The sequence below is a fragment of the Cryptomeria japonica genome, chromosome 11, assembly GCF_030272615.1.
Source record: "Cryptomeria japonica chromosome 11, Sugi_1.0, whole genome shotgun sequence".
In the NCBI taxonomy this organism is placed as follows: Eukaryota; Viridiplantae; Streptophyta; class Pinopsida; order Cupressales; family Cupressaceae; genus Cryptomeria; species Cryptomeria japonica.
This window is the reverse complement of record NC_081415.1, coordinates 115,248,087-115,320,175: the sequence shown is the minus strand read 5'-3', so window position 1 is coordinate 115,320,175 and position 72,089 is coordinate 115,248,087. Positions and strand designations below refer to the sequence as shown.

The window sequence follows — 72,089 nt, the reverse complement described above, 5'->3', positions numbered from 1 at the left end:
CTCTTTGACACTCCAAACATTTAGCCACATACTTGACAATGTCATTCTTCATTCCTTGCCAAAAGTATAACTTCTTTAGATTTGCATAAAGTTTGTTAATTCCTGGGTGTCCTGAATAAGGGGCATTGTGAGCCTCCGACAAGACTACTTCCCTTAAGTTCCCTGAATTAGGAATATAGATTCTATTATTGTATTTGAGCAACCCATCTTCGTCTAATGTATACCCTTCAATCTTAGGATCAGTTGGATCATATTCCAAAGTCAATTTGACTTGCTCATACCATGGGTCATGTCCTTGTTCAACCATTACTTGCCTTTTGAAAGAAGTTTTGAATGTTGCTATAGTCATCAAGTGTCTCCTCCTACTTAAGGCATCTGCCACCCTATTTTCCTTCCCCTTAATATATTCAATTTCAAAATTGTATTCACTTAGAAACTCTAACCACCTTCTTTGTCTAGTGGGGTTGGGTAAAGATGTACTTTAGTCCTTGGTTATCTGACTTTAGCTCAAAGGGCTTCCCTAGTAAGAAGTGTCTCCATTTTTGTAGGGCATGCACAATCGCTACCAACTCTAAGTTGTGGGGTGCATAATTGACTTCATGAGTCTTTAGCTTTCTGGATTCGTAAGCTACTACCCCTTCATCTTGGACAAGTACTCCTCCTAACCCTTCAATAGAAGCATCAGTTACGACTGTGAAGTGTCCATTCGGATCTGGTACCTTTAGAATGGGTCCTGAAGTTAATTTCCCTTTCAAAATTTGGAATGCCATATCACTTTGTTTTGTCCACACAAACCTTTTACCCTTCCTTTGTAATGAGGTGATGGGGTTTGCTATCTTAGAAAATCCTTCCACAAACCTCCTATAGTAACCTGCTATCCCCATAAAGCTTCTTACCTCTGAAACATTTTTAGGGATTGGCCATTCTACTATTGCCTTTATTTTATCTGGATCAACTGCTATTCCTTCCTTTGATATTATATGCCCAAGGTAGTGAATCTTTTCCTCGAAGAAGACGCATTTTGACAATTTCCCATATAACTTATGTTCTCTCAACCTTTGCAAAACAATTTGTAGGTGCACTAAATGTTCCTCCTCATTCCTAGAGTAAATCAATATTTGCAATAAGGTTAAATAAATTTTAATCTAAATGTTAATTTAAAAAAAAAAATCCCTATCTTTATAGATAACGAAAATAATATTACTATGACTTAAAAATTCAATAATTCCTCAATAATAAGGTATTCTAAATTTCAAATATCATCTAGCTTATTATGTCTCCCATTAATATCCATTATGATTTTTATTGAATTTTCCCACTTGCATAAGGATATAAACATGTATACGCAATACCGATGTATGAAACTAGATGAACAATACAATGCCCCACATTAAATATAATTAATGAAATGTACATCACATTATTTACTAATATGAAAATTATAGCAACAAATGTTGTAAAGCCTGAGTAAATAAATAAATAAATATTTTAGAATTAATAATTAACCATTGAAGATAGCATGAGTAATAAAAAATATATTATCATGGTTAGCCTAGCCAATTTTTTTATAAAAGAAATGGTAAGCCTAGTAAGAGGATTAAATTTGTTAACTTCTCTTGATGAACTTTTACTACAATAACTTGAATGGTGAGTATGGTGGGTGTAGTTGCATGTGCATGTTGGACATGCCTCAATAAGGTTGAGGTAAGGTTGTCATAGTAAATGTAAGAATTCAAGTGCAGTAATAACTATTGTGTAAAAAAAATTAGCCTGTTTTTTTCCTATGTGATATATGTGATATAGAGTATCCTCATAAATAGTAAGACATATTATGTCATTATCATTAAACTATGCACTCTTCTATTCATAGTCACTTGGCTCAAGAATGCATAAAGTCTAATAATTTAATTAATTATTTAATTGAATATTAAACATTTAATTATAAATTAAATTTTCTATTGAATTAATTTTTAAATTTTAAGTCAAACTATTAAATTTTTTATTATAGTTTATTAAAAAGTCTAATTAAATTTTAAATCAATTTAGATTATTAATTTAAGATATATATATATATATATATATATATATATATATATATATATATATTTTCAAACTCAACATAAATTTTCTATTTGATTCATTGTTGTTTTTTTCTTTGTTTTCCCCTTTATTTATAATCTTTCCTTTTAATATTTTTTTTCATTATTTTATTATTAATTTTTGTTTTGAATTTTTAAAGCTAATTAATTAATTAAAGTAATTTTTCAACTACTATTTAAGCAAATTGTTTTAATTAATTTTCAAATTTAATTTTCTATTAGAAATAAATTTTAAATATTAAATCAAACTATTAAATTTTCTCCTAAAATATGCACCACCTTGATACATTAAGGCAATGTAATCCAAATATGTAAAAAATATACCTCCCCCTAAAATTTGCATCATCTTCATATATCAAAGCAATGCAATCCAAATATGTAAAAAAAATTATCTAGTATTACTATAATATAATGAATAGGGTATAATAATTACATCTCATTGATGTTTTTCATGTGGCATTTCTTTATCATATTGATCTCTCTACAATGGTCTAATATTTTCTTGTAAGAATTTACTCTTATCATTCTTGATTCTTAGAGCTATCATCTTTGTAACAATCTAATCTATTGAACTTAACAATATCACCAAAGTTTTCTATGTATTTATTATTTATTTCAAGTTATTAAGTGTTCATTCTCTTGTATACTCAAGTAACCATGATGAATTTCCCTCTTGTTTTGATGGATGAATACTTATCTTGTTTTGATGGATAAATGACGAATTCTAATCTTGTTTTGATGGATGGATACCTATCCTACCTTGATGAATAGATGAATATCTTATTTTCATGGATAGATGATGAATGGATGTTTATCGATAGTTGATTCAAAAGGATACTCTGGCCAAATCTTTTGAAATCATTCATTGATGATTATGTTTCTTACTCTCTACCAAAGCATGATATTATATGTGTAGCTTCTTCTATTTGTGTGAAATTATATGCATTGATGCTACGATGTTTATCGTTGTCTTCTAGTGTCTTCGTGATTAGAGACGATGTCATACTTTATGATGATTTGATGGTATCATGTTATGTACTAACCCTATTTCATGATTGTATTGGATATGATGATGGATCTATATTTGATCATTATTCATGATGGATCATATTGCTTATGGGATTTTGATGACATTATGATTACGCTAACCCTACTCTATGATTATGATAACTGTGTTGATGCTACGATGTTTGTGATTGTCTTCTAGTGTCTTTGTGATTAGACACGATGTCATACTTTATGATGATTTGATGGTATCATGTTATGTACTAACCTTATTTCATGATTGTATTGGATATGATGATGGATCTATATTTGATCATTATTCATGATGGATCATATTGCTTGTGGGATTTTGATGACATTATGATTACGCTAACCCTACTTTATGATTATGATGACTGTGTTAACGCTACAATGTTTGTGATTGTCTTCTAGTGTCTTCGTGATTAGAGACGATGTCATACTTTATGATGATTTGATGGTATCATCTTATGTACTAACGCTATTTCATGATTGTATTGGATATGATGATGGATCTATATTTGATCATTATTCATGATGGATCATATTGCTTATGGGATTTTGATGACATTATGATTACGCTAACCCTACTCTATGATTATGATGACTGTGTTGATGCTACGATATTTGTGATTGTCTTCGTGATTAGAGACGATGCCACACTTTATGATGATTTGATGGTATCATGTTATGTATTAACCCTAATTCATGATTGTATTGGATATGATGATGGATCTATATTTGATCATTATTCATGATGGATTATATTGTTTATGGAATTTTGATGACATTATGATTACGCAAACCCTACTCTATGATTATGATGACTGCGTTGATGCTACGATGTTTGTGATTGCCTTATAGTGTTTTTGTGATTAGAGACAATGTCATACTTTATGATGATTTGATGGTATCATGTTATGTACTAACCCTATTTCATGATTGTATTGGATATGATGATGGATCTATTTTTTGATCATTATTCATGATGGATCATATTGCTTATGGGATTTTGATGATATTATGATTACGCTAACCCTACTCTATGATTATGATGACCGCATTGATGCTACAATGTTTGTGATTGTCTTCTAACGTCTTCATGATTAGAGACTATGTCATACTTTATGATGATTTGATGGTATCATGTTATATACTAACCCTATTTCATGATTGTATTGGATATGATGATGGATCTATATTTGATCATTATTCATGATGGATCATATTGCTTATGGGATTTTGATGACATTATGATTACGCTAACCCTACTCTATCCTTATGATGACTGTGTTGATGCTATGATGTTTGTGATTGTCTTCCAGTGTCTTCGTCATTAGAGACGATGTCATACTTTATAATGATTTGATGGTATCATGCTACATAATAACCCTATTTCATGATTGTATTGGATATGATGATGGATCTATATTTGATCATTATTCATGATGGATCATATTGCTTATGGGATTTTGATGACATTATGATTACGCTAACCCTACTCTATGATTATGATGACTGCGTTGATGCTACGATGTTTGTGATTGTCTTCTAGTGTCTTCTTGGTTAGAGATGATGTCATACATTATGATGATTTGATGGTATCATGTTATGTACTAACCCTATTTCATGATTGTATTGGATATGATGATGGATCTATAGTTGATCATTATTCATGATGGATCATATTGCTTATGGGATTTTGATGATATTATGATTACGTTAACCCTACTCTATGTTTATGATGACTGCGTTGATGCTACGATGTTTGTGATTATCTTCTAGTGTTTTCATGATTAGAGACTATGTCATACTTTATGATGATTTGATGGTATCATGTTATGTAATAACCCTATTTCATGATTATATTGGATATGATGATGGATCTATATTTGATCATTATTCATGATGGATCATATTGCTTATGGGATTTTGATGACATTATGATTACGCTAACCCTACTTTATGATTATGATGACTGTGTTGATGCTACAATGTTTGTGATTATCTTCTAGTGTCTTCGTGATTAGAGACGATGTCATACTTTATGATGATTTGATAGTATCATGTTATGTACTAACCCCATTTCATGATTGTATTGGATATGATGATGGATCTATATTTGATCATTATTCATGATGGATCATATTGCTTATGGGATTTTGATGACATTATGATTACACTAACCCTACTCTATGATTATGATGACTACATTGATGCTTTGATGTTTTTGATTGTCATCTAGTGTCTTCATGATTAGAGACAATGTCATACTTTATGATAATTTGATGGTATCATGTTATGTACTAACCCTATTTCATGATTGTATTGGATATGATGATGGATCTATATTTGATCATTATTCATGATGGACCATATTGCTTATGGGATTTTGATGACATTATGATCACGCTAACCCTACTCTATGCTTATGATGACTGCGTTGATGCTACGATGTTTGTGATTGTCTTCTAGTGTCTTCGTGATTAGAGACGATGTCATACTTTATGATGATTTGATGTATCATGTTATGTAATAACCCTATTTCATGATTGTATTGGATATGATGATGGATCTATATTTGATCATTATTCATGATGGATCATATTGCTTATGGGATTTTGATGACATTATGATTACGCTAACCCTACTCTATGATTATGATGACTGCGTTGATGCTACGATGTTTGTGATTGTCTTCTAGTGTCTTCTTGGTTAGAGATGATGTCATACATTATGATGATTTGATGGTATCATGTTATGTACTAACCCTATTTCATGATTGTATTGGATATGATGATGGATCTATAGTTGATCATTATTCATGATGGATCATATTGCTTATGGGATTTTGATGATATTATGATTACGCTAACCCTACTCTATGTTTATGATGACTGCGTTGATGCTACGATGTTTGTGATTATCTTCTAGTGTTTTCATGATTAGAGACTATGTCATACTTTATGATGATTTGATGGTATCATGTTATGTAATAACCCTATTTCATGATTATATTGGATATGATGATGGATCTATATTTGATCATTATTCATGATGGATCATATTGCTTATGGGATTTTGATGACATTATGATTACGCTAACCCTACTTTATGATTATGATGACTGTGTTGATGCTACAATGTTTGTGATTATCTTCTAGTGTCTTCGTGATTAGAGACGATGTCATACTTTATGATGATTTGATAGTATCATGTTATGTACTAACCCCATTTCATGATTGTATTGGATATGATGATGGATCTATATTTGATCATTATTCATGATGGATCATATTGCTTATGGGATTTTGATGACATTATGATTACACTAACCCTACTCTATGATTATGATGACTACATTGATGCTTTGATGTTTTTGATTGTCATCTAGTGTCTTCATGATTAGAGACAATGTCATACTTTATGATAATTTGATGGTATCATGTTATGTACTAACCCTATTTCATGATTGTATTGGATATGATGATGGATCTATATTTGATCATTATTCATGATGGACCATATTGCTTATGGGATTTTGATGACATTATGATCACGCTAACCCTACTCTATGCTTATGATGACTGCGTTGATGCTACGATGTTTGTGATTGTCTTCTAGTGTCTTCGTGATTAGAGACGATGTCATACTTTATGATGATTTGATGTATCATGTTATGTAATAACCCTATTTCATGATTGTATTGGATATGATGATGGATCTATATTTGATCATTATTCATGATGGATCATATTGCTTGTGGGATTTTGATGACATTATGATTATGCTAACCCTACTCTATGATTATGATGACTGCGTTGATGCTACGATGTTTGTGATTGTCTTCTAATGTCTTCGCGATTATAGATGATGTCATACTTTATGATGATTTGATGGTATCATGTTATGTACTTACCCTATTTCATGATTGTATTGGATATGATGATGGATCTATATTTGATCATTATTCATGATTTATCATATTGCTTATGGGATTTTGATGACATTATGATTACGCTAACCCTACTCTATGATTATGATGACTGTGTTGATGCTATGATGTTTGTGATTGTCTTCTAGTGTCTTCGTGATTAGAGACAATGTCATACTTTATGATGATTTGATGGTATCATGTTATGTAATAACCCTATTTCATGATTGTATTAGATATGATGATGGAACTATATTTGATCATTATTCATGATGGATCATATTGCTTGTGGGATTTTGACGACATTATGATTACGCTAACCCTACTCTATGATTATGATGATTGTGTTGATGCTACGATGTTTGTGATTGTCTTCTAGTGTCTTCGTCATTAGAGACGATGTCATACTTTATGATGATTTGATGGTATCATGTTATGTACTAACCCCATTTCATGATTGTATTGGATATGATGATGGATCTATATTTGATCATTATTAATGATGGATCATATTGCTTGTGGGATTTTGATGACATTATGATTACGCTAACGTTACTCTATAATTATGATGACTGCGTTGATGCTACGATGTTTGTGATTGTCTTCTAGTGTCTTCGTGATTAGAGACGATGTCATACTTTATGATGATTTGAAGGTATCATGTTATGTACTAACCCTATTTTATGATTGTATTGGATATGATGATGGATCTATATTTGATCATTATTCATGATGGATCATATTGCTTATGGGATTTTGATGACATTATGATTACGCTAACCTTACTCTATGCTTATGATGACTGCGTTGATGCTATGATGTTTGTGATTGTCTTCTAGTGTCTTCGTCATTAGAGACGATGTCATACTTTATGATGATTTGATGGTATCATGTTACATAATAACCCTATTTCATGATTGTATTGGATATGATGATGGATCTATATTTGATCATTATTCATGATGGATCATATTGCTTGTGGGATTTTGATGACATTATGATTACACTAACCCTACTCTATGATTACGATGACTGCGTTGATGCTACGATGTTTGTGATTGTCTTCTAGTGTCTTCTTGGTTAGAGATGATGTCATACTTTATGATGATTTGATAGTATCATGTTATGTACTAACCCTATTTCATGATTGTATTAGATATGATGATGTATCTATATCTGATCATTATTCATGATGGATCATATTGCTTGTGGGATTTTGATGACATTATGATTACACTAACCCTACTCTATGATTATGATGACTGTGTTGATGCTACGATGTTTGTGATTGTCTTCTAGTGTCTTTGTGATTAGAGATGATGTCATACCACTCATTGTGAGCACGATATGACATTGTGATTCTCTATCATTTGCCCTATCATTTGTGATATATATGTATTGTATATATGTTGTATTGTGTTTAGTGGTGGATGCAGGATTGCAGGTACCAAACATCGACTCCACCTGGTGTCACAAGTTTGAGTGTGTCTTTATCTCAATGGCAAATTGTTGGAGATGGCACGTGTTTCCCTCTCATACCCTAGGTTTAAGTGGATACCCTTGTCAATTAGTATCTTGGCTTGAGTTGTTGGTCCGTGTCATGTGGTGTGTTGTTCAACCTTATGTCAAGTTGCCTTGTGAGTTTGTGATTATTTATTAATTAATAATTAATCAGTTTATATAGTTTATAAATATTAAATTAAATCAATAGATGACATTAATATTTAATATTAATGTGTGGTTATTGTTATTATTGGAAAATTATTACTCATTAATGTTTATTTTATGGATTTATATTTTATTGGTTTTTTGGAATTGTGAAAATTAATTAATCAATTACTACATATAGCCATTGGCACAAATCATTAAATAATGGTTAGTACGAATACAATATAGTTGCACATATTTATTTTCTGGGAGTTTATAATTAATTAATAATTAATTGGTGGAATTATATTAGTTGAGTATTTATGCTTATCGGTACATCCATTTATTTATTTATTATTTATTTGACTATTTTATATGTATGTGGATGATATTTATAGTATTGAGTTTAACTTATATTGGCTAGAGCATTTATATGTATCTGTACATTTAATTATTTATTTATTATTTATCTATTTATTTATTTTTGGCTCATCTATTTATTGGTTATTTACTATTTATTTATATTGGTTTTGATTTATTATTTGAGCTTTTGATTTATTGGATTATTTATTTATTTATTGTTTAATTACTGGATGGGTATTTATGTATATTTGTACATTTATCTTTTTTAATGATTATTTATTTATTTATTGTTGGATTATTTATTATTTATCTAATTATTTATTGTTTTGATTATTTATTTATTTATTTGCATTGTTTTATTTATTTGCTATTATGCATGTACCCACCCCTTGTTATGATTGGCCCTCTTGGGAGTTGTGATTGTGAGGATAATATTATTTAATTATTTGTTTATTTATTAATGTTAATTGTGGTTTTATATTTAATTGGAGCATTTATTTCTATTGCCTTTGATTTATTTTATTAAGCTTTAATTTATTATTATTGTTTATTATATTATTATTATTACATTTTGTTGTTACTAATTGAGTAATTAAATATTATGTTTATACCTACTCGATTATTTTATTGGTTGAGATTTGAGGGTAAGTAAAGAATATTATTTTATATTCTTACCTCATTTTTTGGTGGGGGGTTTGGTATAGAATATATTTTACTGGAATATTTTCATTGGTAGATATTCTTCTGTAGTTTTGAATGAGATTCTATTTATTGGTTTTATGAGCATTTTTGTGTGTGTGCTTTTGGATATCTTTCTACGACTTTTGGATTTTAGAATTGCTTGGTTGGGTTGAATTTTGGAAAGCTTGTTGGTTTGGATTTTTGCTCTTCTCCCAATGCATTACCATTACTCTACTTCCAAGTTGGAGATCTTTCTCCATTCTTGCATTTTAATTTTTGTAAAGAGTTGTTTTCTTTGCGACTGCTAAAAGATTGTTTGGGGAGATTTGAGAATGATTGATTATTCTATTATTAATAATTGGGAGTAATATTTTGGGAAAAAGATTTATATATGATTTTATGAATCTGTGTGTTGTATTGCTGGAAAAAGGGCATTTTGTATGTTAATATGTTGATTATAATTTTCTCGTGAATGCATTATGGTAACGATTGGTTTTGTGAGGTTTATTTGTTGTTGTATACCCTATCTTGTGTCCATTTGGTTTGATTAGATCTAGAGTGGCTATGTTTGTAATGATTTATGTGCAAGTTATTGTAAGTATAAGTTGGAATTGTTGGATGTGTTGTATTGTTGGCCTCAACAAGGCTTTGTTTTGGTTTCTTATTGACTTTTAGTGACTTCTTGGTCGTATTTATGCCATTGTAAGGCACATGCCTGAATCTAAGAAAATTTGAATATCTTTGTACTCTATTTTCTGTGAGTGGGTCCCTTGTTACAATAGCACTAATATGGGCTTCAATAGTGCCAAAGTAGTGTCAACGGATTTCTGGGTTGGTTTTTGAGTCCCTCAGTTGATTTCTCTGCTTGGTATTTATTCCAGAGGCTTGTTTTGTTATGTTTGATGGTTTGGGGGCACTGTACCATTTATTTATGATATTTGTGAATCCATTTGGGCTCTGACAAGTGGTTTTGTTCTTGTCCATTGAGGTTTTGGTATGTTGCTCCAGCAAGTTGAGTGATTCCTTGTTGAGGATGGTTAATTGTAGCTCCAACAAGAGGTTATGTTGTGCCTCGCTGTGGAGGATCATTCTATGTTATTGGATTCATGTTTTGCCCCTATTTATGTGTATTTGACATTCTTGAGGCTCTCTTTATTATTGCATTTTGGCATTATGAGCTTATGGCTTGGTCCTTGTTAAGTGGCTCTTGGTTGTATGTTGATGGCTATCTTTTTGATTCAGCTGTATTAGTTTTGTAATGACTTTTTGATGCATGAGCATCCTCGGTTCATAGCAATTTTTCATCAACCAAAAATATTTTCTTTATGTTTTGCTTTTTGTTTGCAATTTCAGCTTTTCTTTCTGTGTGTCCCGATTTTGGCTCACTGGATCCTATGGAGTTGGATTCTACTTGAAAACTTGATCATCTTTCTTGTACTTCGAGACCGCATCGCATTTTAATCATTTTCTAGCAAGATATCTCTATCAGTTTCCTTGACAGTTTCTTGTTACTAGTTGATAGTTCTTGTTACCGGTTGCCTGGGCCTATTTTGGTGATCTACTAGAACCCCTTCCGAAGCTTGTGGAGCCTTGGGCATTGATTCCAATGTTCCTTGGCATGTGGTTGACCTTTTCTCATGATCTATGTTTCATCCTTTGGATTTTCTGGAGGAATCTCTTGGCGGAGGCCGACCTTGTTATTTTACACATTAGATCTTGTTCTTCGAGTTTTGATCCCTTTTGGGTTGACTGGATCCTTTGGATCGATATATATTTGTAGTTGCGCATTAGAATGTAATCAATCAGATAATCAAGTAGCTATAATATGCATAGAGGATAGATCTCAAGATTCAAGGTCCTCATTGTGACCTATTTTGTATGTTCTACCAGGCCTATGAGCCGGTATGTTGTAACTCGGTTGTTACCGATTGGTTGTAATCAATTTTCATGAAATAAAACTAATGTGTTGCATGTTTTCCTTCTATCCTTACGACTTCCAGGAGTAAGTCAGAACCTAGGGGGGAGGATGTAGTACCCTTGCCCTAATCAAACATTTTAAACCCAGTTTGACCTTGGTTGACTTTTTAGTGGCTTACTTGGAAGGTTGGTATACCATGTTGTGATGTTATATTCAGGTATTATGCTTGATGTGTGTATCAGTGAATGTTGATTACACATTGATTCTTATGTATGATTAGTTGTTCATTTAATTTATATTATTAACCCTACGCTAACACTTTCATTGAATATATATGTGAAACCCCTTCCTTGATCAGTCATTGTAGATTCATGCTTTAACTTCAGTTGACTTTTTAGTGTATGTTGTTACACATTACTTCCTTATGATGGTTAAATGTTATTATATTGGAGTATTGACATGGACTGACACATTTATGTTATGCATGTTATGCGTTTGCAAAATTAATTATTAAATCTTAAGTATCTAATTAGTTTGTGTTTGGCAAAATTGGTTGGATGAATGTGTGTAATTTGTTCAAATTTGCCCAAATATGGGGTTGTGTTGGTGAAATTTTCCCAGCGGACTGGTATTTTTCCAGAAGAAAAATGGCATCCTCTTTGTTTTTTTTCTCAGAGATTTTCTAAGTGTATTTGTGTTTGGAGTTTATAGTTTTCAAAAAAAATTAATCATTATGTATTCTAGAAAAAAAAATGTTCTCAAAAATTATCTCAAAACATTCCGAGTCTGTGTATTTTGGAGGGGAATTTGTTTGTTTTAAATAAATAAACAAAAAAATATATAGTAAATTTTTTTTTTTTTGGGGGGGGCTTTTGCAGGGACCATAGCCCTCGACCCATGGTTGGTGAGAGTCATGGCTTCCCCAAACCATGGGGAGAGGCCATGGCTAGGAGGCCATGTCGTGGTCTCCGCCAGCCAACCCTCCTTTGGGAAGGGAGGCCCATGTGGGTAGCTCTCTATTCTAAAACAAAAGAAAAACAAAGGGTAAACGAAGTTTTTAAATTTTATTTTATTTAAAAGTTTTTAATTATTAATTATTAATTTATATATATATATATATATATATATATATTTAGTTTGTATTTTTTTTATATGCATGGGAATATACCTGATTTGGGAAAAAGATAAATAAGATATTTCATTTTGAAGAAAATAGAAATGATTATTTTATGTTGGAAAATTAATTATTAATATTAGTTTTTAAATTATATTTTCATATATTTGAAGATATATGTGATTTGGATAAATTATCATAGATAAGTTATGTTGAAAAAGAAATGGAAATTGATTATTTTATTTTAAAAAATAAATATCAATTTTAGTTAAGTAATATTTATTTCTGTACGCCTTGATGGCAGGATCTAATGATGGGGTCATATGTATTATTTGTATTATTTGTTTTTGTACGCCTTTATGACAAGATGTAATTGATGTGAACTGTCATGCCCAAACTTTTGGGCAAAACACAACCAATTTTTTTTTTTTTTTAAAACACTAATTTACATGCAAGCATTGCTCAATTAATTGTGACAACTTAACAAATTGTTCCAAACGAAGTCTTATTTAACATTATAAGGAAAATGGGTTTCTAATGAGAACTATGAGTTAAAGTTTAAATAGAAACCTAAAGTTTCAATAAAACTCCTGGACGATAAAATCAAATATTACTTACATAACAATTACGATAACTCTAATAATCAAGAGATCAAATTAACTTTATAAGGGTAATATTAAATTCACTTATAAGTCATTTTCATTTCAGTTACATTTATTAGTACTTAATTAGATCCCTTTCTACTATATAGACATTAATAAAATTTCTTGGTCCGATACCAGTTATTTAATAAATAACAAGTTCCCATCATCCTGTTAATACCTCCTTTCTTAATAATTAAATTTAAATGTGGAATACTAAATGAATTAATTTATTATCTCATCAATTTTAGTCTATAGATTGATTTAATCAAAATTCTCTAAAATAATTGACGAAGATATAATTAATCTCCAATAATCATTATTTGCTTCTAGAAACTAAATAAATTAGTCCTAGCATTTAGATTTATAAATGTCTAACAATAATTAAAGTGTATTTTAAACTAATTCAACTAAAAGGGTCGAATTAAATTCATAACAAATATTTTTCCCTATAAAATTTAGTCTGGAATAGCCTAAATTTTGGGTAGACTAAATAATTTAAAAATTAAACATTTTTTTTTATAATAACTCCATATGTTTATTAAAACATATATAAGTTATAATCACTAATTAAAAATATTTAAACCTGCATTTTATCCTAACCAATCATATTTATAATCTCTCTATATATTCTTATATATAAATATATATTTATAAATATAACTAAATATGCCTTTATATTATTATAAAATAACCTTACAAAACCCTAAACTAGAAATGTATATATTACAAAATACTCTACAATTTATAATCTTTTTTTTTTCCCTCTTATTCCACCCTAACCCTACCTGGGCTAAGGTTTTACTTATCTCGTTGTATATAGGGTGAAGGTCTCCATGGTGGAGTAGTGGTGGCCGAGCACAAAGGGAGGGGTGGATGCGTTGGTGCAGGGTTTCCCCGGCCGCCATTGTGTGAGCACATAGCGGTGGCAGCGCCAGGTGCCGCCCACTATGTGTCCACACAGTGGCGGCTGCGAGGCCGTCCACTGTGTGTCCACACAGTGGAAGCTGTGGGCGCCATTGTGTGTCCACATAGTGGATAGCCCTTTGGCTCCCCCCCTGAAACCCCTGTTCTTGCCCATTTTCATTTTATTAAATATTTATTTTTTTTGTTTTTAAATATTGCTTTTATAATATATATATATTGCCTCTACAAAATCTTTTTTTTTTTCTTTTAAAATGAATAACTGTAGTATTTGTCTATATATATATGTATACATATATATATCCATATATATATGTATACATATACATATATATATGTGTATGTATATATATACATATATATATACATATACACATATATATATATATATACATATATATGTATATATATATGTATACATATATATATGTATACATATATGTATATATATACATATATGTATATATATACATATATGTATATATATACATACACACATATATATATATATATGTGTGTGTGTGTGTGTGTGTGTATGTATATACATACATATATATACATACATACATATATATATATATACACACACACACACACACACACACACATATCTGTGTGTGTGTGTGTGTGTGTGTGTGTGCATACACACACACATATATAGACACACACACACACACACACACACACACACACATGTATATAATAGATGCATTTGAATACTAACTCTGCCATACCAAAATATAGGTATTATATTTTTTTAAAACAACATGATTATAATAATCTGATTAATTATAATGTATATTTTTTTTTACCATTTAATTCTAGATTTTAATTCCTGCAAACAAGTAAACTGTCAGAATTAATTTAATTTATACAACAACTATTTTTTTTTGACTTGAAAATAATGAAATAAAACTTAGAGATGTTCATACTAATCTTTAGATTTGTTTTATTCAATTAATCATTTGGAAGAATTAAATAAATTTGTACAACAACTATATAATAAGGTATTATTTAAAATAGATTGACCATTTAACTTTAGATTTTATTTTCTGTAATTAAGTAATTTGCAGAATTCAATAATTTAAACAACATCTATATAAATGATAGAATTCAAAAATTTTAACAGCAATTAATTGTTTTATTAGTTAATTTTAACCTTAGAGATATGTATAGGAAATAATCTGATCCTTTTATTTTCGGAAATTACATGCAAAAATAAACTTTCATTTTCGAAACTAACATGCATACTACTAATCTATTTTTCAGTAACTATAGGGTACTAAACCCAAGATAGACATTTCATTCTATTTGGCAACCAATCAATCCTTAACCAGAATAACACATTTCTTTAGAGTACATTTTAAATACAATATAACCATCAACACAAATGGGTATGACACCCAGCCGGTCTCTCATTTCTATTAAATGAGGACTTTAATATAAATAAAAAAAACATTTTCTTTTCAAAGTATTTACAATTTATATAGTTTCCCTTTTACATAGCTACAACTTAAAATATAAAATACCCTATTTCCAAATCTTTTTCTGCAACATATAAAACCTGCAACTTCTACTTGTCCCTTTCCTTTCTTTCAACAACCTGCAAATAAAACAAAAGCTGTGACGATGGAGAGCTCACCTCCCAGCCTAGGCTAACTGGTAGCCACCCCCGAGCTTGGAGAACCAAGCCCTAGACAGGTAACACACATGCAAACACAAATAAACAAGGGAAAACAACCACAACCACATTCCCAACCAAGGCTACACTGCACCACACATTGTGATGTCTTTTCAAGGGTGGTAGTGGACCAACTACCCTGAGGAGACTGCAAGTATGGTAAAACATATAGCCACCTCATGACAAACCAAAACATATAGCCACCTCATGGCAAACCAAATACATCAAGTATAACAACCCCACATTCCTTATACCCCCCAAGACATTCATGCCTTATTTCCCTCCTTATGACCCCCAATGCATAAACAAGCCATGCAGCAAGGGTCACATAAAATCCCTTGTGATCACTCTCATAACGAGACCTCTCACTCGAGGGCTATCACTTCTACCACCCACAAGACCTTCCTCTCTCCCAAGAGTAGGAGGCCTTGATTACTCCCAAAACACATAAATTGCATAAGCACAAACACCAAACAAATTTCCAAGGAATACATGCAAGAAAGAAAACTAGCCTTTTACACAAGCATTTCTTTCAATACAACATGCAATAAGAAAACATTACAAGAAAGGTGAAACCAACCTTCAACTGCCCAAGGGTATGCTAGTTTTGTTGAGGATGAGCAGCCCAATTCCACAAGTCTTTCCTTTCTACACTTAGCCAAATTCTTAATTCAAAATCTAACCTTTTCCTTTCAAAACTCTCTTGTCTCCAAAAATGGAGAGTGGGTGATTACCCACAAAATCTCCCTTTCTTGCTTAAGAAGACACTAGTGAGAGTTCTCACAAGTTTCTAAAATTGAAAAGGAAGGTAAGGTAAAATGGGAAAGGGAACTCTCGTTCAAAAAGGAAGGTTAACAACTTAGCTCAAGCCTTCTAATTTCAATTTTCGCACAACTTAGAAAAGCCACTTTTTAGGGTGTCTAAAAGGTCACATGAGAGTTGAAACATGCCTAAAATTACTCCTAACCCTTAGGTATACCTTATGGGCTTTAGGAAACCCTAATAAACTATCCCGAGGACTCCATTTAACCCTTTTTAAACCCCCCTGAAGTTAATTTTCGGGTCAAACCTAAGTTGACTACCCCAAAGATTCTCTACCTAAGGCAATTATGGAATCACATTAAATTTAATTGAAAAAGCTATAGTTAAACAATTCCCTCCAAGAGACAAATTTAAAAACTCAAACATAAATCAACACGTGTCAAGTGACACAAAGAAATTACTTTTACAAAATTGCACATGAAATCTTGTCTCTTGTTGGCTTTAAATAAATCAAATAAATAACATTTAACACACATGCATCATTTACTATTACGAATAAAATACGACACAAACGGGGTGTTGTCTCTCCAAATAGACAAACCCTGGTTTTACGAACCTACATAGGGGTCTAGGTTTGGTTCTCCATAATATTTCCATGGTCACATGGATATCTTTTCCTGCGCCACTCAAATACACATTAGTAATTTCCAATAACCTCATATAATATTAAACACATGAATTGGAATACACATCAAACACTTTGCATACAATTTACATTTGAACAATTCAATATATCTCATATCCAAATAAATCCACATAAGCAATTATCATAATTCTCATAATTTTGATCCACACATAAAACATACATCCTAATTCTATCATCATAGTGAAGTCCCGCAAATCCAATAATGACATACATCATCTCCAATTTATCCTATTCTAGAATCATATAGAGTTCTATATCATAAAGCATATAAATGAAGCATCAACATACAACAATGTTATCCAAATCATGGAATCATATAAGTTCTAAATCTAGATATAGCTGACATATGTTAAGATCAAGATTATCAATCAGTGGATCCTTAGGATTTCAAATTCATAATGCATCCCAATGTACACCACAAGGTGAAATGGTTCTACAACTTGGTTCAATTACTTTTCTCACCAACCTATCTGTCTAACACAGTCCATTCTATTGAATTATATAGCATTTATTAATAGGGTCAAACATGGTCTACTAAGTAAATCAAAGCTTGGTTTGGGGAAGGCCTTACATGAACCTTATGTATTCTTCACCCTATTATTTTTTAGATGGGTCTTGCAGTTGAAGCAGACTTGGAGATGTAGCCCATTAGGGGTGAACTCCGATATCAATTTGGTGTTGTGTGGTGTATGTGTTCATCTGGTTCCTTTTTATTTTGGATGTATGAATGACATTATGGTTAAAATGTATAATATAGATTAGATGATATTAATCTTAAATGCATGTACGGAGTTATCTAATTAGATGCAGTAATATGGATCATGAAGAATGTAGGTTTAGTGAAATGCAAAGTATTTATTATCTTATAATGCAAACAAATTATGTATGGAAATTAAATGTATGGCATATGTTTTAATTTAAGGTTGGATGTAATGTATGGTTAAATTGCAATGGATGAACTTAATCATGTTATCTATATTTTAGCCTATCGAATAAATTTAATCATTGATTAAGTATAATTATGTTATTAAGTTAATCAACTTAATTGGATAAATTAGCCTGAGTTAAGTTAGTGGTGAACCAAGTAACCATGTTGAGAAACCCCTTAGGTGTTAGTTAAGTCTTCCACTGTGTAATCAAAACTTAATGTTAACTCAATTAATCATTAAACTAATTAAAGTTAAAAAAAAAATTGTTTACACTCTTATCTAGTGTTTTAGTTTTATTCCTTCGGGGTTGTCCTGGTGGGGCATTACATTTGGTATCAGAGCCAAGGTTGCAAACACTAGGAGCTCTGGTGTAGCTTGTGTCCTTAGTTGGTGTGAGGTGTATAGCCTTTATGTTGTATGGTTGTCCTCTTGTTGTATCTGTGTGATTGAGGCATAGGATCTTGAAGATCTTGAGGACTCGTGCTCTGTTCTTTTTGCTTATTCTTTCAAGCAAATCCTAATTGTGTGTAACATGTGTGTTTTCACTTTCTTGATGTTGGTGCTTATTGAGTGCTTATATGTGCTCTGATTGCTTATTAGATATCTTGGTCTATGATTACTCTCATAAAGAGAGAGTCATATGTACCTCCCTTATTGATTGTTGTATTCCCTAGCCTAACCCATTGGGTTGGTCAATGCTTGTCTTGAATCTGAGAGTATGAAATGTGCTTGTCTTATGATATGGCTTAGTGTCATGATCTTGAAGGATGTGTATGGTAGATATTGAGTGCATATGATGTAGTAAATTGAATGTATATCATCCTTCCTCCTCTTTCTCTATAGAAATTAAAATATTTGTTATATGTGTGAATATCACTTGTGTAAGTTTTCTAATTGCAAGAGAATGGTTGTGACTTCATGAACCCTTGTGTGAGCCTAATGATTCTATTGTGCATTTAGATAATAAGAGGGCTATGGGTTAAAAATATCATGATGGATATTGGGAGGAAATCATATGTTTTTCATAAAGGAATTCACCATGTTTATTGTAGAAGTAACACAATGAATTTCTATCTTAGGTAATGTATGAATAGTTGATATGTGAAACTGACGTGTTTGTAATAAGATGTGTAAAAGGGATCATGTTATAGTGGCTAGGAGTGTAATGATATGTTTTCATGAAAGATTTCATTATGTGTTTCATAATACCGACTCAAATAATGACCTATTTGAACAATACAATAATGTACTTGCTTTTGGATATATATAATTGACTTAGTATGAATAGAAGGTGCAAATGAAAACCATGTTTGATGTGCATGCATAAATATGTATTATTTAGTTGATAGCTCCTCTTTCACCTTCTTCACATATTTTGATTTCAATGAAAGGTTGTAGATAATGATGTAATACGTATTAATTAGGAGTAGTAAGTGTTTCACAAAAGGTCTTGCATAAAAGAAAAGATTGTTTGTCTTGATTTCATTTTTAGAAAATTAGGACATTCAGTTGCATCCATGGTATTTGGAAATGTCATGTTAGGCCAATTGGCATTCTTCTAAAATGGTAGTGAAATGAAAACCATACAATAAAGATAATAGGCATATAGTGAGAAATTTAAGCATGTTTGTGTGATCTTGTTGATTTTGTGCATATGTATGAAATGGGTTGACTATCAAACTCTCTTCCCCTTCTCCCTACCTAGTTATAAGATTTTTAGAAATGCTAATAAAGATTGCATTGATTTAAATAGAATGTATATAAAGTATATGAAATTGTATTTTTTTGTATTTTTGCTTCATATTGAAAGATGGAAGTCTTAAGCTTCGGGAAGAAAATTTGCATGGTTAGTAATGTGAATATGAATGCTGAGTGGAATTAGTGAAAGATGTAGGAATGATGTTACTTCGTTATTTAATTTGAATTGTAAAGAATTAGAGTACTTGTATCTAGAAATAAATTCTATACAGTTATTCATGTGGGAAGCATAATAAAGGCCTTCCTTGAGTAGATGATAGTGTTACTGAAAAGTACTCCCCGTAAATGTGAATAAACCAGTACTAGTGCTTTCGTTGTGTATTGTGAGAAAACAGTGCTTGATATGTGTGACCATGGGATAGAGAAGTAATCAACCATGGAGGATATGTTTACTTGAGTATGGGGAAACCATATTGTTTATGTGATGTTGCATATTTGTTACCCTATTGAGTGCCAACCCACAGGTTGTTGACAATTCAGTATGTGAAGGGGTAGTATCAGAAGTCACCATTCCTCAAATAGTATGGATCGGCATGCGAGTAATGGCAGCACGAAGTGACTTTAGTTTCTCTAATTCGAGGAAAAATATAGTTACATAATGAAACTATATTAAAGGTGTACTCAATACTTTCCCTTTTTGATGAACCAACTTATATGGTTTATGTGTGCTAGCTTATTCCCCACTATTATTGAGTATATTGATGGCAGTTCTTGAGCATAGTGATGGTGTATCTTGGAGGATCTTTTACCTTTTTTTCATGAAAGGTATGTTATTTCCACATGAGTTTCCAGTTGGCAGGTGTTGGTACACATGTGGGTGGACCCTAGCCATGTATACCTCTGGCTTACAATGAGTATCCTAAGAGGTACATAGCTTTGCGGTGTGTTACCTATGCGTGTCATTCTCCGTGAGGTACACTGCCATGTGAGATATGTCCATTGCGTGCCTTCTTCGCTTGGAGTATTGCCATGTTGTGTTGAGACACGATGCAAGATGTAGTAAACATCACCATGCAGCTCACCGGTTTTGTTTAGGGTAGGACCATGCCACATGACGATGTGATGAGGGGTGATGTCAAGGCACACATAGTCATGCCATGTGGGTAGTGTGAGTATGTCGCACCACATGATGAGCTATTGCGATAGCTAGACGATTGTTCTCTCCTTCCTCGTTGGTGGCTAGATTCTAGTCACATAGTGATGTCATGTGCAATTATAATATTCTTATTGTTTTTCATATGTGGACCAACAATTTATTCTATTTTGACTTTGAAGGTTTAGCCACGATCTTGTGATCTTTTGCTTACTTGATTTGGTGTTGCAATTCCATGGATATTTCTTGTCTTACTATTGAAATTTGATGATTTATCATTTTTATTCATCTGTATCTTGATGGCTAAGTTGTTTTATCCTTATTGTTTTCATACGTTGGTCTTGTGTTGAAATGTGAATTTCTCTCCAAGGACGTATGAGGTAGTCCTGGTTGAGTGTACACGAGGAAGTAGATGTAGGGAAACTTGAGGATGGGGGTATGTGAGGCTGTGATGCAGCTAGGATCCACTCCCTACCTATGTGTGGTGACTAGCTCTTGGATGCTAACCACCTTACTCAACAAGGGATGGTCAGAAGGGTCTTGTGTGGAAGGTATCACCTCTATGTGTGTGCCCTAGCACCATCAAGCCCTTGAGTGAGATGTTGGATATATATGATCATGTATTTTGTTTTGAGATCAGACATAGACATGATGATCGTGCATGTTATCTATGACTGAGCATTAGACATTCTCACATGTGGCCTTGTGAGTTGTACTTTCCAGTAATGCGGATGGATATTTATGTCTTAAACATGGAGTAAAATGTGTAATTTGTCACTATGTTATGGGGCATAGACATTGGAAAGGTTTTAATATGCCTGACAAGTGTAAACAATTGTGTTATATATATTTTTCTTATTTCATGAATATTAACATGGTTATAGAATTTGAAATTTGAAGCTATTTCTATACGATAATATATTAGGAAGAGGATGGAACGGCAAAATAAATTGATCATGATGGCATGTTTTTCTTGTCTTAGTTAGCAGATGAGTGCTATAATTTGTTGTTTACATCAATTAATGCATAAATTTGGTGTGACTAAAGGAAGAAAAATCTTGTTTCACTGCTATGATTATAGATAGCTCCTAGAATGATAAGAAATGTATGAATTTGGATGTATCTTGCTTATGGATAATTGCTTTCGTAAAGGATTTAGCAATAATGTTTCATTTATCTATGAAAAGATACTTATGTGCAATTTGATATTTGTTAAATAAGTTTCAAGGCTAATGCGTGTTGCATGTTTTCCTTCTAGCCTTACGACTTCCAGGAGTAAGTCGGAACCTATGGGGGGGGGGATGTAGTACCCCTGCCCTAATCAGACTTTTTAAACCTAGTTTGACCTTGGTTGACTTTTTAGAGGCTTACTTGGATGGTTGATATACCATGTTGTGATGTTATATTCAAGAATTATGCTTGATGTGTGTATTAGTGAATGTTGATTATGGATTGATTCTTATGTATGATTAGTTGTTTATTTTATTTGTATATATATATATATATATATATATATATATATATATATATATATATATATATATATATATATATATATATATATATATGTGGAACCCCTTCCTTGATCAGTCATTGTAGATTCATGCTTTGACTTCAGTTGACTTTTTAGTGTATGTTGTTACGTATTACTTCCTTATAATGGTTAAATGTTATTATATTGGAATATTGATGTGGACTGACACATTTATGTTATGCATGTTATGTGTTTGTGAAATTAATTATTAAATCTTAAGTATTTAATTAGATTAAATGTGTTTTTATGCATTGGTAAATAAAAGGGGATTAAATAAAATAGGACCTCTGTGGTGATTAATCAATAAATCAAATTGTTTAATTCATGTTTCTAGCAAATTTAATTTATGGTATTTTTAAATTGTGAATTAATTAATTTGTATGCATTTTGAAAGAAAGGTTAATTAGAAATTGGAAAATAAAAATATTTTACCCTCATTAACATTTTGAAATAGAAATGTTAGCTTTTAATTTATTGGAGCAAATTAAATGAGGAAGAAAAGAAAATCATTTAGGAAGGTTAAATTTTAATTAGAAATAATTTTTAATTTGGTTAAAAATAATTTTACCTTCAAAATAGATTTTAGGTCAAAATTTCCTTTTATGTAATGCCCCGCCAGAAACCCTAAAGGAAAAACATCACAATCTATGCAACTAAGGGCGAAACAATTTTTTTTTTTTTTAAAAGAACAAGTGCTTGTATTAAACCATTGCACATCTAATAACACAATGAAAGTCTAACTCCTGAATTTCCTAAGGGTTACCAACGAAGATTACTTCATAATGATATTAACACCACGGAAAAAAACCACTGTTCAACTTAATAGGAAAACTAAATGTTTAAGAAAAAATATCCACAATGAAAGAATTCAAAGTACTCCAAAGCAATCATTTAATATATACAAAAGAATTGAGTAACTAAAATAGCATGCATTCTAATGTTTCTCTGTTTACAATATTCGATAATACATCATTTCAAAAATTACATCATGAATTAAAATGTTACAAAATGAAGGTTACATAAAAGTTGCAATACAAGACCTCAAGTTTTCAATTGAACTATGGCAATGAACAAGAGCTGGTCCATGAACCATGAACCAAGAACATCCACGAAGCCCTTCCTTGCCTGAAGATACATTCCAGTACATCTGATGGGAAGTGACACTACCTCCCAACCATGTGATTCCAAAAAGGAACCACTCCACCGTGCTGGAGATAGTAGGTAACCCTCAAGCAAGCAAAATAAGACAAGTACGAAAGGACTACAAGACTCCACACACATTCACAACTCACAAAATACTAGTGACTCTAAGGAGAAAGTGTCATCACATAGCTTAAGATGGATACCATGGTACAACCTCCATAGGTCCCGGCCCCCATCCTAGGTTTCTCTTGGTAACCTCTCTCGAGCGTCTGGTTCCAACTAAGTCTCATGCGAACCCTACCAATCCTTTCATGAAGATAAGGTGGTAAGTTTGCCATTCTAGGCCTTCTCGCTACATTATGAGCCCTGTACTAGCACTCACCTATGTGCGAGGCACATTATTTTTATTTAACATTTATCCTACCCTCCCCTAATCAATTATTAGGTTATCACTTTCTTAACTAACTTCCGACAGGTTATCCTGTCAGCCACTTCAGCCATGACCCCTGCTCGAAAGCCACTTTCTCTCATAGGACACTACAGGATAGTTCTCTCTATCTGAACTCTATGGCGACACAGACAACCATACCTAATCCTGACATACCATAGATGAAAGATACATAATTCCTAACCTAAGGTTGACCATTTGGACCAAACTCACAATGGTTCACTTCCTTAAGGTTATACATCTATACTTGTTCCAGAACACAGTAACACAAGACATATAGACAACATGACTCAATGTACTTAACTGCAACCACCATATAAACAAGGCAACCTTACATAAAAATGTCTAACACACAACTAACTTGCAGTACGAATATACATTTCCAAGACACGAGGAACAGTTTAGGTGACATATCTCAAAATTTAACATTTAATATCATGTTTAAGAGTTCAATTACTCTTGTTAACTACTACAGGTAAGCAGCCTCAATAATTTCCACTTATACCATAAACTAAGATCAAAATAGATATATTTATTTCTTCAAAGAAGTCTTACAAGAAGACATAATACATTTCTCAATAGAATAATGTCTTTATTAATTTTTAGACACTAGAGGGAATACAATATGTTACATCACTCTTCCGAGAAAAATGGAGAAGTACACTCGTCAGACTCTACAGGATCTAAAGGAGTATAACCTTCAGATTTGTTTTCACTCAGGGGAAAGTACCCCACGAACTCATTATCACTTAAGGGGGTATACCCCTCCGACGAGTCAAAACTTATAACTATCGACTTTACTAGCGAGCACTCTAGCTTAGGTTCTTTTCCTTTTTCAACAGTAACTTCTATAGTTGGACTCTGAGTAGGAAATTTTTCTATCTCTTTGCTCTCTTCAGAAGCTGGGTTTACTTCAGTAGGGTTGTCATCGACAATAGGCTTGACAGGTGTTAGAGAATCTTTCTTGACTTTCAAGTAATGAGCATATCCAGCTACGGATTTGAGAGCTGTCTGTTTGACACGCACCATCTCTATAACGTATCAATAGTAAGCCATTACTTTCCAGACTCTCCTAGAGCAACGTCTAATAAATCTTAACAACTAGGCTTGAACGCAAACATAGTTCCTTTTATAAAATAATCAAGTGTGCAATATGTACAAAATTTCCACAACTATAGCTATAATACAATTACACTTAATATTCTATTATTTTCCACGAACTAATCCAAACAATAATTTAATACTTTTACTGAAAACATAAACAAGACCATAAACATTACTTATCTCTAAGGCTTGTAAATAATAATGTTCCAAAACTAAATAAATTCCTGACCTTTTGCAGTGTTAACCCGTATGCAAGATCTCTACATCCTTTTGCCGAATGATAGCGTGCCTTGTGAACCTTATCTCCAATAGACACCAATACTCTATCCCAAAAACCAACTCTCTTTGATTCCTCCTAAAATATTCTCTCTATCTATCTATTCTACTCTATCTTTCTCCTCTATTCTAACTCTTTCCTCTCGAGTTCACCGTCCTTCCTTCGATGCAAAAAGAATTGTGTTCTTCCTCTTTACTCCCACCCATATTTATACTAAAAATCACCCATGATTTCTCCTAAGGCTGAGGCTCAGTAATAGTTATCGACTAGAAGTCTTTTACTTCCATCTCTCCTTGTTCTTCCACGTAATGAGTCCATCTCTAGTTATCTATAGCTCTTTACGCTCCTTGATCGTGGTTATAGCAGTTATCAGTTGAATGGAGAGGTCGGTACATTGCATCAAACACTTATGTGTTTGTATTCAGCGATTTGGTGTTATATCTGCCAGGTCTTGAGTCAACTATGGTATACGTTTAAACTACACCTTGCGTGCCAGTCTATTCCCCTCCCCAATCGATCAATCTGCAGCTCGTGGAGATGTTCAGACATGGAGGAGTGGCGGTTTAATGCTTTGAACAGTGAGAGGGGGTGAGAGGTGTCATTGCCCGCTACAATAGCGTGAATGAATGAAGAGGGAGTGTGCGAGTTAAGAGGGAGGAGGGTGGTCGGTAGTAATACCGACCCCTCCCTTTATTAAGGGGGGTGGTCAATATTACTATCGACCACCCTATATATATTACTAACTATAAACCCCCGCCACCTCCTATAAAATCAAATTTGTTTTATTTGTTTCATTTGTTTTAATATAATTTCATTATTATATTTTAATAATTAATTAATAACCTCTATTAGAATATTCAAACATTAATCCCACTTAAGCAAATTACGTTTAAGAATATATATATAAAATTTTATTTCCAATACTTACAACTAATGACTTTTCATATATATATATATATATATATATATATATATTCAAACAATTGAACAATTGAATTATATATATATATATATATATATATATTCAAACAATTGAACAATTGAATTATATATATATATATATATAAAATTCAATTTTTTGAATATATATATATATATATTACCCGTTCGAAAAGTATATTAAATATAATATATTTATAATTCTAGCTATATACATGCATATTCCAAAAACATGATTGTTCGATTGGCGGTATTAACTAATGATAGTATAATCACCTTATCTTAATTCAAATAACTACCTATAAATGGCAATCGTCCCCCGTGTATAAAATGTCTATACGTATATTCAAATGATCGAATCGCAATTATCGAGCTAACATGCTAAAGAAATTCATATCAACTTATACCAAGATATTAACTCATCCTTTGCAAACAACGTTAAGTCACTAGATCACTTGACTCTTTTTCCTCCAAATACCAAAACTACTCTTTACTCATATAGACGTAATAAACGTAACAATTACCAATGACATACAATAATTACAAATACTAACACAAAAACTGAGCAAGCATCAAGCGACTTTTCATAAAGACCAAACAATAAAACATGAAGACCGAACAAATTGACAGAATGACTAATTGAAGACACTCACTCAAGTGTAACTGACCAAAAATAGGGTCAACTACTATCTCCTCACTTCCATCGAAAACCATAAGGCATGCTCAGACCTGTGTAGCCAGGTGAAGTGATACCCTGTACCTACTCGGTACTCGTACCTGCAATATCCTGCATCACCGAACCACACATGCATATATACATATAGAAAACATAGCATACACACCGATGAAGGAGAATCACGACATTCCCTATCTCACTGAAATGAGTGAAGGAAAATCGTCCCCTCGCATCCAATACACTCACAGATACAAAACATACATTGCATAAATAAAGTAAAGCGTCAGTACATAGCAATGAACCATACAATGCCATAAATCATAAGTACAGAAATACTGCAAATAAATCATGCATCTCATAATCAGATAAAGCATGGAATAATGTCATATAATTCTAAATAACAAATCACAGTAATGTATCCACTGAGAAAGACCAATAGTAAAATATGAGTTCGAACAAGTAGGGGTACTACATTCTCCCCCCCAAAACTAGGCTTACTCCTAGAAGCCTAAAACAAATAAGAATACAACTCTCTCATCTTCACTGCATCCTCCCAAGTCGCCGAGGTCTCATCATTTGGGTCCCATAGGACCCTTACCTGGTCAATGGTGCGACCCCTGAGGATCAAATCCTGATGCTGAAGAATGCGCACGGGCTCCATGGAAAGCTGCCCGTCCTCGACCTGTAAAGAGTTCCAATCAAGAACATGAGTCACATCAGGGTTAATAAGGTCGAAGAACTGAAACATGAAAGATATTGTGGATGCGGTATAGACTCGGTGGCAAGGCAAGATGGTAAGCAACAGGACCTATCCTCTCAAGAATCTCAAAAGGGCCAACAAACCGAGGCACCAACTTAGAACCCTTTCCATAATAGATCGGACTCTTCTGCAGACGCACTCTCAGAAACACACAATCGCCAATAGAAAATTGATGATCTATCCTATGAGCACCTGCATACTTCTTCTACCTATCTTGTGTAGCTACCAAATGCTCACGAATTTGCCCAACCTACTGCTCCATCTCCCAAAGAATATTTGGACCTATAAGCACCCTGTCCTCTAACCGATCCCAACTCAAAGGAGTACAACAAGGACAACCATATAATGCCTAAAAGGGGGACATACCTATGGAGTTATGATATCCATTGTTATAAGAAAATTCTACTAGATAGATATAATCCTCCCAATGCGTCTGCTGGTCCATTACATACATGCGAAGCATGTCCTCCAAAACCTGATTCACTCTCTTTGTCTGCCCATCTGTCTTTGGGTGATAAGCTGAACTAAAGTTCAACTGAGTCCCCAAAGCATGTTGAAGTGAGGTCCACAAAGCTAAGGTAAAGACAGGATCTCTATCAGAGATGATCTGCCTCGGAACCCCATGCAATCTCACTACTTCTTCCAAGAAGACTCGTGCCACCACTGCTGCTGTATAGGAAGCTTGAATAGGAACAAAATGAGCAACCTTAGTCAATCTATCAACTATGACCATGATGGCATCATACCGACGTGAAGAGACAGGCAACCCAACAATTAAATCCATGGAAATGATATCCCATTTCCAATCCGGTATCAAATTAGGCTAAAGAAGTCTTGTCGGGTGCTGATGCTCTGCCTTCACCCACTGACACTCTAAACACTTAGACACAAAATCAGCAATGTCACGTTTCATGCCTGCCTAATGATAAATTTGTCTAAGATCTACGTGCATCTTCTTCACACCTGGATGTGTCGAATAAGGTGCACAATGGGCCTCAGTCATGATCAAGACGTGAAGACCCTCCAAAGGAGGTACATAGATCTGCCCATGGTAACAAAGAAGTCCATCTACCTCAAGATTATATCCTACATATCTTCCCTCTAAAGGCCTTCTGGACTCTATCATGGTTCTAACATCCTGATACCAAGTATCCCGAGGAAGAACTCCGAGAATCCTCTCTCTCAAGTCAACTCCAAGGAATAATGCCAAAACTTCGTGCCGCCTACGTCTCAAAGCATTTGCCACTACATTTTCTTTTCCCTGAATGTAACGAACCTCAAAATCATACTCGCAGAGGAATTCCATCCATCTCCGCTGTCGAGCATTCAAGTTCAGCTGTGTGAAAATATATTGCAGACTACGGTGATCACTATGCAGTTCAAACCGATGCCCTAACAGAAAATGATGCCATCTAACCAAAGCATGAACCACAGCTGCGAACTCCAAATCATGAACTGGATAGTTCAACTTGTGGTTCTTAAGTTTGCGAGACTCATAAGCAACCACCCGTCCATCATGCATAAGCACTGCACCTATACCTTCCAAAGAGGCATCTGCGCATACTATAAAATCTCTAGATGGATCAGGAACTGCCAAAATCGAAGCACTGACAAGGAGTTCCTTCAAAGTACAAAAAGTTGACTCACACTGTTTTGACCAAACAAACTTCTTCCCTTTCCTCTGAAGAGAAGTGATTGGGTGTCTTATCCAAGAAAAGCCTTGAACAAAACGACGCTAATAACCTGCCAGACCCATAAAACTCTGAACTTCTGAAACGTTGGTCGGCACTGGCCAATCAACAATGGCTTGGATCTTTGAAGGATCCACATACACACCTTTCCCTGAAACTATATGACCAAGATAGTTCACCTCTGACTGGAAAAAGTCACACTTTGCCAAATTAGCATAAAGTTGATTTTCCCTCAAGCATTGCAAAACCTGTCGTAAGTGACCCTCATGTTCTTCCATAGTTCTAGAATAAATCAATATATCATCCAAGAACACAAGGACAAAATGATCAAGGTAGGTGCGAAAAAAATCATTCATGAGGCTCATGAAAACTAAAGGCGCGTTTGTCAACCCAAATGGCACTACTGTGAACTCATAGTGACCATAACGAGTATGAAATGCTGTCTTATGAATATCTGCATCCTGAATGCGCAACTGATGATATCCAAATTTTAGGTGAATCTTAGAGAACACCTTGGCTCCCTTAACTTGATCAAAAAGGTCATCTATCCGAGGCAACGAATATCGATTCTGGATGGTTACCTTATTCAGCTATCGGTAATCAATGCATAACCGAAGAGAACCATCTTTCTTCTTAACAAAGATAACAAGTGCACCCCAAGGAGAAACACTAGGACGAATGAACCCCTTGGCTAACAATTCTTCTAGTTGCAACTTCAACTCACTCAACTCCTAAGTGGTCATCCGATATGGAGCTCTCAAAATAGGTTCTGCACTAGGAACCAAATCAATGTGAAAGTCTATGTCTCTCTTTGGAGGCATACCAAGAATATCCAACGGAAATACATCAGCATATTCTCGAAGAATAGGATGACTATCAAGAGTGATTTTTTGACTCTTTGACTCATCCATGTCCTCAAGTGTACCTGCAAAAAGATGACACCCTCTACACATGCACCACTTAAGTTGCATAGCGGAGATCATACGTAAAGATATTGGTCTCTGAACTCCAACAATTTTCACTTCCTTACCAAGGTCATCTAAAAACTCCACAGTCTTCTTGCGACAATCTATGCGAGCATTATGAGAAGATAGCCAATCCATCCCCAACACAACTCCATAAGAACCCAAAGGAATGACTCGAAGGTCAACTGAAGTCACTATGGTTCCTAGTTTCAACTCACAATTGGGAACAAAGGCATCTACAGAAACACGAACTCCTGTAGCCAACTCTACTTGCTAGCTATCCGCCTTCTTAGTAGACGCGAGTCTGCATTGCTCCACAATAGATGAAGAAATGAAGGAATCCGAAGCACCGAAATAAAAAAGTACAGAGATAGGGATTCCACGCAACATACCTGCTGCCTCCATAACTGTACCCTGATGATTAGCTTGGCGATAATCCACTGCTGCGAACACTCTGTGAGATCCCCCTGCATCTCCCACTGTAGGCTCTGACGGTGCCAGCCTCTGACTACCTATGTTGTGGAAATGCTGAGGACACTGCGCGGCTCTGTGACCATACTGCCCACAAGTGAAGCAAGCTCCTCTATTACCTGTCGAACCATTGGATTGCTGAAAACTCCTCTGGCTAGGGGTGTGTGATGCACTTTGCGAGGATTGCCCTGTAGGGCCCTGTCTGCCCCTTTGCCAATTCTTGTTTTTCTTAAACTGAGCATTGCCACCCTTCTGGCCCTGGAACTATTTTGGTTTTGACAGTTGCTCTGCTATTCTCCCTTAGTGGTTACTTGAGGAGACCTAAATGGTGCAGCTGACCAGAACTGATTTCCACAAGCTCTATTCCCACTAGAAGGTGCACTCCCTATCTGCACACCCGTTTGACCACCAAGTGCACGACTAAGGTTCAACTCTACCAATCTAGCCTTTGCCATGATTGCCTCCACCGAAGTTGGCTCAAACACCCTAACACCTCCACTTATGCAGTCATTCAAGCTCCTCAGGAAGTGTTGTACAAGCATAGCCTCATCATTACCAATCCTAGCATATTGGTTGAGCTCATAAAATCAGTGCTCATACTGGTCTACCGTCATACCATACTACCGTAGTGCATGGAACTCATCTACCCAAGTCTGTCTCCACTATGGTGAGAGAAACCGTGCCCTGAATCTCTCCAGAAATAGCTCCCATGTCATGGTGTTTATGCATGCGCCGATCATTTCCTCCTCTAGTCTCCACCAGATTGAGGCAAAGTTCTCGAGATGCATAATAGCACATCTCACCTTGGTGTTGCTACTATAAGGGTACATAGCAAAACACCGATCCAGACCGATAAGCCAAGTCTCTACCTCGAGACCTGTACCCATACCATTAAAGAAAGGAGGGTTAGACCTCATCAAGTCCTTTATATGACCCAAAGAAGCTGGATCTTCATTAACTGCTATCACTCTCCTTCTGGGTGATCTTTCCCTCTTTCTCTCCTCTAGAACTGGCTGAATAACCTCAGGCCTGGGGCCTAACCTAGCAAGAACCTCCTGAAACATTTGTCTCAGCTCATCCCTTTCGGGAACCTATTCTTCTGCATGCTGAGAATCCTGGTGAACAGACTGTTCTGGCTCAACACTCACATGAGTAGGTGGTGGTGAAGGACTGTGATGATTAGAACCACGACCCCGACCTCCACCCCTACCTCCACCTTTGCCTCTATTGCGACCACCCGTATGACCACCTCCCCTAGCTCTTGTAGCCATGACCGAACACTACAAAAGAGAAAAAGATTCATATCTATGACAACGATAAACAAGGGAAACACAAATGTTAAAACCTAAATACAAGGTCAAGTTAAATAGGCACACTTCAAACCCAGAGTACCCAGTGTTGAAACTTGGCTCTGATACCAAATGTAATGCCCCGCCAAAAACCCTAAAGGAAAAACATCACAATCTATGCAACTAAGGGCAAAACCTTTTTTTTTTTTTTTTTAAAGAACAAGTGCTTGTATTAAACCATTGCACATCTAATAACACAACAGAAGTCTAACTCCTGAATTTCCTAAGAGTTACCAACGAAGATTACTTCATAATGATATTAACACCATGGAAAAAAAACCACTGTGCAACTTAATAGGAAAACTAAATGTTTAAGATAAAATATCCACAATGAAAGAATTCAAAGTACTCCAAAGAATTCATTTAATATATACAAAATAATTGAGTAACAGAAATAGCATGCATTCTAATGTTTCTCTGTTTACAATATTCGATAATACATGTTCTCAGAAAATTCTGATTCTGTGTATTTTGGAGGGGAATTTGTTTGTTTTAAATAAATAAACAAAAAATATATATATTAAAAACTTATATTGGGGGGGGCCTTTTGTAGGGACCATGGCCCTTGACCCATGGTTGGGGAGAGTCGTGGCTTCCCCAAACCATGGGGAGAGGCCATGGCTGAGAGCCCATGTCATGGCCTCCACACAACCAAGGTTGTGTGGAGACCACCACATGGTCTCCACTGGCCAGCCCTCCTTTGGGAAGAGAGGCCCACGTGGTAGATCCACGTGGCTGGCTCTCTATTCTAAAACAAAAGAAAAAAAGATACCTAATTTGGGAAAAAGATAAATTAGATATTTCATTTTGAGGAAAATAGAAATGATTATTTTATGTTGGAAATTTTTTTATTTATTTATTTTTATTGGTAAAAGGCCGAAGCCAAAGAAATTTTATTAATTAAAAAAGTAATTACAACTCCATTCAGTGTGGGCACCGGTAGGAAAGAATGGAGGGAAGAAAACCTCCGGTCTCACCCAGATCCATTGGAGGATCAGAATCTAATGTTACAGTTAGCTAATAATTTAGTAGAAGATACATGAGTCCTTGGGTGAATTACATCTAGGCTAAAACTGCTTGAAAAAAAATTTCAACCAAGATTTTTGATGCATTGAAATTCGACCCTTTCTTGAGAATGATGTCTTCGAATATGATGCCCCAAAGACAACTCTAACCTTTATTCCTTTGTTCTTGTCTCGCGAAAAAATAGGTACAAACTATTCCACTGATCTGCAAAGGATCTTAACACACCTTATGACTAAGATCGATGTCAGGAGAAACAATATGAAGTATGAATGAAATAAACAACATCAAGAAAGTCCATGTTTGATTAATAATGCCCCGCTTCCCTCAAAGGGTTAAGCCCCTTTAAGCTAAGCGTGACCATACCTACCAAAACCTTTGGACCTGTTCTACATTAAATCACTTCAAGAGATGTTAGCCCACAAATATACTCTATCTATGATGCCAAGCCTTTACCAGTAAAGCAGCAACAACCATAGAGCTATCAGAAATGAAAAGAACTTCAAATCCAAAACCCTACCTATATCAAAGTATAGAGATATCATAGCATTATACTGGGAGATGGGGAGCCATTCGAAAAAAGGATCAATAAGACACCACAACTCCTTACAGAGAAACCAAAGATAAAACACAACCAGAACCTCTTCGAAGACATAATAAGGCCAATTCTTCCCAACATTCTACTAGTTAAAACACCAAAGAGAGAATTCCTAGAATAAGGTTGTCCTGCAGAATTGCATTCTACAAAAAAATAAAAAAATATAAAACTAACAAGGGCCATTATAGTTATGGTCAAACAGTCAGAGGAGTTAAAGGTACCCAATGTACCCCATCCACATGATCATAGATGCATGAAGGTGAAATATTAACAGAAGTATCTACAATACCATACCTATAGCCACATGAAATGCAAATGTATTAATATGTTTGGCTTGCATTATATGAGCACACCTGCATCTATGTGTGTATACTTATGCTAAGATAGATACTTCATTAATAAAACCTATAGCAAAAAATTGCATCCTTTCTACATCCTAAAACCGTTGATATAAATATGTGAAAGCCACTAAAAAAGGTATTGCATATCATAGGGGTCATCTTAAGCGTCTGCATATGATAGTAGTTATCTTGAGCGTCTGATTACTATATACACATAGCTTCAAAAAAGCAAGTCAGCTGTTATCTAAACACAGTAAAGTATACTTTTGTGTGTGTGTGTGTGTGTGTGTGTGTGAGTATATATACTCACACACACACATGTCTCAACATGGACATGATAGCCGAGATGGAGAATCTAAAATCCTTTGATTCGCCAAAGGGCTCTCCATTAGACCAGGCAGGGGCTTGAGGGAAAGGGCTTGCCTTTTGAGGAAGATTTTGTTGCAGGTATATGTGTGTGTGTGTGTGTGTGTGTGTGTGTGTGTGAGTATATATATATATATATATATATATATATAAAAGTGTATATATATATGAATATATATATTGGTGCGATTCCTTAAGATGGGATTGCTAAAGGGAGGCCAAGCTCAACTGTTAGTTTGGACCAATCGGTTAGACATTTAACAATTATCCCACATGCACCCAGGAATCGCATCGGTTCATATTCAAATATACCGATAGGAACTTCTAATGTGACCACAAGCTCATCTTTTGAACTTCGGCTTGAAGTGAGCACCCGTGGTCGATCGCACCTTATTGGTCATCGGAAGACCCTCAACAAGGTTACCCCTATCCTCGACGAATAAGTATGTGGTTCCTAAACACGTGGCTCCAGACAATTCGCCTCCATCGGGTGTCCGCATAACTCCAAAATTGCCTCTCTGATAGTCGATGGCAGACCCGATCACCGAAGACAGATCCATCGGATATCAGCGTAGCTTCTCACAGACTCCTTTGATAGCCGATAACACTACAATGACCCAAGGAGGATCCATCAGACTTCAACGTAGCTTCCTTGCAGTCCTCCCGATAGCCGATGACAACCCGATCACCTAAGGCGACTTCATCGGGTATCGGCGTAACCCCAATCCTGAACCTTCGATAGCCGATGACAGCCTCGATCGCCTAAGGTGAAACCATCGGGTATCGGTGTAATGCCGAACAAGTCCACCCGATAGCCGATGCTACCCCGATGACTGAAGGCGACTTCATCGGGTCATCAGGATGACTTCACATCTTCTACTCTGAGCTCCGTAACAGGTGATTCTTAAGATGGGCTTGCTAACGGGAGGCCAAGGAAGTAGAAGGAGTAATAGAATGAACCTAGAGTGGTTAAAGTGCCTAAAAGGGATAAGGATAAGCTATTGCTAGCATCTAAGAGAGAAAGAGGGATGATTATATTCCTATTGGGGATGACATATGGATTTCGCTAGACTGATGAAGGCATTGCCTTATTAGGCATAACATTAGTTTCGCCTAGGATTTTGAACTCCATGCCTTCAGCTCCTAAGTAAGCAAGCTCATCTTCTCTGTTGTTTCCTTTTAATGAGATCACCTAAGATAGAGCATCAAGGAAGATGAATGCCATCAGCTCCCAAGCTAGCTAACTCATCAGCCCTTTTGTTGCCTTCCCTATAGATGTGATTGATAGTAAATCTCTTGAAACCCTTGCATAATTCAATGGCCCATGTCAATAGAGAGTTGAGTCTCCAATTGGGCATAATACCTTTTCCTAGAGCATTGATAATAATTGCTGAGTCCCCTTCAATTTCCAAATTCTTCACTCCCAACTTTCTGCAAATATTAAGGTCTTCCAGCAGGGCAACCAGTTCAACCCAATTATTAGTCTTATTACCTATTGGGTAAGCCCTAAGGGCAATTTCCTTTCCTTCCCAGTTATGGATAGAGCATCCTATCCCTGCTACCCCTGGGTTGCCTCGGGAGGCCCCATCAAAATTTAGCTTCAGTCATCCCTCACCTAGAGGTTGCCACTTACATTCAGCTCTTTTCCTTAGATTTACTTCAGGGCCATCCCCAATAGAGGGTGGGATAGATAGTCCCACCCCTATCCCCTTCATCTTCTCATCCCAATAAGTTACCGTAGCATTCTTCTTCAGACCGAAGTTGATCATACTATTGGTTTTTTCGATCATAGCAGCCTCAATGTTCTTGATTACCCAATTCACCTCTAATTTTTCATTTTTGAAAAGACGCCTATTCCTTTCCTTCCACAATACCCAAATTATGGTAGATGGAAGAGATATCCACAAGCCTTCAAATAGACAACCTCTTCTTAGGATGGGCCAGACTTTGAGCATTCCTAAAATAGTTTGAGGAAAGGTAGAGGACCAGCCTAGTTTCTGGGTAAACCACACCCAACATGTTTGCATAGTTGCAATTAAGGAGGAGGTATTAATTATTAATAATATTAAATTAATTATCAATAATATAAAATTAATTATTAATAATATTAAATTAGTTATTAATAATATTAAATTAATTATTAATAATATAAAATTAATTATTAATAATATTAAATTAGTTATTAATAATATTAAATTAATTATTAATAATATTAAATTAATTATTAATATTAGTTTTTAAATTATATTTTCATATATTTGAAGATATATGTGATTTGGATAAATTAGAATAGATAAGTTGTGTTGAAAAAGAAATGGAAATTGATTATTTTATTTTGAAAAATAAATATCAATTTTAGTTAAGTAATATATAAATTAAATTATATTTTTATATGTATAACATATAAATATAATTGTACAAATGAGATTTTGGGTTGAAATTTATTGTGAAGTATTGATATTTATTTTACGATGTAATTTGAATTATAGTTGAATTAGGAAACTTTGATCGATTAGTATCTTAAAGAAATGGAAAAATGATGATCATTATAGATTAATAAAAATGTGTGTTTAATTACTATATTCGCCTTTGATTTCAAAAGATGGAAAGTCCTTAATTGTGAGCAATGGTTGTTTTCATCTGATTGATTTGTAACTGGTCATGTCTCTAGTCAGAGAATCGTCAATTAGTACACCTCGTGTGAGGACTTGTTTGGCCAAGTGGGTTTTCCTACCGTATTGAAATTCGTGTACTATTTCTTGTGTATACTTTGGTTTTGGGAGTCCGTTTGAGTTATGGTTAAGTGTCATATGGGAGAGTGGCTTTCGAGTGGGGGTCGCGTTCAAAGTGGTAGCAGGGTAACCCATCGAAAGTTTGTCTAAATAAGTGATAACTTAATAGTATATTAGGGGAATTGGTAGATGAAAACACTAAGTAAGATAATTGTGCCTCACACATGGGATGAGTGCTAGTATAGACTCAGGATGCAGTGAGAAGGCCTAGAATGGCAAACCAACAACCTTGTCTTCATGAAAGGATGTGGGGATCCATATGAGACTTGGATGGGGCCGGAGGTTCAGGAGAGGTTGTCAAGGTAACCGAGTAGATAGGGGTTGGGACCTATGGAGGCCTACCGGGGTAACCATACCAAGCTATGTGATGACACTCGTCCCTTATGTTCACTAGTGTGCAGTTTGTGTTGTTTTCGCTAGGAGCACTATTGTGGAGTCATATCTGATTGCTTATGCCTTTGAGAGTACCTGATATTCATGTTAGACCATGGGATGCTTATGATGGGTTGCGAGGATTTAGTTCCGTTGGTGCTCCAGTTATTCTTTTGTATTTGCTCCATTTCATGTTTCTGATGGATCCTCTTTCTTCTTCTTGGATCATTCTTGTATCTCTTGGACTGATGTGGTCATAAGTAATATTTGTTTCTGTACGCCCTGATGGAAGGATGTAATGATGAGGTCATATGTATTATTTGTTTTTGTACACCTTTATGGCAGGATGTAATTGATGTGAACCTTATGTATTCTTCACCCTATTGTTTTTTAGAGGGGTCGTGCAATTGAAGTAGACCCAGAGATGTAGCCCATTAGAGGTGAACTCTGATATCAATTTGGTGTTGTGTGGTGCATGTGTTCATCTGGTTTCTTTTTATTTTGGATGTATTAATGATATTATGGTTAAAATGTATAATGTAGATTAGATGATATTAATGTTAAATGCATGTATGAAGTTATCTAATTAGATGCAGTAATATGGATCATGAAGAATGTAGGTTTAGTGAAATGCAAAGTATTTATTATCTTATAATGCAAACAAAGTATGTATGGAAATTAAATGTATGGCATATGTTTTAATTTAAGGTTGGATGTAATGTATGGTTAAATTGCAATGAATGAACTTGATTATGTTATCTATATTTTAACCTATCAAATAAATTTAACTATTGATTAAGTATAATTATGTTATTAAGTTAATCAACTTAATTGTATAAATTAGCGTGAGTTGAGTTAGTGGTGAACCAAGTAACCACGTTGGGAAACCCCTTAGGTGTTAGTTAAGTCTCCCGTTGTGTAATCTAAACTTAATGTTAACTCAATTTATCATTAAACTAATTAAAGTTTAAAAAAAAAAATTGTTTACACTCTTATCTAGTGTTTTAGTTTTATTCCTTCAGGGTTGTCCTAGCAGGCATTACATCATTGTAGTAGCATATGTTAAAGGTGGTGAGTTGTGTGAGATTTGTAAAATTTACTCATGGTTAAGGTTTATAAGTAGATATTATGGATGATGTTAGGAATAAAAGTTGTTGGGAAGCACATATAGATATAAAAAGCATATGTAATAATGTAAGCTCCTCATTGATGGTTGAGGTATAAAGTTGGATAATATTAAAAAGGATTACAAATATGATGTTAAAAAGCAAGAGCAATTGTCTCAACATTTCTAATTCAAAAGAAAAGTTTAAATTGTAATCTTGTATTGGGTGAGATGGAGTTTGTTGTTTGAAAAATAATATCAAGTTTAGAATTATATTTTTTTATTTCTTCAACTTCATATATTGTGAAAAGTCAAATCCTTAGATTAATTTTGAGGAAAAAACAAAACTTATACAACAGTACGTTAATCTTAAATTTTTAAAGATGAAATTTGCAAATGTAACTGCTCAGTGAGTATCTATTAACTCAAAACCATAGTTTAGATTGTAGTCTTCCATATGGTAAAATGGAGGAGTTTGTTGTTTTATAGATAATACTAAGTTTGGAATTATATTCCAAACTTCATATATAATTAGAATTTGATTCATTGAGTTAATTTTGAAAGGAAAACCAAAACTTGTTTAAAAATACTTTAAACTTAAATCTTTTAATAATAAAAATGAGGATGAATTTTGAAGTTGTTTAAAAATACTTTAAACTTAAATCTTTTAATAATAAAAATGAGGATGAATTTTGAATTGTTAAATATTCTAAATATTTAATTTTATTCATCCAAATGAATAAATATCTATTAATTGAAAAAGTTCAAATATTTTAAATTGCAATTATCAATGTATTATTGACCTAAAGATTCATAACTCTAATGAAAATATAATAAAATATGATTTCAAAAAAAAAATAAAAATAAAAATCATACACATTGTGATATGGGAATTATATGGAAGTTATGATAAAATGAATCATATCTATTTAAAATCTAATTATCTATTGATTAATTATCTTCTTATCATTTATTTTGACATGCCTATCTTTTAAATATGTTATTCCTTTAAAATTCCACACTGAGATGGCTAGAAAAAATTAGCCATGTATGCTTGTTTTATTGACTTACCAATCTCAAATATGAATGAAACTTAATTACAACCCAAACATACATTTAAATTAAATAAAATTTTATACTAAATTTATGAAATAACTAGAAAAATTATTTAGCCATATATACTTGTCTTAGGACTTACTAATATCAGATATAAATTAAACCTAATTACAACTCAAATATATATTTGAATTAAATAATTAATTCTCTTTCTCTTTAACCATTCTAACTTTTTTATCCATTAATTTATTGAAACTGGTCATGAACTATAAAACTTTTCTTGATAGAGATATGACATGACAAAATAAAGAACAATAAACTTTGAATTCTCATAAAATCATAACAATCTTCCTTCACCATCTCTTTAACCATCTCTTTAACCATTGAAACTTTTTTGTCCATAAACTGATCACGAGCTCCATAACCAAACCGAGCTCTTCTTATATTACTCCTCCTCTTCCTGTAAATCACAAACCCAAATCCACACAAGGCCACTGCTAATAGAACACCAATAACAACTCCAGCCTTTTGACCTGAACTCATTCCCTCCTTACAATGGGAAATGTTTTCTGGATTCCCTCCTTTTGGACCTGATGGGTCAGGGTCAGATGGAGAAGAAACAGGGGTAGATGGAGGAGTAGGAGTAGGGGATAATGGAGAAGAATTATCTTTAAGAGCAGGAGCAGGAGAATTATCTTTTGGAGCAGGAGCAGAAGCAGGAGAATTATCTTTATGGGAAATGTTTTCTGGATTCCCTCCTTTTGAACCTGATGGAAAAGAAACAGGGGTAGATGGAGGAGTAGGAGTAGGGGATAATGGAGAAGAGGCAGGAGCAGGAGAATTATCTGTTGGAGCAGGAGCAGGAGCAGGAGAATTATCTTTTGGACCAGGAGCAGGAGCAGGAGAATTATCTTTAAGAGCAGGAGCAGGAGAATTATCTTTAAGAGCGGGAGCAGGAGCAGGAGCAGGAACTTCAGATTCAGCACAGGATGCATACAAAAGGAGAACTGTTATGACTATAACATAATCTAAATATTGCACTATGGAAGCCATTTTTGAGACAGCTGGGCTTTTGGTGATCACTAGGTTGGGGTGATTCTTGTTATGCTTTGGAGTGTTTCTTAATCCAGGAGATGGCTTTGTGGGTATTCACTGTTCACCTGCTAGAAACTGTGAGTTGAACTGAGCATTTCTAGTGGTTAAGATGATAATCTAAATCACTTTGCTAGAGCATCTTTTCTTACAATTTGAAGTGTAATCTGAAATGTCGATCAGAAAAACATATGTAATAAATTTAAAAACAATCTTTATTCAAAATGGACTGCAGAAAATTTATACCAACAATTTGAAATGTTCCAAAATCCTCCTTGGAAGGCCTGGGTATTTGCACCAACTAAAGTTTGCAAATTGAATTCAGAGCCCAATACTTATACCAGCAGTTTGGAATGTTCCAAAATCCTCCTTGGAAGGCTGAGCAAATGCAGCAACTAAATATTGCAAGTTGAATTCAGAGCCCAATACAGATCAGAATGATGTTAGGCTTGGATTTGAATGAGAATTTATAAGAGCTTCAGTTTCTGAACTGGGTATGTTTCTTTAAGATTGACAGAAATTTCTTTGAAGTATTTTGTTTGAAAAATTAAATATTCCTGCTTTGGGGTTTCTTGCTTTAATCGCTCTGTCTGTATGTATTGCATAAGCTTTCTAGTTGCAATCGCTTGGCCATGTCGGTTTATGAGCATTTGGAATTACAGATTGCGGAGATTTCTCTGTGGATTTATTGACCATGACAAGCTTCCACGTGGAGAAGTCCAAAATGGAGTAATCAATAGGGACAATGCCGTATCATTTAACGTTGTAATCAGTACTATTAATCCCTGCCGTGCCGGCCCAACGTAACAATCGATATGCAAAAAAAAACTCAGGGTAAAAGTAGGGTTTTTGAAGGGTCTAGCCTAATTTAGTTTTTATTTAGAGCCCTCAAATCCATAATAAAGCAGTCATCAAAGCAAAAAAGAGCAAATCTTACAAGCAGTGAGATTGAAAGCTTTTGATCATAGTAAGGAATCAATGGGTTAGAAGGGACCCAACCTTAAACAATTGAGTTCTCTTTCATAACATTTGAAAGAGTAAGGGGAGAAGGAGAAGGATCTTTTTTCCATCTATGAACTACAATCCAATGCCTCATTACTATGAGAAACAAGAGGAGAACAAAATTGAATGGTTGAACACTGTCAACGACCAAAGGAGAAGATAGAAGTTGTAAGGAAGCACCCAAAGCAAGCTGAATTTAGTAGGAAAGTTAATATGATGGAGCTCAATCAAATATTAAAGAACAACATGGAATAAATAGTATTAAGGTTGTATCAAAACAATAAATAATTAGCGAAGGAGTTGAAAGAAAAAAATTGCTTCTAGGAACATTGGACAACTTCTTCATTATGTTCCTTGATTCAAAAATACACAACTCATTCATAGGTTTGAAGATACAAATATCTTGGATATCCCCCAAACCCTTACTATTCTTAATTTCCTTCCCCTCACAACCCTCCCTTGACACCTCTTCGGGAAGGGTCTTGCTTGTATGTTCCTTTTTCCTCCAAAAATATTTCTCTTATTGCTCAAGTTTTTCATTGGCATAAGACCATTTATGAGGCAACGATGGCAAACAATTATGTGATTCTCAAAGCCTATATATTGCATATATTCGTCCAGATTAGAGGATAAGATAATCATAGAAGGCAATGCCTTATCCACTTATCCATAAGAACACAATCTTGCAAACTATATTTTTTCTTAGATTTGGTGCCAATATGAACAACAATAAGTTGTCCAAAAGAATTGGCAATCCCTATCCCGACCTCCTCCTCCCAATACACTAATGTCAACCTAGGAAGCCCATGACCCATATTAGAATATTATAGATACATTATTTTTTCAGGAACATAGTTTGACATTCATTATTTTAGGAGTAAACCATTAAGAAATAAAATATAGGATATACAAGAGGGATCATAAACAATCTTCATAGTTCATGAAATTTATAAAAAAATCCTTTAACAAAGTTGAAATCTCAAATTGGCCCTTGGCTTTCCATTTACACTAAGCCCAAATTTTGAGCACATCAATATCTAGTTTAGCTCCAATAAATTTTCCTTAAAGCGAATTCCTACACTTGAAAGTTGACCTCTCAATGATAGAATATAGGACACTAAGTTGTAGGTCCCAAATCCTTAAGGCAAGATAGTCTCCCAAGTGCCAAGGGTTAAAAATTTGGGAAGAATAATGCAAAACCTATTATCAAGTTGTGAATTGAGAACCAATTGTTGAAGTGGGTAGAGCCTCCTTCACTTCTAGCTCTATAAAACAAATGGGGTTTCCCTAAAGCTCTATAATGGATATTGTCATGAAAATTAACTACTTACCCAAACACAAAACATACTAGTAAATTGTTGATGAAGCCTTTGTTGATGTTATTGTTGTCATGGACTCTTCCACCCCCTTTGTTCCTACATCCGTTGCTCCTGCTCCACACCTTCGCTCTTCTCCTAGCGATTATGCTCTTGTTGTTGTTCTACAACAACAACTTGATGTTGCTCTGCAACAGTAATCTAGCAGTAACTCTGCGGGGTCTTCCCCACTTGATTCGTCTTTGAAAGTTCCTAATGATAGTTTTGCATGGATGGTTGTTTGTCGTAGGTGGAAGGGAAAACCTAACCCCCTTTGCCAACCCCCCCATTGTCAAGTTTTGGGTTTTTCTCCCCACTCTTGAGTTGGGTTGGGTTGTTGCTAGTTTGATAGGTTGGTTTGGCCTGTCTGACTTTGTTCTTTTGGGGTTTACACCCCTTCTTGGTCTATTTAAAATTGATAGCCTTTGACTATGTAAAGGGTCAGTGCTCTAGTTAACGCTTCTTTTTTAATCAAAACATACTAGTAAATTGCACTACAATAATTCAGTTGTCACTTTCTACCTATATACTGGTTTGCAAGATTCAAGGTTAAAAATCCCATACATGTAGTCTATAATGTGATTGATAATATACCCTAATGTAGTTGTATACATCCATATACATTCAAACATGGCAGTGAATAAAACAACTTACATCACAAATTGAAAGGTGTTTAAATAGTTTTTTTTGGGGGTGTGATAGGATGAGGAGGAGATGGAGCTAGTAGTAGATCAATGTTTATATCTAGTTGGGTAGTAAATGCTTTCAATTCATGCATAACATGCAATAGATGTAACCAAAGATGATGCCTTAATGAATATATCACAGAAGATCGTACCTTTCAAAATGTATTTAAGCAAGCTAGGCTCTACACATACATTTAGATAAAACTTATATAGTTACAAAATATGCAATGTCTACTTAATAATCTATAAGAATATCCATACATTTCCCTTAATTTTTTGAGAAGATGCATCAAAAATTTATTATGAGGATGTTAAAGTCATTTAACTAGGCAATTAATCAACACATGTTCAAAAATATAATCAATGTCAATTTTCTCGTTAAATATTTGATCTAAAAAGGTTACAATATTTCATTACAAATTTAGGATTAACCTAGATCATAACAAAAAAGTGTCATATGAGTATTGTTACTTGGTGGAAGAATGCTAATGATGATCATTTGAATATTGAGGCTTCCGATTTTCATGACTCTTCAAATGTTGATGACGACTCTTCCCAAGATGAGGTCATGCCTCTTATTGTTGTTGTGACCTCCTATGTCCCTCTGGATCCTACTCTCCCTCTTATTACCGGTTTGTCATCCGCTAGTCATGTGGTTCTTACTCATCTTGCTCATGTTCTGAAGAAGACTTGTGTTGGTGCTAATAAACCCTCTAAAGGGATTTCAAACCCCTAGGGCCCTGTGGTTCTTGCTCCTATTCTGCAATAACCTTTTGTTGATGCATGGAACTTAGCCCCTTGATCCCACTTTTAATGATGTTCCTAATAGCAATATTGCTTGGATTGTTGTTTGTCATAGGTGTAAAGGTAATTCTTCCACCCCCGTACTCTTCCTTGAGTTGTAGGTGAAATTTCTTCCCACTCTTGAGTTCAGTTCCTAGTTATTCTACTAGTGTTCTGGTGAAGGTCTATTTGGCCTTTGTTTTGCACAATGTTCTTGTAACCTACTGTTAATGGATTGTTCGACCTAGGCTTATATTGGGGCAGCATCCTTGTTTTGTTGATTAATTTTCAGTGACCTACAACTTGTTTGTGTAAAGGGTCATTACCCTTCTTTTTCTACTTTTAATATCAAAATAAAAAATGAAATATAATACCAAAATCTAAAAACTATCAACCCTAAGTTCTATTATATAAGTTTTCATCTCTACGATGCTCCCTTATTTTCTCCTCTTATTTCATCCTAAAAAATGAGAACTTTTAGCCCCTTAATTCCCTTAAAGGAAGAAACCAAATCTGCAATGAATACACAAGGCACAACTAGTACAACAATACCCATACCCATAGGGCATCATTTTCCTTAAATTATGCCTAAAAATGCATAGAAAATCCACTTAGATGTACCATGGAAACATGAGTGAATTTTCTTTCTTGATCAACAAATGTCTTGTTTGTTTATGATAATATCAAATCTAGAATACAGGTAAGAAGTGTGCAAAGTTGAAGTGGCAACCAAACTTTATCAATTGTATTGAAAACATCTGTTGGAAACCAATAACACTAAGCAGGGGGTGAATCAGTGTTATACCGGAATAGAAGATTTTAGCCTTAACAAAACATTCATATACCAACCAGTATACTGGTATAAACAAAAGTGAAAGAAGTAATGCAAGCAAAAATCCAAACACATAAATGAGAACCATAACACACAGATTTATACATGGAAAACCTCAATGAGGAAAAACCATGGTGGGATTTGTGACCCACGATATCAATTCACTGGCCATATGAAGAGATATTAAAATATATGATGGGCTTGCACTTCCAGGAAGGTATACAACCTAGAACACACTGCTCATCACAATAGGAGTCTCATTGACTACATAACAATGCAGACAACAATCCGAAGAAGTGTGAACTGCTTAGTATAGCATCTCCTATGCTAGAATACAGTTTCAGTTTAAGCTTTGTCTATTCCGGTCAAAACCCTTAACCTCTATACCGGAATAACCCTTACAATGAATTCCTCACATACATAGTCTCTCTGATATATTTTGCATTACATCACATCCATATATCCATTCCACATGTCTATCCCTATTCTCTTATTCTACTAAAATGATCTAATCAATCTCCCCTATATACCCTATACAAATTTATGCCTTATGTCGCCTTACAAGGATATATACAATATCATATTTACATGTCGACCATATAACATAAATGAATAAGCATTAAAACAAGTTGTTGATGCCAGATCCAAGATGTGTTGGCCTCCAATACTGATGACCTTTACTATACCAGGTCGGTCTGCATTGTCATTGACCAAAGAAATCTTCTATCCTACCAGTGTCGATGTCGGTGCCAGTGTAGAGTCTGTGAAGTCCCTGTCGGTACACCATATGAAACCAGAACCCAAAATTATGTTGCCATCAATGACAACATAATGAAACCTAACCAGTAGAGTGTTACTTTCCAACAATTTGCCCCTTTGGCATTGATGGCAACACTCATGTGAAAAATGGTCATGGTTTCAACTGTTGGTTTCATCCTGCCCTACTCCCCCTGAGTTGAATATGCAAAATGCTCCAATAATCCAAAATTTGGAAATCTCTATAACTCCCCCTAATGTATGCAACCCTTGATTCTTTTTCACATGTATACTACTCCCCCTTTGACATAAATGCCCAAAAATTATAAAAAGAATGTCAAAGAATAATAATTGTACATTGAATACCTCCAAAAATGTTTTACCGACACTTGACCAATTTCAAAATTTTCGGGTAATTTTTCTCTAATAACTCCACATAAGTATCCCAGTCGGTTTTGAATGTGTCGGAGATAGATACAATTCCACTCACTAAATATGCAAGTGATTCTTTCTCATTAACTTCTATCGGTGTGGGCTTACCAAGCATATCCATGTATTCCCTCTTATGTACACCAAGTGAATCTAATCTTGGCCTCGCCAAACCTCTTCGACTTTTGGCTCTCCGAATGATCTTATCTCTTTCCTTTTCAAGAGCAGAAATTTGGTTCTCCAAGGTCAAAAAATTTCCATCACTAGATGTGGTCAGTGAAGTTAGTCCTCAAAAGAGTTAGCAATACTAGCAATTTTGTCTTGTACCTCTTTTATCTTTTCATCTACTTTTGTTGTAAGAATCTCTATATTGCAACATACCCTGTATATATTAGTACCTCATTTCAAAGAATTTTCTATCAAAATTAACTTTTCCTCAATCTTTTTCTTCTCTCTGTCAATGATCTGATCAAAAGTGGCTCTCTTAGCCAAAGTGAATTTTTCAAGTGCTAGCCGGTTAGAGATCTGATGTAATGATTGAAAATCTTTAGAGATGTATTATGTTATTATCTTAAGCTTGCTGACAGGGCTCGCTTCATTCTCAATCTTACATTCTGGGACCAATCTATGCAAAATAGATATGGATTGATCTATAATCCCTTTGTCTATGGTTCCCTACTTCATCAGTTTCTGAGCAATCATCTTCATCAGCTCTGTGGGACTCATCTTTGTGATGTTTTTCTTTTCCACTAGAGAAGCATCAATTGTCAATAATGATGTGCCAGCAACTGGTTCTCAACCGGATTCCCTTGTTTCTCTGGTGATTTAACTTTTATTACCTCCTCACTTGCATTGGTGGCTTCACCTCTTGGTACAGTCTATGCAACTATCGGTTCCTCTCTAGGAATAGTATCCTCAACCTATACATTAGTATCCAAAGGGCAATTATCCTCAATATTAGTATATTGTACAATGTTCTCTGTATTAACTGATGTCCCTGTATTTGTCTGTACATTTGTGTTAACTGGTGGCTCAATTTCCACTATCTTGATATTCTTCAAAACTAAGGGTGGAGTACCCATAATTCCTTTGCCTTTTCTTTCAACCGGTGTATCTACAATATCATTGTTTGTCTCCGGTGAAGTGAAGAATCCTCTATGCTCTCCCAAATATTGTATCCAACCTTTTTGTGTTTCCTTTATTATCTCATTCATCCTTCCTAACATTAGGCTAGTTATTCTATGTTTGTTGTTAAAAACCTTTCTGTCTGCAACCTCAATTGTCTTCTCCATCTCATCTGGAGTAATAGCAACACATATACCTAAAAGTTTTTGCATCTTAATGTGTTTATCTTCTTGCATTGCAGATAACCTTCTAGCATCTAACATGTTGTATAGATATGTTGGTATTTGATTTTCTATTTCAATTAATGCTTTCTTATAGATGTCTAAATATGGAAGAATTGCTTCCTCTACCTCTCTCTGTTCATCATCTTCAAATGTATCATAATAAGTCAACATTTTTTTAGCATCCCATCCTTAGTTATTTCATCTACAATTTTAGTACAAGTCTTAGCCAAAATAATTGTTATATTACTAGTCTCTAGTGCCAAATCAATGTCACTCTTCTTACTCCTTCTGGTAGTACTAGATGCAGCTGATGGTGTAGCCTTGGGTGCCTGCTTCTATGCCGGTAATTTGATGGTGACCTTCCTAACCAGTTGTTTCTTTGCGTCCACTTTAGGTTTTCCTGGTTTCTTCCTCATAGCCCTTTTGAATGCTAATGGTGTGTCATCTTCAGGCTCAGAATCTGTAGTCACAGGTTCAATGTGAACTACTAGATCCTTCCTCTTTCTCCCTTTCTTCAGGACGACATCAATGAGTGTCTTAATGTCCTTTGAAACCTCCTATACAAACATGCTTGCCTTACCTTCTTGTTTCTCCCTCTTCTTTTAGTTGAACTCAGTTTCAACCTCAAGAGTCTTTTGTTGTGTTGTTCCACAAGGTTTTTCTACTTCATCTATATATGCATCAAGTAGAATTTTAACATATGCATCAAGAATTAATGCATCCACCTCATATCCCATTTCCTCTATCCAAATCTTACGGGGCTTGATTGCCTCCATGAGACTCACATCCTTCTTAACCATGAAATAAATGTCAGTAGAGTATTTCTCTACTATTTGCTCAGGTATCCTTATTCTAGACCTCATAGAATTTTGAAAAGCCTTGAAGTAACCACGTACCTTATCATCTCTATGATCATGCTTCCAAATTTGATGTCGGTGTCGATGATGGTGTTCACCTTCATCGATCTCTTGTCTGATGTGGTGCCAGTGATCTTCCTTACGAAGTCATTTGATACTTTCTTATCCTGATGTTGCCCTACTGATGGAAAACCGGTAATTGCCTGAATAGCTTCCTTAGTGATTTTATAGGGTCGCTCCAGCCATATGAATTCCCCATGTACCCTGCTTAGTACATATTTGACAATCTCATCCTCGAACTCTAGAATATCCAAAATATTAGTGAACCCTAGATCTTCGATGTGTTGATATGTCGGTTTGATTTTACTAGATTCTCCCATGAGTTCATTCATATACATCCCCTTGATCTTCGAAGTACCTAAGTCCTCTATATGACAATGAATATAGGCCCTAACATCTTTCACATATACCACTCCCTCCAGGATGTGAGAAAATGCTCCAACTGAATCTTCCTTGGTAGCCACATGTGGATACCGTTTGAAAATTGGCCTAGGGCGGTCCTTAACTTCTACTATAGTTGGATTTGCAACAAAAATAGGAGGAGAAGATGATCCCGATTCCATGATTCAAGAAGAATACCTTTAGAACGCTTCTGGTGAAAACCTCTCAACAAATTCTTCCAGATGCCAATGTGATTGCTCAAGATGAAATCTAATCACCTCTGAGTAGTTTCTGATTGCACTAAGTCACTCTGAATCACTCTTAAATCGCTCTAAATGCTGGGTGAATAATAATGAAGTGTAATCAACCTTTTATCCATCGAGAAAACCCTGCTTTTTTGTAAAAGATACCAGATCTCACTTTGAACATATCAATGCCGAATAATCCTCTTCAATATCTGGAACATCTTCCAGAATCTCCTCCAAGGAATATGCATCATCTTCCATGAAATTTGCCTACCCCTAAGGCATTTGCCTTAGTTACCAGATGAGCTCATTGCCAGTACAGGAGCAGCCTCTTCTGTTGGATAGGTAACCAAGACATTCCCATATGATGATTGCTCTTCAATATTTCTAACCCATCTCTAAGTATGATCTTGTTAGATTTCATTAACCTTCTCTTTGCCTTTATCATTTCATCCTCCATTTCCAACCGGTAGATTTCTGCTTCTACAAAACTTAGCAATATGTCGAGCTTCATTGCATGCATAACATGTAACATTGTTCTTTTGAATTGCCTTGCTAAATCGGTGAAATTTCTTGACCTGCACTGATTAGCCATATGTCCAAATTTTCCACAAGCATAGCATTTTACATTCATTATGCAATCTTCTATATTATGACCAATTTTATTGCACTTAGAACATTTACCGGGATCAAAATCAGGGTTCTGATTTGCTCTTTTTCTACATTGCCTAGCCATGTGACCAAATCTATTGCAAACAAAACATCTACCATTGAATTTATAAGCATTGAATTGCCTTATGGTTTTGATCTTCATTAGCAGTACCGAAACTCTGTCCTTGCTCAAATCCAAGTCCACTGGAATCTCCAATTTGCCTATGTCTCTTCAGTAACTCGTCAAGTTGTGTTGAGCTGATCTTGAATTTTTCTTTGTACTCACTTGTAGCAGTTAAGTCATCTCTTAGTACTAGTATTGTCATTTGTCTCTCAAGCTCTTTCTCATTTCTTCGGGATTGTACCAAATTAGATCTTAATATCTCATTTTCATGAGTCAACCTACCACATTCTTCAAATTTGTTCTTCAGGGATACAACAAGATTTTCTTCCTTTTTCTTTCTTTCCTCAATATCCTTGGACAACCTCATAGTCATGGTTTGCATTTCATTCTTTATAACCATGTTCTCCTGACTCAATTTCTAACATTGTTCCTTAAGTACATCTTCATCATCATGATTTTGCAAAAGTTCCTTCCTCCTAGCCTGAACAAATGAAAGTATCTCTTCTAGGACAAGAATAAATTCTTTATCAAAATTCAACTCATCTTGTAGCTATAAGTTCTTCAATATTTCAGCATCATAATCTTCAAGTGCCATCTCAACTTGGCTCTCCAAATCCATATTCAATGATTTCAGTTTTAGGATCTTCCTCAAGCTATTAAACTTCCTTTGAGGCACAAGGCTCTAATACCAATTGTTGGAATCCAATAACACTAAGAGGGGGGGTGAATCGGTGTTATATTGGAATAGAAGATTTTAGCCTTAACAAAACATTCATATACCAACCGGTATACCAGTATAAACAAAATTGAAAGAAGTAAAGCAAAATAAGCCAAACACATAAATGAGAACCATAACACACAGATTTATATGTGGAAAACCTCAATGAGGAAAAACCATGGTGGGATTTGTGACCCACAATATCAATTCACTGGCCATATGAAGATATATTACAATATATGATGGGCCTGCACTTGCAGGAAGGCTTACACGCTAGAGCACACTTCTCATCACAATAGGAGTCTCACTGACTACACAACAATCCAGACAACAATCTGGAGAAGTGTGAACTACTTAGTATAGCACCTCCTATGCTAGAATACAGTTCCGCTTTAAGCTCTATTTGTTTTGGTCAAAACCCTAAACCTCAGTACCGAAATAACCCTTACAATGAATTCCTCATATACATAGTCTCTCTGATATATTTCACATTACATTAGATCCATATATTCATTCCACATGTCTATCCCTATTCTCTTATTCTACCAAAATGATCTAATCAATCTCCCCTATATACCCTATATAAATTTATGCCTTATGTCGGCTTACAAGGATATATACAATATCATATTTATATGTCATCCATATAACATAAATGAATAAGCATTAAAACAAGTTGTTGATGTTGGATCCAAGATGTGTCGGCCTCCAATACCGATGACATTTACTATACCATGTCAGCTTGCATTGCTGGTGACCAAAGAAATCTTCTATCTTGTTGGTGCCGGTGTAGAGTCTGTGAAGTGCCTGTCGGTACACCATATGAAGCCGGAACCCAAAATCATGTTTCCATCAATAACAACGTAATGAAACCTAACCAGTAGAGTGTCAATTGCCAACAACATCATGGATCCCAACCCTTTTTTATCATTGGAAATGCATGAGAAACTATGCTCCTTGTTATAAATATTTGTTTTTGGGTAAAAAAACCCAACATCTAGAGTAGTTGTGAGGCCATATCAACTCATTAATAACATTATAAGAGTGTAGGTAAGTAGGTGAGGTGTACTCAAAGTATTCATGTGTTGCTATTCATTAGCACCATTTTCTCATGCTTTGAAACTTCATTGTCTTTGCCTCTTATTTGCTTGTTAGAGATTCCTATATTTCACAAACCATATCACACCTTCACATAGTTCGCAAACTCACAAACAATCCAACATTCAAAATTGACCTCCTTTTCTTTCAATCTTTCTTTACTTTATAATTTTATTTTATTTTCTACATGCATCTCTTCTGATGACCACACCTTTTACGACCTGGAAAACCACATAGTGCTTTTATATTTTTCATGAACTCACAGACTTTGTGACATTAAAAACTTAGTCATTTAATTGCTTTTTCTTTCCTACCCTTCAAATTGTCATATTTTTGCAAACTTTGTGATCTTGTGAATGTTATGACACTTTGAAATTTTCCTCTTTGTTCCTTTTTCTTCTTTAATATTTCCCCTTCACACATTTTATGTTCATCTTGTCACACGTTTTGCAACTAAGAAAACCATTTTATAGCTTCACAAGGTTCATGAACTCGCAAACTTGCAATATTCAAAACTTAGTAAACCTTAAGAACTTAAGACAACATTTTTTCTTTGTTTGGATTTTGGGAACTTCAAGGATGCTTCATAAGAGGTATTGGGTAAGAAGAAATGTAGGTAAGTGAAAAAATTGTCAAGGATCAAAGCTCAAGGCTACTAAGGATTTGGTACTTAGGGAGTTGGATGCCTATAGCTCTAGTGCTAAAAGAAACAATTTAACTAAATGAAGAGAAAAGGACAAGGAGGTCAAGATTCAGATGAAAAGAATTATTGTAAAAAGTACACCAGAACTCTAAAAGAAACAAATGAAAAATTAGACTTGGGTAGAAAGGTATGACTATAAATTAAACTTTGAAAGTTTGAGAAACCCTCAAACACTTTAGATAAATCATCACAAAACCCCCAAGACTTAGAAATTTTGGATTTTTGTAACTTTCAGGATACAAATAAGAACATAAGGGAACAAAGGACCACACTTATGCAATACATTGACCAAATGAGACTCATTTGTAATATCCCAAATCAATAATCTACATTAGGCTAAACAAGGCCAAAAATACACAATATAAGAGCATAAAAAAGAGGAAAAGGACAAAAAAAATTAGGTGCAAACAAATCTATCAGACATTCCACTTCTTCATCATCCTAGGAAATGTTCCTTTCATCCTTGGCATCACCCTCTTTTTTTGTTTCCCTATCTTCATCTTCCCCTTCTTTGTGCTCCGATATTTTCTCATTCTTCATACATTCAAAATGTGATATCTCTCTTCTCGATTAAGAGAACAATTCAATCCTTAAATAGATAGTTAAATCTAACTTTATGATATTAAGAAGCTTGTAAGTGTTGGTATGTTCTATTTAAATTTCATACTTATTTAAATTAGGTGTTTAATTTTTTGTAACATCATGAGAAGTTTTTTCTTCTAATCAACAACATTGATAATGACTTCTTTAAATTAATTTTGAATTTGTGTATAGATAATACCTTCAATTTATTAATGAATATTAATAGGGAATTCATGCATTACTTGTTAGAGTAGAATTATTATTTAAACTATTTTTAATATTCTCCTTTATGTATTAAACCACCCTGTGTAGTGATGTGTCCATTGGAGTGTTGATTGAACTTATTAAAGAAATATGGCACTTCTCATTTGCCACTTGGTAGGGCATGCTTGCCACCCTAAATTGAGATCTCCTACATAAACTCAAATTCAACATTCTATATGTACAATCTTACTCATTATATATTCCTTCAAAACCAGTCCATTTGTAGATTGCTCACAGCCTTGTGTAGTTGCTTTGTGCTATATTCTCGTAGGGTCGGTGCTTTCTCCCATCGAAATCAATCCTCTACATCAACATTAATTGCATGTGTATTATTTTCTCAACAACTACAACTTTTAGCATTCACAAAGCTAAGAAACATATTTTATATTTTTTAGTGTTTGACTATATCATTTAAAAAACCATGCAATACTCTATCAATTTGCATTTTCAAATTATGTTAATAATGTAATTTCAACATAGTTGAATCCTGAAGCTACTCTCTACTATTATGGATAGTGCAAATTTAATGTCCTTAATGTAATTTCAATGTGATGGTTAAAATGGTAGATGAAAAGAATTGCAACAAAATGAGTGATAAGTAGTAGGGCAATATTTGGTGCTCCATGGTCATGAGGTAAATGTAGAGAGTATATGCAATGTTGAAATTCTTGCACAATTTGTTGTTTTCTCCTCTTCTTGAAGGTAGATGCCTACAAGACTGACACTTACTCTTTACAAACTATATAATGTATTGAAGTTTATCATGTTTAATTTTTATTCCTCTAAGGTCTAAGATTTGAATAGTTTCATGGGATTCAATTACAATGCATATGCTAGCTTGATATACAAAAAATGGTGGTTCTAAAGTAGCAATAAACATTACATCTATACACAAAATAATAATAGAAGACTACATCCAATCTATATTGAACTACAATATACAATATCTATAAAAGTAAAGGGTGATGCCACAATAGTGTGTTCCACCATATTAAATCCACATAAAATCTAATGGTATTGCATCAAGCTTCATCTATGTATACATAAAATGAAAAACACACTTGACAAAATGACCAACACAATAAAATATATATTATCAAATACTAAAAATGACATTAAACTAAATTGGAAGAGGAAATGGAAAATTAGATGGCAAGATATGCAAGGAAAGGAGGAATTGAAGTGATAGGGAAAAATAAGTCAAAATTGTTGTAGCCTCTCTTTTCTTATATTTTCTTGTAATAACATGTCATATTTTAATTTCATTAATCTAATATTTGTGTTCCATCTCAAGTGGGGTATTTAAATTTATATAAGACATTTAATGTTGAGTGTCATACTTTTATTGATGAGTTGTAATTCATCATAAGATAGTAAATATGGAAAATTCATAGCACTCTATTTTGTAGGATTGCATGGCAAGTTATGATGACATCTTATAATGTGTAAGAGCTAAAGATGGGGAAATTGCTTTGGATTCTTGACCAGCTATGAAAAGCTTTATTTTTTCATATGGTACTTATTTTGAGATGGTATAATAGGCCAAGTTAGGCACTCACATTGAGTAGGTCAAACTAGAGTTATTATTGTACTGATTATGTATTATTTTTAGTATGTGACATGGAAATTTTATGGGTATCTTTGGAAATTGTGCCCTAGTTGGCATAACCTTTTGGGGGTTTTGTAAACTACTTTTTTGAAATCATGTCCTTTCTTAGCTTCGTAAACTATATTGTAGACCATTTGAAAACATTTCTCCTTTCTTTGCTTTGTAAACTAGATTGCAGTCTATCTAAACGAATTTAATATGTTAGTGGCTTAGTTAAACTTTCTGAGTGTGAAAACTGATGATGAAAGATGCAAACTTTGTTGTGTTTGTTTCTAGACTTGTGATAACCTAGTTATGGCCATTGGGAGTATTTCTATCACTCTAAAGGTAGAGGAAGATGTTTATTCTTTTTTTTTTCAAAGAGGTGGGGAGGAAGTTACTCTGAGTCCCAAAGCTGCTTTGAGGTTCAAGGATGTTGGAGTAAATAATTTATATATTAATAATTCACTTAATTGCACTAATTCACTAAATAATTGATGCCTTATTAATTAATTATTGGCATTTATTAGTTATTTAATTAATTAATTATGAATAATTAATTAATATTTATCTCCATGCATAATGCAAACTATGTTTAGAATTTTGAGAGTTTCATGCATTAATTAGTCTATTATGTTTTTTGTGCATACATGACTGATTCATGCATTCTATTTTAACTTTTAGTCTATCTTGTAGACTCCACCATTTAGGGTTTCTATCTTTAAAGTTAGATTTATTTATAAGGATGTCATATCCTTCATTGTAATTAAGCAATAAGCAATTTCAAAGCAATACATTCAATTATTGTTAATTGTCTTCAATTATTCTTTGTTGTTCAATTATCTCTTTATGTGTGGTAGTTATTCTTGCAAAAGACAACTGGGCTTGTGGGATTCACATTTCACAAATTATAACAAAGGAAGACCAAATAAAAGAGGCGAGAAGAACAAGTAGTATCAAAACCATTTAAGTCCGAAGGGAGAGTTAATTCTCTTGAAAAGTCTAAACCATTTGTCAAAATTGCAATATATTTGGTCACTTCCATTAAGAATGCAAAGAAAAAAAAGGTTAATTCTAATTCTAAGTATGAGAAGGAAGATGGTGATGCATTTATTGCAATTTTTTTCACTCATTCAAGTAAGAATGCATGATTAATTAAGTTGCGTGTATCTTTTCATATGACCTCCAATAGACATTGGTACTAAGGTGTACTTAGTGAAAAATGTTATGTAGGTATTGTTTGTCATGGTAGTGCACATAAAATTTCTTGATGGTAGACTCAAATTATATGATGGTGTCTTACATATCCCAAGATGTGGGTTTGTAGGTGAATTTTTTGAATTAGGTATTAAAATGGGAAGAGGTGTTATGGTGATTGTCAAAGGTAGTAGACTTGGAACTTTATTTCAGCTTGATGCATGCACTATTTAATGCAATATTACTTTTGTGAAAAATAAATTTGTGCCTATTTCATTAGTAAATAAGTGTTATCCTCTTCATAGATGGTCATGTTTTTTGTATACCTAAGGTTAATATTTTTCCTGGGTCCAAATTACATAAAGAAAAGTCTATGTTATGGCACTACAGATTAGGTCACATAGGAGAGACAAATCTTAAAAATAAAAAGCCATGTTGAGATTTTTGACAAATTATAATCTTGAGCTTTATTTATTTGAGTATTGTATTTATGGTAAACAAAACCATATTCTTTTTTACTTGAGTTTTCATAAATCTCAAGTGGTATTCTAGTTCTTGTTTATTTTGACGTGTTTGGTCTTGTTGATGTACCTCCAATTGTAAATCCACATATTACACTTCATTTATTGATGATTATAGAAAAAAGATAGGTTTATTTTTGAAGAGAAACAAGAACCTTCAATTGTTTAAAAAATATTATAATGATTGAGTTGAAATAAAATTAAATGTTAGACTAACAATAGTGGTGAATTTTACTATTATAATTTTGATAGAAAGATTACAATATTAAGAGATAATAGGCAACTCTCTATTTTCTATAATGGAATAGAATTGCAAGAATAATGAATAGGCCAAAGTATTCTTAGTCCAATTGGCTTGGAACAATAGTTTATTGAGGCTATAGCCACTACTTGCTACCTAATTAACAAGTCTTTTGAATTGAATAAAGGAAAAAATGCACATGGAGGTGTAGTCAAGTCACAAGGACTCATTGAGACATCATTTTTTTTGGTTGTGAAGTATATGCATGTGCCAAGGGAGACGTAAACAATGTCATAAAATAAGCTTGTAAAATGTATTTTTATCAATTACAACTATAGTGTGAAAAGATATAGACCTTAGGGTTCTAATGCATAGAAGATAATATTAGCCTAGAGAAAGAAAAGAAAGATGGGACAAACATCCTTCTACTCTCCAAAAAGTTGAATTGAGACCCTCAGATAGACAAAAAGTTGATCATCTGAATATGATTGTAATCAATTTATCCACTACATAGATAGAGATGTGATAGCAACTCACACTTGTAAAAAGGTGGTTTATCTTAAAATTATTTGTTCAAACATTAGGTTGAAACAAGAAATTATTCTTTATTGTGTTAGTCAAGTGTGATTTACCTATAGAAAAACCCTACTTTTCATGTCTCCACCACATAAATAGATGTTCAATATCACTTTGTGAGAGACCGGAGATGACAAGGTGAAGTTGGAAAAGGTACAAAATTTGATGAATACTATAGATGCATTAACCAAACGATTTGTGCTTTCCTAGGTTTTCATTTGTCCATTAATTTTTTAATGAAGTAACAATATTGACAACAAATGAATTTCCCAAAATAAGAGTCAATATTGCCTTGCAATTTTTTTCTACAATGCTAGTGCACATGTTTCACTCCCTCCAAATCTTCATAATTGGGAGAGGTGACCACAATATCTCTTATAAACTACATAAAATTTGTCAAGAACATTATATGTAAATGCTAAAACAAATATTGTGGAATGAACAAGATTGCCTATATAGATCATTGTAAACAATATAAGAAAAGAAAGGCATACTCAATTCAAAGAAGAAATTATAATAATCCAAGGAAAAGATTGCTCATACTTCGAAACCAAAATCACTAGATAATGTTTGCACAAATTAAACGTAATCACTCTTAATGGTCACAAATTCCAAGTTTAGGGCTTGCATGTATACATTGATAATGTATATATACTTAATTATGATGCATAGGCTTTAACTCTTTGTCACGTCTATGCAAATGTAGCAAGACAACTACCAAATATATCTTTAACAAAAAATATAGAAAAAATGTTGAGAGATCTCTTTCTAGAAAAAATTGATGCATCATAAAAACATGAGACTGGTGTGCCCTTTTTAAAAAGCGTATTCATGTTAAATTATTTAAGTTAACACCATATTTTAAAAAAAAATGATTCAAAATAATATAAAACACTATTATTAAAATAAACATAATTATCTAATTGTCCCATATTTTTATTTAATTTGCATTTTGTAAAACATATATTTAAATAAATTGTATTTGTTATTTTTTAATTTTTTTTTATGTAATGATAATTATTTTGTTTCTATTTAATTAAAAAAATTATTTTTTTACATTTAAAATCAAAAAGCATTATCCTTTGTTCAAATTTTTTTTTTAATAAAATATAGTATAGAATGCCTTTGCAGATTAATAATAAAAAACAACTGCAAGAAAAAGTTTATAAAATCTTCCACAAATGACATTTATCTTGCTTTCCCAACTATAAGAATTTTTTGATTACACGAGAAACAATGTCAAAACCCAAAACCCATGTCATATATACTATATAAATATATTTATAAATCAATAAAATAGGTCTCTCAAAGATCACACCTCCACCAAGGAAATATAATAAAGAATTATCAAAGTTCAAGTAAATTGTGTAACACAATCAAAACCCATATGGCATACATACCATATAAATCTATTTATAAAATGGTACAAATAAATTTCTCAAAGATCAAAGCTCCACCAAGCAAATATAATAAAAAATATTGAAGTTCACGTGAATTGCCTAAGACAAAAACTGATGCAGCCATAACTGGTGAATCCTCAAAAGAGAACTGACCGGCTTATGCAGCAAGAGTAACACAATGAAAACAACAATAAAACATAGAAATATTACATAAACATATCATATTATTGTCTTAAAACCTCCGACAACCAACCAGTTATCATCATACAGTCATCATAGAACATCTGGTAGTCAACCGGTTACATGTAGGCTACAAGCCAGATACAATCCATTCAGAACTCTCAGAGTCAACCAGATCTCTAATCACGAATCTAAATCCTTATTCTGATCTCTACTGAGCATTTTGAAAAATATTCAATATCTTCAGCTATCATCTCAGGAGGGATAACTAGCTTCAGCCTCTCACTGCATCTCTCCAGGCAACCATTAAACTTCATAATGTGAGAGTTGTTAGCGCTCCCAAGCCTAGAATCTGATGAGAAAAAAATATTGTTAAAAGTCTTCATACTCTAAAGTGGGGGTTTTGAGCCCACCGTAGCATGAAAATCCATGGCTGGCGCAACTTGTGAGGCCTCACCACCAAAAATCGACATCGAAGCACCAAAAAACTAAAACTCGAGAGCCAAGAAACCACACCCCAAAAGGGCCACTCCAAGAGGCATGACACCCAAGGCACCACCCCACTCAAACACCACCAAAAGAGAGGGTTTGCCATCACCCCCAGGCCCACAAGCCACAGCAAGTCGGAGCCCCACCCCCACACAGCCTACTCTGTACCCCCACGCAGCCACATCCCTGCCCTCGCGTAGCCAAAGCCTCACCCTCCAAACCCCCGCAACACCCCCCACCCCCACGACCGAACCAAGCGCTACCCCTGCAGGCACTACATCCCCCCGATGCCCTGCACAACACCCCCCCCCCCCCCCCTAGCCGCACCTGAAACTACTCCGCTCACGAGCTAGGGCCTCGAAACCCTAGGTCGGCCACCCAAACGCCCCCGCACGCATACCATCGTCCTCTAATCTTCCATCCACAAGTTGGATCACTCTTTTATTTATATATTATTATCTATATTATTATTATATTATTAATAACATTATTTTATTATCAAACTTTTAATTATTAAATTGTCTGAGAATATAAAATAATATTGTTAATTTATATTTTTTATATTATACATATATGTTTATTTTTTTTATAAATATAGATATAGATTCTATAATTTTTATTAAATATTTGTTTATGGAATATGGAAAACAAATTTGAAAAGATAACAATAACTTTAATATTATTGATTTGGGAAAATAATAAATCAATAATATAAGTCATGTTATTAAGGTTAGATAAATTAATAATGTTTCATATACTGTGGTAGAATGAAAATCTTGCTAGAATAGATGTAATTATATTTTCAATAATATAACTATTTTTATGGTTAAAAATTAACTGCCACATTAGTAACTTAAAAAACGTTAAGGATATTGTCAGAATTAAAATGTGAGTAATAGGGTTGGTATCTCTAAGGTATTTAGGGTTAAACAAAGGATAGATTTTTTTTGTTGAATAGTAAATTGATGTAGTCATATAAAAGATATATATATATATCCAACAATAATGTTAATATTGCTTACTAACATTTTATTTTATTTGTATTTGTAACTTCTAGGAGACAAATGATTTTGCAAATGAATAAATTGTAATGAAATGATAAGATTTAAAATAGTAATAATAATTAATATAGTGTTACTAATGAACTATTCGAATGAAAATATAGAAAGTATATATATCGAGTGTGTTGGTTGTGATTTTTTTTTAAACACTACAAACTATATTTTATTAACATAACTTTTATTAATTATATTGAAGAGATAAGAGATTTTGTCTCTTTTCTACAAATTGTACATAATTTATCCTTCTCAAACATAAAAATTTAAACGTACTAAAAATTATGTACCTAAAAATTTGCCTTAAAAAATTCATTTAGGTAGTGGATCCGTCAAATCCGCTAATATCATGTAAATATTTTAGCCAATTAGATTGGAGAACAATAATTTTTCTAATTTAGAAACTTAAAAATCATGCATCTTAACTTTTAAAAAATTGAAAAAAAATAATAAAAGAAAAAATCAATAGTTCTAATTGGTGGAAAAAAATTTGAATAATAACTAGTTAACAAAATTGAGTGCAACCGATTACAATAGTACTAGCCTAACGACAAGTACTAATTAATCATATGCATCCAATGAAACATGTTTTCTTTTTATTCATTACTATGTGTCTTTTATGGTTTCCTTTGAATACAAAGATACATTAAACAAATATAAAATTACTCAATGGGAGGTTAATAGCATGTTAATGTTAAATTTTCTTTGGATGATCATGTTACTCCTTCAACTCTCAAGTCAGAGATTTGATGATTATGACAAAGAATAATATGGATGTTATTGATTTTACAAAAGGCATGTAGTGTGCTATTTGTGCTATTGAAACATGTAATTAGTTCATAATATAAGTTTATAGCAAAATATGACTACGATTAATTTGATGCTTATTTTTGTGAAAGTGGCAATGAAAATGAGTACACCAAAATTGATCACCATGATACAATCCTTCCATTATACAAAGGAATGTTATTTTTTTGTTATTGTAAACGAGGATCTTATAGAGGGGAAATTATCAAGAATTTTATAGAGAAACATTATGAGAACATTAATTTGTTCACACTTGTACCTAAGGGTTTTTGAACTCATATATTTTCAAAAAGATAATAGAAAATGCATTTAATTAATATGTCTTGAATGTGTTTCTCAGTTATAATTATCAATTTCTCGTATATTAAATTGATAATCCTTTTGTGTGCTTGTACAATCTATTGATCTTTAGTTCAAATGATATATGTAAATGATGAAACACAGTCATACCCTAGTATCTTGGTTTTAAAGTCTTAAGGCAACTTGTTTCTTTGTATGTTGAAGTATGTTTCCTTTATTTCATCACCATTTCATATCAAAACTTATCTTGTGCTTAGACCCCCTTTCTAATAATTATCTATTGTGAAATCCATGTTGATATTCATATGTCTATGTTGGGGTTTCTATTATTCATCCTCTCTAGTTTTGTCTTCTTTCCTTTTTGTGCTTTCACATAAAAAGTACACAAAATCTATAAATACTCCCATCAAAAGAGGGAGTTGCCCCTCTTAATCATAGAGGAAGATTTTAGCTTCACAAAATCTCTCCAACTATTGGAATGATTGTCACTGCTCTTCAGGCAAGCACGGTCAATTTGGAGAAACAATAACAATGACAAATCTATTTACCAACACATAGGTATCGGAGAAACTAAGTTCAAACATTGGACCTATGAAGATCACTTGACTTTGGATTAAAGGATATTGTCATTCACTACTAATAGACCCAAATTAAGTTCATGTCTCTTGTTGATGATGTAGTTACCTTGAACTATTTAACTAGATTTCGAGCATATGAGACAAATGGTTAGACCTAACCAACAAACATTAGATAGGTTAGGGAAAAAAAAATAGTTGAATGAATTGTAAAGGTAACTCATAGTGCATAATGGAAAGTTGTGGTATGAAAATCAAAACAAGGTATGAAAATCCATCAAATGGTAATGTAAGGATTTGATGAGTAATCAATGACCTATCCTCTACCAGGTGGAAAATGAAAAGTTAGTATCTAATGCAAAGAACGAGTAATGATAATTTGAGAATAAGATGTGGATACATGGAAGGACTAACATGGAATTAATGAGAGACAGTTTCAACAAATATAGACATAGTGCATACTAGAATAGGAATAAAAAATGCTACATGGAAGTAAATTTTGGGAATAACAATTAAAACTCTTAAATATATTATAGTTTATGGAATGAGAGATACATTTTTGTTTGCCAAGAGAGGAGCGTGTGAGATCATTGGGAATAACAACTAATAGAAGAGGAATATGAATTAGCAAAAAAGAAATTCAGTAGATTCAAGGGGGAAAGGGGGGAAGAAACCTGTGGGAGAGGAGTGGAGGGATTGACCCCACGAAAGGTAGGAATTGGATTCCAAGGGGGAGAGAATTGTATGCAGAAAATACATTGATTTTTGAGAGTCGAGATTGAAGCATAGTAAAAACAAAAATAAAAGGAAAGGATGTGTGCATTGTCAAGGAGAATGAATAGATGCTTGCTAGAAAAGAAAGTATGTAGCTACGTGAGTAAAGACAAAGATAAGAGGGTAGGTTTGAAGGGGAGAGAAATAGTCTGGAAGGCATGTGGGTAGTGATAATACTCAAATACAATTTGATCATTTTCTAAAGTTGTGCATGATGAAAGGAAGAGTTGTGAGATAATGACAATGAAAAAATAGAGGATTGCATTGAATTGAGAATAGGTTACCTGTAAAGCAATACCAAATTATTTTGAAAAAAAACTAAAAGTCTCTCATTCAATTTATTGTAATTAGAATTTTATGGTTCCCTTTGAATGTGAAAAAAATCTAAGCAAAAATAAAATTACTCAACTCAAAGTTGACTGTTGTGGGAGGTCAATAGCATGTTAAGTTTGCTTTTCATAATCATGTTAGCCCTTAAACTCTCTAGTTATAGATTTTATGATTATGGCACAAAGAAGAATATGGGTGTTATTGAGAATATTTATAGGGTATTTCACAAAAGGCATGTGTAGTGTGATACTTGTGCGATTGAAACATGTAACTAGTCTATGATACAAGTCTATAGTAAAATGTGACTATGATTAATTTGATGCTTATTTTTGTGAAAGCAGCAATGAATATGAGTACACAAGAATTGATCACCATCATACAATCCTTCTATTATAAAAATGAATGTTATTTTATTGAGAGAAAATAATTCTTAGTAGATGTAGATGTAGTTAGACAACATGTCCTTGAAGTCCGGTTAAATTGGTGGACAAATATTTCTTTGTGTCAATGATTAAGGTATCAATGCATGGGCATGTTGCAACAATTGATCATTTACATCATTGAGGAGAACCAAACAAATGGATGGTGAGATAATTACAAGTACAAATGAAGCAGATGAAGATGAAGAAGTACCTCAACATAACTCTGACTTGTTTTTTCATCAAAGTTACAATTTCAAACTTGTCTATTTGTATAAGTGACTTATGTCACCAATTGTAACTAAAAGTTTGATTTTTAACTTTATTTCTATAAAAGTTAGGTATATCCTCACTTGTCTCCAAAAAGGTAGTTACTAGAACTAATAACATAGGTAGTTATCCTAAGTGGTTATTTTAGGTAGTTATCCTAAGTAGTTATACAAAGTGGTTACAAATTAGTTATTTTGTGAGGCCTATAAATTCAAGGCTCTTGTTATTGTAAACGAGACTCTTACAGAGGGGAAATTCTCAAGAACTTTACAATAGAGAAACATTTTGAGAACATTAATTTGTTCACTCTTGTAACTAAGGGTTTTTGAACTTGTACATTTTCAAAAATATAATAAAGATTGCATTTAATTTGTATATCTTGAATGTGTTCCTCAATTATTATTATCAATTTCTTGTATGTTAAATTGATAATCCCTTTCTGTACTTGTACAATCTATTGATCTTTAGTTCAAATGATATATGTAAATGATGAAACATAGTCATACCCTAGTATGTTGGTTTGAAAGTGCTAAGGCAACTTTGTAAGTACCAATATAACCATCATGCATTGCTTTTTTATCATATTGCCAAGGTCTTCCCAACAACATATGACAAGCATCCATAGGAATAATATCACATTTTTTTAAAAAAATAACCTCTTATCTTAAATCTTACCACACTTTGTTCCCTTACAAAAAGTTTCCTATCATCTTGTAGCCATGCTATCCTATATGGATTCAAGTGTTTCTTCTTCTCAAGCTTCAACTTTCTCACTATTTCTTCTGATACAAGGTTGTCTATGCTACTACTATCAATGATGGCATTACAGACTTTTCCTTAACTTTTGCATCTTGTGTTAAACAACTTCTTTCTTTATGTTGGTTTTCTATTTGCATTCAACAATGCTCTTCTTTGCATCAAGACTTCATCTCATTCAGCGTCATCCAATTGTGATGAATGTGCTTCTTCTTCATTGATGTTTTCTGCTATAGTCTATTTTTTTGATCTTCGTCTTGGTATTTACTCTTCATGAGGGCATTCATAGGCCTTGTGACTTTCTTCACATCACTTATAATAGGTTCCTTTGAAATTTCCTCTTTCGAAACCTCTACCCAATCTCCCTCTACCTCTTGAATTTTGATATCTTGGACCATATGAATCATCATACCTTTGAGTGTTTCTACTACTACGGTCTTCTTCATTCTAATTTTTTTTATTATTAACTTCATTATTCTTTGCACATGATCTACCCTTTTCTATTTGCTTGTTTTCAAACCTTTTATTTAATCTTTCTTCCACCTTCAATGAAAATCAATATGTGTCCTCCATGGTATAAATCCTTATCAAAGCCAACTCTTATTGAATTCTTGGCTTTAACCCATTGATGTAAAAATCTATCTTCTCCTTGTTGACCTCTAAATGGCCTATTGTGATTAAATATTATGAAATTGTTTAGTGTATTCTTTCATTGTTCTACTTCATTGTCTTAGACTCTGCATTTTCTTTAATAAATCTAACTCATAATCCATAGAAATAAATTTCCTCTTCATCTTTTCTACCATCCTATCCCATTTGTGAATCTTATCTTTACCTCTTCTTCCTCTTTCAAACCGCACCTCTTTCCACCAAATAGAGGCATGACCTTTCAACCTGGTCTTTGCAAACCTCACTCTATCAGGATCTTCCGCTTCCTCAAACTCAAAAAATTCCTCCATATCATTTATCCAGTCTATCAACTCCTCTCAATTTAAGTTACCAATGAAAGTAGGAACATCAATCTTCGGTCTCTTTCCCATTCTTGTCAGTGCCCTTACTAAAAGATCCTTTAAAGTTGTTTCTACTCCTTCTTATTGAACATGTCTTTTATTATCTACATCTTCTATAGTTTCATCCTCTTCACTTGTAGGTCCTCTCTTGTGATAAAACCCTCTTCTTATTTCTTCTTGTATCACTTCAACTTGCCTACTCAATGCTCTAAAAACATCAATATATATAACATCTAGAGGGTTTCTTCCTCCCTTTCTAACTTTACCTCTACCTCAACCACGCAGGGCTCCTCTTTCATACATCTTTCAAAATACCCATAAGCTCGATCCTAGTGCAAGCTACTTCCCTCTAGTGAATCTGCTTGCACACTCAAAATATTTTGGCTCTAATAAGACTAATGCAATAGAAAATTTACCTTGCTACCAAACATACATTCACACAATAAGCAGTTCACTACCCACAAACTCAAATAAAGATATTATGAAGATCACAACAACTACTTAATTCTATTTAATTTCACTTCACAACAAAATTACACACCTACAACAAATTCAATTATAAAAATTGCCCTCTTTGATGGTCTTGCCCTCATCCTTTGCAATTTAAATTTTAATCTCTTTATTTCCTGTAACTTATATTTTCTTTGTCCAATGCCCATTCAACTTTGTTTTTACTCAGTCTTTTCCTTATTTATTCTCTGTAGTGTTTGCCCTATCCTCTATGCAACCTCTATCCCCTTTCCATTCACTCCATCTTCGCCACAACACCTTTCCTCTCACTTATCTTATGTAGTTCCACAACATACATTCTTTGGTTGTGTCTACTCAATACACAACTCGCTCACCATGTGTTGTTTTGGGTTGATGACTCTTCCCTATTCTCCTTCACCACATCCCGCTTCTTCTCCTAGGATGATTCCTTGGTCATAAATATCCATCTTAAAAATTTTCCCAATGGGAAAATTAAAGGTGAGATGCCCAACCTCCTAAATAACCTTAAATGCACTTATTCACTCCCATTCGTTATTTTTAGAACCATTAAAATTTTTACTAAAATTAGATCCTTTACGGGACTCCACTCCTCAGTCATAAATATTCAAAATTTAACTCCTACATGAAGGAAATTGAAAGTTTAAATTGAGGCCCCTCCACATTAATAGAAATTTATCTCATGCCATGATTAAACAAATGACTTTATGAGACACCTCCCTTTCCACTAGTCATCAAAATCACCCCCTAGATATTACAATATTGACACTTTATAATTAGTACATTTAGAAGGGTATTAGCAAAATATAATGCTTTCTAGGCCTACAATGGCCAAGATTATAATTTTTGATACAAAGAAATTTGGTGCAAAACCTAAAAAAATAACCTTGTAACTATATAATACTCTTCAATATCGGTCCAATGCTTATTTGTTTTTTAAAAAAGGAGTTCATAGGTGAAAACTATGGCCCATTGAATAAAAAAGTGCAATAGCTTAAACCTACATCATCTCATAAAAAAGGTAGACTTCTTTAATAAGACCTTTTGTGGATGGAAAGTGCTAATTTGTAGCTATGTCTCAATTATTTATTTGCAAAAATCTGATACTTGAGGAAAAATTTAAGCACTTTTTAAAAAAAGGATGCTAAATTTTCCTCTTAAAATGGACTCGGGCCTTCTTTTGACATAATTTCAGCTAAATTTATTAACTATATACAAAAATCAACAAACAACCAAATGGTGTTTCGTCCTTGGAAATAAATCTAGAAACCATTTTCCTTTCTACTAAGTGGAAGCTAGATTTTTGAAGCAAAAAAGAAATTGGCTTCAGTAAAAATTTCAAAATTTTAATAATGATTTTTTTATTGTCCTCCAATCTCTGATTTTGGTGAAATAAAATTAAATATTGACTTTATTGGACCTTTTGACACTCTAGAAATGTTTAAAATGGCTCCAATATTAGCAAAATATTGCAATCACCTAGATCTCACAAGTACACATATATGCAAACTAGATTAAATAGATGCTTATTTTTCCTTTAAACTATTCTAATTCTCCTGGTCGTATGAGGATGTAGGAGAAGATCATATTGGATTTTTGAGAAAAATAGTAGCTATCTATTAGTGTATCACGTTTTCCTTGTCATGTAATGTCTTATGTCTTATTTTTCCTAGTGTAGAAGAATCAAGCCAGGATCAAATGTTAGTCATAGATCATATGGAATTCCACTTGAAAGATGATTGGAGAGAAAAATAGTGAAATTTATTAAAAAAATCAATACAAACAATACAAGAGAATTTTGACAATACTCTCAAAAATCTCATAGAGTTATTAGTGAACTTGCTAAAATTCTAAAGGTGAGAGGAGAGTCTTTTATATATAGAAAAATAAGAGAAAATACATCCAAGAGGTCTATTAACTTCTACTTCACAAACAATGTTGGAGGTTTTACCTACTTGATTATTGCCAAAACCTGTGGCATAACTTCCTTAGGTGAAGAAAGAAATGGAGTTATGAAAGGTGGCACATAAAGCCAAAAGAGGGTGATAAAACCAACTACCCCAAAACATACTCAAGTAAGGATAAAATAGTTGTTATCAGAGGTGGCACAAAAAGTTGAATGAGGGTGTGTAACACAACTATCCATGCTTGGGAGAGAGTGACACATGTAGTTGATGTTTTTCACCATGTGTCCTCATATTAACCACTCCTAATAAACCTAAGCAAGCATAATACTATGTGTAAGAAAAAAGAAATACCCCTAACATAAGTAAAATAAAAAGAAATCTTCCAAACTATTGAGGCAATGCCTTTATGGCTAAACCCTCCATTCCACCTATTATATGTCCTAGCTTCCATTTGTGGCTACCATGGAATGAATGCCTTTGGCTTTAACACCTTTCTCCAATTCCTTGATCCGAGCAGGATGGCATTAGCCCCCATGGTGAAAGATAAGGTGTTTGAAGAAATGTTACCCCATTTGTCTATGTTCTGGGACCCTAGCTCAATATTTGCACCTCTGCACCTTTGTGCAATACATGAATTCATCATTTTTATTTTTGATTTGTACGCTTCAACATGGGATCTTTATATGTAATAGATTCAAACTCAAAATAAAAAAACCATAGACCCATATGAGGATAAATTATCACAACCCTCCTTTATCACTTTTGGATTTAAATTATAATTCTATTATATTTTTGGATAAGCTATTTAAATGATTGAATAAATGTTATAAAAAGAATGAAAATAATAACACACACACACACACACACATGGAAAATATACATTATTTTTATTTATCTATTTTCCACTTCCAATTATGGCACATGTTGTAGGAAGAATAAGAAGCTTCTAGAGGATTCTCCACCACCTTGCATGTAACTCCTCCACTAAGTCTAATCAATTTGCATGAAGTCCAAAATTGGGAAAGAATCTCCTTTTTAATTAAATTTTCTAGATAGTAGAATGGATGGAATTTTCTTATAAAATTATATGCAAGTTTCAAAGAAGGGAGTTGATTATGTTTTGAAGGAAATTTCCCAAGTTTTAGAAGTAGATCTTTTTGGTAGTCTCATTTTCATTGCAGGAATTTTAAGTTGTTGTTGGAGGATTTCTCTCAAGTTGCAAGGAAGGATCATAAGGGTAGCTAGTGGATTCAACATCAAGCTCGATAAACCAGGTTCTCTCCTTGTTGTTTATCTTTACATTTACTTATGAGGAATTCGTAATATCAAAAAAATAGTTATAGATCTTCCTTTATATAAAGAAATCCTTTTATTAGATTTTAAATCTTTTATTTGGGAATAAACAATAATGAGAATGCTTTCATATAGTGCATGTAAAAGATAGTTATTTATTTATTTTAATATGCACATGATCTTGCTTTTTGTCTTTTTTCCCAAAGGTTTTAGCAAAAAGAAAAAAAAATCATATTCTTTTATTTGTTTAAAATCTCTCTTTCTGAGATTAAAATTCTTCCTTGTGTGATCTGAATCTTTATTTCTTCCCTCTCATTCATCTCTCTGGTTTTTCAAATGGAATTTTGAATCTTATTCTTAAATCTCTCTGTGATTATTTTAAAATCTATCTATAATTATTTTAAATCTCTCTGTGATTATTTTTCTCTATGATTATTTTAAATCTCTCTGTGATTATTAGTTAGATAAATCTCTCTGTGAGTTGAACAAAGATCTCTCTCTGTGAATAATAGTTGAATAGAATCCTCCTGTGAGTTGAATAAAGATCTCTCTCTGTGAATAATAGTTGAATAAAATCCTCCTGTGAGTTGAACAAAGATCTATCTCTGTGAATAATAGTTGAATAGAATCCTCCTGTGAGTTGAACAAAGATCTCTCTCTGTGAATAATTGTTGAATAGAATTCTCCTGTGAGTTGAACAAAGATCTCTCTCTATGAATAATAGTTGAATAGAATCCTCTTGTAAGTTGAACAAAGATCTCTCTCTGTGAATAATAGTTGAATAAAATCCTCCTGTGAGTACTGGAAATAAATTCTCTATCTCCCTGAGAATACTGGAAATAAACCCTCCCTCTCTATAAATATTAACCTCCTGTTTACTATAGAATCAATCTAAAACAATTGCTTGATTATCCATTTTATTCATGTTCTTATTTTTCATAGATACTCTTTTTTTTTTATATGCATACTATCAAAAAAAATCTAGGAATATAACTATATATATATATATTTCTATACAAATATATATTAAACAAAAATAAATTTTAAATGTTGCAAGTAATTTTTGAATATTAATCATGCCATGTTTCGGTGGCCAATGCATGGGGAAGTGGAGTACCACTGGTACGGCAGTACCAATAACCGTAGGGGGAGTCGGGGGGCTCATGGCGTCCCCTCAACCCTGCGAGCCTGCGTATGCAGGACCGCAGGGGTGATGGGACCCGTGGTCCCCACGCCCCTCCCCCCTCCCTTAATTGCTATGAACAAACAAAAAAATAATCGCACAGGTAGACTATTTTCTTATATATTTTAAATTTTTAAATGGAATTTATCTGTAATTAAAATTTTAGTTTAATTGTTAATAATTGTTAATAAATGTTAAAATTAGTAAAATAAACTTAGGAAAAATTTAATAATTAATAGGGATTATTGTATAGCAGATTATTGTGAAAGAATGGGATCTCTCAATCCATTGAGGATTTATTTGATTTCTTGGGCGGTAATTTTAGGCTTACTTAAACCTTTAAGTCTTATTATTATGATTGATCCAAAATTGCCAAAAGTATAAACTAATTGCCAATAACTCTATAATTAATTATTCTCACGATAGGAGTAAACACTTCTTCATTTTGTATGTAAATGACACTATTTTTGCATTACTTT

General features: G+C 33.6%; 1 protein-coding gene across 1 annotated transcript; it reads right to left on the bottom strand.

Annotated features, from left to right (window-relative positions):
* Nucleotides 1-32,372: 32,372 nt before the first annotated feature.
* Nucleotides 32,373-41,336, bottom strand: LOC131037651 (vegetative cell wall protein gp1-like). The gene is made up of 2 exons (XM_057969837.2): nt 40,641-41,336; nt 32,373-32,561 (listed from the first exon to the last, which is right to left on the bottom strand). The coding sequence occupies exons 1-2, from the start codon at nt 41,334-41,336 to the stop codon at nt 32,373-32,375; spliced, it is 885 nt and encodes a 294-aa protein (XP_057825820.2).
* Between the last annotated feature and the right edge of the window lie 30,753 nt (nt 41,337-72,089).

Excerpts from the sequence above, each read along its gene's own strand:
- LOC131037651 (XM_057969837.2), bottom strand. The coding sequence starts at position 41,336 with ATGGCTTCCATAGTGCAATATTTAGATTATGTTATAGTCATAACAGTT. Across the intron at positions 32,562-40,640 it reads AAGAGATGGTTAAAGAGATG|TGTTCGGTCATGGCTACAAG; the intron begins GTGAAGGAAGAT and ends TCTCTTTTGTAG.